The sequence below is a fragment of the Helianthus annuus genome, chromosome 5, assembly GCF_002127325.2.
Source record: "Helianthus annuus cultivar XRQ/B chromosome 5, HanXRQr2.0-SUNRISE, whole genome shotgun sequence".
NCBI lineage: Eukaryota > Viridiplantae > Streptophyta > Magnoliopsida > Asterales > Asteraceae > Helianthus > Helianthus annuus.
The window spans coordinates 166,278,981-166,351,069 of record NC_035437.2 but is presented as its reverse complement, the minus strand read 5'-3'; the positions used below and the strand labels follow the sequence as shown (position 1 = coordinate 166,351,069).

At 38.3% G+C, this 72,089-nt stretch overlaps 1 protein-coding gene, 2 long non-coding RNA genes and 1 other non-coding gene across 4 annotated transcripts; 2 read left to right on the top strand and 2 right to left on the bottom strand.

Moving 5' to 3' along the window:
• The first annotated feature begins 4,460 nt into the window (after positions 1-4,460).
• On the top strand, positions 4,461-4,885 carry LOC110939334. Its single transcript, XR_002592176.2, has 2 exons — positions 4,461-4,521; positions 4,597-4,885. It is a non-coding gene; the product is annotated as an uncharacterized LOC110939334 (long non-coding RNA).
• Positions 4,886-48,377: 43,492 nt separating this feature from the next.
• Positions 48,378-49,196, bottom strand: LOC110939338. The gene is made up of 3 exons (XR_002592179.2): positions 49,108-49,196; positions 48,934-48,991; positions 48,378-48,805 (listed from the first exon to the last, which is right to left on the bottom strand). It is a non-coding gene; the product is annotated as an uncharacterized LOC110939338 (long non-coding RNA).
• Positions 49,197-59,022: 9,826 nt separating this feature from the next.
• On the top strand, positions 59,023-59,096 carry TRNAT-AGU. The gene has a single exon. It is a non-coding gene; the product is annotated as a tRNA-Thr (tRNA).
• Positions 59,097-59,180: 84 nt separating this feature from the next.
• On the bottom strand, positions 59,181-68,884 carry LOC110941703. The gene is made up of 20 exons (XM_022183363.2): positions 68,691-68,884; positions 68,503-68,572; positions 67,240-67,282; positions 66,997-67,074; positions 66,496-66,580; positions 66,311-66,390; positions 66,136-66,193; positions 64,537-64,647; positions 63,963-64,020; positions 63,729-63,825; positions 63,594-63,629; positions 63,357-63,493; positions 63,195-63,265; positions 63,053-63,106; positions 62,013-62,155; positions 61,788-61,925; positions 61,059-61,292; positions 60,889-60,948; positions 59,619-59,882; positions 59,181-59,541 (listed from the first exon to the last, which is right to left on the bottom strand). Exons 1-20 carry the CDS (start codon positions 68,836-68,838, stop codon positions 59,410-59,412), a joined length of 2,097 nt encoding a protein of 698 aa, XP_022039055.1. The 5' UTR covers positions 68,839-68,884; the 3' UTR covers positions 59,181-59,409.
• Positions 68,885-72,089: the final 3,205 nt, after the last annotated feature.

Below are 72,089 nucleotides of genomic sequence, written 5' to 3'. Positions count from 1 at the left end.
AATGCACAATGTACAACTGTTAAGGCACAAGAAAACACAAACCCTTTTACCCTTTACAAGGGTATACATCTGCCGTCCAAATGTTTTACTTTCTCACACGGATCAACATCGGGACCGTCCATTTGACTTCACACGGATCACCATATGCTTTCTCTCTCAATGCTCACACATCTCACAAAACAACATCAGATCTTCTTCTCTCTCTCTTCTCTCTCTCTTCTCGGCGATCTAGGGTTTCATGAGATCTATCACCAGATCCGTTTGAATCTATCACCAGATCCGTTTCATGAGCAGATCTAGGGTTTCATGAGATCTATCACAAGCTTTATCTGGCAAGGGATCCGTTTGATGTTCTGATGTTGTTGCAATGAGTGTTATATATCTTACCATGTTCTTTTGTGATTCTTACTTTTCTGGTGAAGCGGTTGACGGATGTTCGAACGACGAAATCTGAGGTTTACGAAGGATTTTCGCATGTGTTTTGTGATGAATCGACTCAGGTTAGGTTTATCTTTAATCTTGATATGGATTTGTTAGTAGATAGATGCGGTTATTTCAAATTAGGTTGAAAGTTTTGTGATATTTGAATTTGTATTTTTGGTGATGATAGTTAGGTTAATTTCAGATATGACATAGTGAAAGGATAAATTGTTTTTGTAGTTTTGATTTTACTTTGTTCTGTTATATTTTGATCTTTTCCTTCATTTTTGGGACTGATATGTGTCATGGTTTTGTGAAAATCTGAGGTTTACGAAGGATTTTCGCATGTGTTTTGTGATGAATCGACTCAGGTTAGGTTCTAAATGTTGATTTATCTTTAATCTTGATGTGGATTTGTTAGTAGATAGATGCGGTTATTTCAAATTATGTTGAAAGTTTTGTGATATTTGAATTTGTATTTTTGGTGATGATAGTTAGGTTAATTTCAGATATGACATAGTGAAAGGATAAATTGTTTTTGTAGTTTTGATTTTACTTTATTCTGTTATATTTTGATCTTTTCCTTCATTTTTGGGACTGATAAGTGTCATGGTTGTGTGATAATTATGATATTTAGGTCATTTAGATATGGAATAGTGAAAAGATAGATTGTTATGTATTTTTGATTTTAGTTTGTTCTGTGGGATGCTCGATGAGCAGATCTAGGGTTTCATGAGATGTATCACGAGCTTTATCTGGCAAGGGATCCACAGATTTGAACAAGGGATCCGTTTGATGTGGATTTGTTAGTAGATGCGGTTATTTCCTACATCCGATGTTTTAGTTAGGATTTACCTTTTTAATTTTTTTTATGTTTACTTGTTTGTTTATATGTCACATGCAGATTAGTAAGACATAGGTGTTTCTAAGGGCCGGACAGATGGCAGAGTTTGATGGTTGTCGGACTAAGGTCCTAAGTTATACGACCTAGATGGCTTGGATAAGCTGAGCCTGTGAGGGTATGATGCATAAGCTGAGCCTATGAGGCTATGATGCATAAGCTGAGCCTGTCGACTCTATGATGCATAAGCTGAGCTTGTGTTCTTAATATGTCTGAACTGAAACTGTTAAGGCTATGATGCATAAGCTGAGCCTGCGGGGTTACATAACACAATAGACTGTGATGATGATTGTATTTTGAGGGTACATAGAAGATCCGAGTAGCATCTTGGCGGGGCAATATCCAGGTTGCATAGTTCTCACTTTGCAACCGTGTGTTGCAGCCATGGCTTTACCCGTAGTTGTGTTCATCTCTCAATTACATGTCTGAGTCTTCCAGTTGTAAAAGTATTATCACAGATTCACAGATCTAAAAGTACATGTCTGAAAGACAGATGTTGATTTATCTTTAATCTTGATGTGGATTTGTTAGTAGATGCGGTTATTTCAAATTAGGTTGAAAGTTTTGTGATATTTGAATTTGTATTTTTGGTGATGATAGTTAGGTTAATTTCAGATATGACATAGTGAAAGGATAAATTGTTTTTGTAGTTTTGATTTTACTTTATTCTGTTATATTTTGATCTTTTCCTTCATTTTTGGGACTGATAAGTGTCATGGTTTTGTGAAAATCTGAGGTTTACGAAGGATTTTCGCATGTGTTTTGTGATGAATCGACTCAGGTTAGGTTCTAAATGTTGATTTATCTTTAAGGCTATGATGCATAAGCTGAGCCTGTGAGGTTACATATGTGTTTCTTGTGCTTAAAACACTTGTACATCATGCTCTAAAGGTTGTTTAAGTTTAGTGGAAAATTACTCTTGTACATCATGCTTTAAAGCGGGGTTACATAACACAATAGACTGTGATGATGATTGTATTTTGAGGGTACATAGAAGATCCGAGTAGCATCTTGGCGGGGCAATATCCAGGTTGCATAGTTCTCACTTTGCAACCGTGTGTTGCAGCCATGGCTTTACCCGTAGTTGTGTTCATCTCTCAATTACATGTCTGAGTCTTCCAGTTGTAAAAGTATTATCACAGATTCACAGATCTAAAAGTACATTTCTGAAAGACAGCTTGCTTGCTGCAGTCTCTATAAAGTACTATACGATATATCACTTGGATGTTTCCCAAGTGTTCTATGATGCATAAGCTGAGCCTGTGAGGCTATGATGCATAATAGACTGTGATGATGATCTAGGACAAGATGGTAATTGAACATCCGTCAAGCTCTTCCTCACTGTGATGATGATCAATGGAGAAGATCTGATGTTGTTTTGTGAGATGTGTGAGCATTGAGAGACAAAGCATATGGTGATCCGTGTGAAGTCAAATGGACGGTCCCGATGTTGATCCGTGTGAGAAAGTTAAACAACCTTTAAAGCATGATGTACATCATGCTTTAAAGGTTGTTTAAGTTTAGTGGAAAATTACTCTTGTACATCATGCTTTAAAGCGGGGTTACATAACATAATAGACTGTGATGATGATTGTATGTTGAGGGTACATAGAAGATCCGAGTAGCATCTTGGCGGGGCAATATCCAGGTTGCATAGTTCTCACTTTGCAACCGTGTGTTGCAGCCATGGCTTTACCCGTAGTTGTGTTCATCTCTCAATTTATCCGTGTGAGAAAGTAAAACATTTGGACGGCAGATGTATACCCTTGTAAAGGGTAAAAGGGTTTGTGTTTTCTTGTGCCTTAACAGTTGTACATTGTGCATTAAGTGTTTTTTCAACACCTTGTTCAATTACCATCTTGTCCTTCACATATCCTTATTGACGGATGTTCAAAGGACGAAAGCTGAGGTTTACGAAGGATTTTCGCATGTGTTTTGTGATGAATCGACTCAGGTTAGGTTCTAAATGTTGATTTATCTTTAATCTTGATGTGGATTTGTTAGTAGATGCGGTTATTTCAAATTAGGTTGAAAGTTTTGTGATATTTGAATTTGTATTTTTGGTGATGATAGTTAGGTTAATTTCAGATATGACATAGTGAAAGGATAAATTGTTTTTGTAGTTTTGATTTTACTTTGTTCTGTTATATTTTGATCTTTTCCTTTAATTTTGGGACTGATAAGTGTCATGGTTTTGTGATAATTATGATATTTAGGTCATTTTTGGGGATGATAAGTGTTGTAGTTCAATGAAAATTATGATAGTTAGGTCAATTTTAGATATGGAATAGTGAAAAGATAGATTGTTATGTACTTTTGATTTTAGTTTGTTCTGTGGGATGTTTTGATATACTTTTTCATTTCCCAAGTGTTCTATGATGCATAAGCTGAGCCTGTGAGGCTATGATGCATAAGCTGAGCCTGTGAGGCTATGATGCATAAGCTGAGCCTGTCGACTCTATGATGCATAAGCTGAGCTTTGTTCTTAATATGTCTGAACTGAAACTGTTAAGGCTATGATGCATAAGCTGAGCCTGTGAGGTTACATATGTGTTTCTTGTGCTTAAAACACTTGTACATCATGCTTTAAAGGTTGTTTAAGTTTAGTGGAAAATTACTCTTGTACATCATGCTTTAAAGCGGGGTTACATAACACAATAGACTGTGATGATGATTGTATTTTGAGGGTACATAGAAGATCCGAGTAGCATCTTGGCGGGGCAATATCCAGGTTGCATAGTTCTCACTTTGCAACCGTGTGTTGCAGCCATGGCTTTACCCGTAGTTGTGTTCATCTCTCAATTACATGTCTGAGTCTTTCAGTTGAGTGTAGTTGAGAGTTTGTAAAGTGTGAGTAGAGTGTAGATATCTCTGAATTATTTATAGAGACTGAAGCAAGCATGCTGTCTTTCAAGCATGGTGTCTTTCAAACATTTTAGGGGGAACATGGGTGCTTCTCTCCACAGGGCATACAAAACACAGGTTATTGGCGGCAACCCGCCATATTTAACATATAAAAAAACTTTATATGTTAAATTTGGCGGGCTTCCGCCAACAACCTGTGTCTTGTATGCCCTGTGGAGAGAAGCACCCATCTTCCCCCTAAAAAACATAGAAAACATTTGCTTGAGTTGTTGGACCGAGCGAACCTTGCATAATGCGTCAAGGGAAACTATTGGTCGAGCGAGACATTTGTTCAGGTATCATTATTTCATGATAAAATGATTATGAATAGCTGTGCATAAACTAATCGCAAGTTTGTTTGGTATATGCAGGGTAATAGGGAACAGCAGTGTTCAGCACTGTGTCATTCTTGCTTGGTGCCATCACCTCAGTTGTCTCTGGCTTACCATCCGTGTACTTTACTAAAATTTGATCGGTGCAGTGAGCATGCGAGCGCAACAAGTGCAGCCGCAGCGGCGCGGTGAGGGCAGCCGCAACGAGCGCAGCGGCATGGCTAATAAAAAAATAAAAAAACTGCCACCTCTAAGTAGATATGTATCAGAATGTACAAATTCATATTTATTGTTTTGTTTATGCGTTTAATCGTTTGATTAACGACTCGATTGATTTGTTTGTAACCATTTGTCTGTAAACGAACTTATTTATCTTACTTTATTTTTTGTATTAAGCATCATCTATCGCGCCTTTGCTGACTGACTTTTATAGATCACTACTTTAGGGAGAATGAACAATTATCCAAATATGGAGATACTAAATCTGCTCGAGGTATGATGCTGGTTGAACTTAAGAAACTAATTGAAGGAAATCCTTTATTTTGTGACAAATTTCAGTTCCAAACCTTAGGAATTCAAGATTAAGGACTCTTACAAACCTAAGACTGTTTGGGAAATTTTTGACTATGTTTTGTACATCTTACAATATAGTAGTTAATGTTAGTTATTTGTGAATTTGTATCACAATTTGAACCAACAAAAGCCTAGGTAGTCCGTCTATTTCAGGTAACATAACTAGAATCAAACAATTTTCTTTGTTTTCTCCTGAGTCGCACAATAACCACCAAACGCCATCACGAAACCACCAATCGCCGCAAATCGCTGATTCTCGCCGCTGAAGAAGGCCTCAACCGACCATCACATTCTGCTACACTACCACCATCGTCGTCACAAGCCACATTGGAAACTACATCCCCGTAGATAGCCCTAAACTCACCAACTTAAGTGATACCACTCCCGCCGCATCGCGCGGGTAAGTGACTAGTATATATATATATATATATATATATATATATATATATATATAATTTATATAATATTGTCTTAGTTTGATTATTTATCATTATAAATTTAAAAATTAATCAATAATAATAGTACTATAAATAATAAACATTTTACAAATCCTTTAACCTATGTTAAAGTTAATGATATATGTGAACATGTTAAATCATTATTGAGAAGTGGTAATCTAAAAAGATAATTAGTAAAACGTCTGTAAAGAAATTGGTTAACAACATAGTGAGTTTCTATATAGAAATTTGTCTTGAATTCGTTTTTTTTTTCCCTTAGATTTTGAAGAGCTTGGGTGTTTGATAAGGTGTAAGAGAATGTGAAAGTAATTCATCAACTGCAACTGGATAACATATTCTTGCCCTAATATCATGCTTACTTTCCTTTAATAAGCTGAAATTCTGATGGAACCAAACTATTTCAATCAAAAGCACCACAACTTAGAGGTAATACCGAAATCTTCATTTGATTGTTTGTCATCTTCAATATCCTTGAAAATCAAGAAGTTTAATCTGTAGTTGATAAAAATGGTGATAAACTATAAGTCAATTACATTCCTACAAGTCGAGCTTCAAAGAAAGTTGAATAACTATGTCTGCCAGCACAGCCGAGAGGCATTCCTTGATGACTATGTACTCAAGCAATTGAGAAAGAGATCACCATACACATTTGCTTACATATCTTCTATTGTTAATGATGCATCTTTTATGTCAAGCATAACATTACTTTTATAGAATTTTATATAGATGTGATGAACTATAAACTAATTAGTACAACATTGCTAAAATTAACATTAGTGTGAGTTTCTATATAGCAATTATTCTTGACAAGTTTCTTTCTTTGAACTTTTGCAACGCTTAGGAGTGTTTGGTAGGGTGTATGGAAGTGGGTAAGTAATTCACCATGTGCAACATAATAACATTCCTACCCTAGTAACACATTTAGTTTAGTTTTATAAGTGCAAATTCTCGTGTAAACAAAGTATTTCAACCATAAAAACAATTTAGAGTTAATACCCGAATTTCATAGTGTTTGTGATTTTCAACATCCTTGTAAGTAAATAAGCTATATAATTGTTAAAAACAACTGCGAATATAGTTTATAAGTCAATTAAATTCCTATAAACAAGCTTTGAAGGAAAATGTTCTAAAGTTCCTCCAGACTGCAATTAGCCAAGAGGCTTTCCTCGACTGCAATACTCCATACACATTTGTTTACATATCCTTTAATGCTAAGCACACCATTGATTTTATAAAATTTGATAGAGACGTGATGGAATACAAAACTAATTAATACATTCGCTAAATAAATAACGTAATAATAGTGTGAATTTCTTCATACGGTCGGTTATGACCCATTGCAAACAAATATATTCAGTTTATACTTAAAAATGTATTCAGTTTATACTTATTATGACTCGTATCAAGCAAAAACTATCCAATTTGAGCATGACCTTTTAGATATGACTTACTAATAGCTGTTATAACCCATTATATAACTTAGGAATAAATGAAAAGCTCGACTAAAATAGAATACACATATCTCTTCACTTCTTGAAGTAGTAACCAGTGTTGACGGTGTACACGTCATTAAAAGATGCGGATCATTGATATCGTTAAAACCATATATTCTGCCTTTTTTCTTTTCCCCACCCGCTTGTATCCATGAATCTTCATCAATTAACGGTCGTTTGCTAGCATCATCTCCATATTTATCCTTAACATATTTCTTATATGATTTCTATAATATACAAAAACAAAATAACTTTTTAATACATAAAAGTGTTCATATATCTCTATTTATAACATAGCTTTTAAAAGTAAAGAAGCTTACAAGAGAATCCTCTGCCCTAGTGTCAACCCATTTAATAGTGCTTGATAGATCGATTTCATCCAAACCGTCGGTCGTTTGTGAACCCTCACCTCCTCTACAACTTAACAATATATCCAAAGGTCTTGTCCCCTTCTTCCCATGTGATTGCATCCAAAATTCATCTACAGTAGGTGCGCACCCAAGTTGCTTATCCTACAAAGGTCGTATTTGGAAGTTAATATTTGCATGCTACGTTTAACAAAAAGAGACAAACCAACATATCCTACCATTTTTTGTTTAAGTGTAGCATAGGTTTGTGAGCCGAGAGTATGTTTGCCCCCGGTTGATTTCCCTCTATTATCTTTGTTCTGAGAAGACTTATCTTTCCACTCTTTTGTATTCCAAAATTGAATTAGGGTTTCCCAAATTTGAGCCCCCATCCATCGTGGCTTGTATGGAATAATAACAAATAAATCATCTCCAACTACTACACATGCATTGCTTGCAACGACCTTGGCACTCTCACAAGCCCTACTTAATACATCCATGATTTTTCTCTCCATAAACTTCAACCAGCAAGATCGAACTTGTTCAATCAACTCATTTTCCCATTGATAGTATAACTAAAAAACCACAGTTTCAGCGTTTATATGGTTTATAAATAGGGACGACAATGGTTCAGGTTTGGGACTGGTTTAGGTAATCCCAACCCCATACCCGATTATAAAAGCTTGTCCTATATCCGGACCCAAACCCGTTGTGTATATACCGGGTAATTACGAGTCGGGTATCGGGCATACCCGCGGGTTTCGGGTACCTGTTGCTATCCCTCACGCAAAACTGGCTGATATCTAACGAGTTACTATTAATCAAATGTTTCCTAAATATAAGAAATGATAAAAATGAAATTCCTTAGTTTAATTGTGCATTTAATAAAGAACAACATACTGATATTAAACACAATGTATATTAATGAATGAATATATGACAATACCATGGATACAATATTATTGCTTGCGTGTTTCATATATAATCAAACAAAAATATACAAATTATGCCTAAAAGACATCTAATATGCAAGAAATATGATAATTGTTTTTAAAATCTTTCCAGTTGATTTAATTTTAGACTATCGTGGGGCTATGGAACCACATCACAAGCCCAAAAAAACTTTGTATTGACTATTGGTGTTTAACGTAAAGTCTTTCTTCAAATGAAATTCAGATCTTATTCTAGTTCAATACAATATATATTTTTAGGAAATAAGCTGTAAAGTAACAGATCTTATTCCAGTTCAATAGAATATTTGTTTTTAACGATTAAGCTATAAAGTAACCGGTATTTTATAAATTGTATTAAAGTTTTCTAGAATCAATTATTTATATAAATGTTTCAAGTTTTTTAACTGGGTATACATACCATCAGGTAAATGGGTACACTTTATCGGGTAATTGGGTTCGGTAAATGGGTTGGATCATCAAATCTCAAATTCGTCCCAAACCCACAGAAAAAATAAAAACTAAGCCTAAACTCGGTCCGATACCCAATTACCCGAATCCAAACCCGTCCCAAATGTGTCGGGTTCCGGATATACACATCGAGTTCGATTGCCATACCTAGGTTTATTGAGCTATGGAGAATGTTATATACATTTTTGTTGATACACTTTGTGTGGACAAGACTCGGCTCGGTTCGACTCGGCTCGGTTCGACTTGGTTTCGACACGGTTAGGTCCGGCTCAAGCCCGACGTCACGACATTCCTCCGTCGTGCGCTCCAGAGTTCGACACGCGAAGCACGGAGAGCCGCGGACCAAATCCCGGTGACACATCACCATGACATCATCATTGTGATGTCATGATGATGTCATGGTTGACTAATCTTTACAAAATTTGCATTTCAAGGATTGATGTACGTAAAGAATGCATGGACTTTTGCTTTGGGCCAATCACATACATCTGGGCCGAAGACTTGCAAGCTGGGCTTTGACTTTGTTTTGGGCTAAATCAGTATCGAAGAAACAAAAGTTGGATATGAAATGGTTGTCGACGAAACACTTCTGTTTCGTCGACTTTATGTGTTTCGCCGAGAGTTATTTGTGTTTCGTCATATCTGTGTCTGTCTCTAGTATAAATACTCCTCATTGTTTCTGTGTGAAGTATGAGAGACCTGTGACTCTGTAAACATTGTTTGTATATGTTTCGGGTTGTACTCATCACTGATCAATAGATATTGAATCTTTTGGTTACGTGTTCTTATTTTACACTTTGTTTGGTTTGCACCGTCACGGGGATTCCGCACCCGTTACCATGTTTGTGATAAACAAGGATAGGTTTACGTTATCGATCCACCGGAAAAACGGGACCTACAATTGGTATCAGAGCCTTGGCCTAATCCTTGTTTAAAACCAAACATATTTGGGTTTTTATCAAGTTTGAAACTGTTTGTTTATGATTTTCTGAAAAAGTGTTCTTGAAAGTTTATATTTTTTTTTCTCTGAAAAAGTCACTAAAATCAGTGCTTAAATCATTGTTTTTGCTAAAAGTTTGTTCAAAAACCTTGTTTGTTTGACTGTTTACAAATTAGGATTTGGTTTTTGTTGAAAGTTTTAAGCAAAATCGTGTTTCGGAAATTTTTTAGGTGACCGGAGTCTTCAAATATTCATCGTGTTCTTCAGTAAACTTCAAAGTGTTCTTCATAATATATGAGTGTTTGATCCGTTTCTTATTTGAATTAAAGTGTTTGTGGTTAAAATATAATTGTTTGACATTTGTGACATAGAAATGATGGTTGTTCCTTGAAAATTGTGATCAACAGTTGTGTGAAGTTTGAAAATTGTGGTCTTGTGTCAGTAGAAAGATAAGGCCTCAAAAATATCTCACCTACTACCAACTCCAGACCTTATCCACTCAAATCAGTTTCGTCACTCAGAACATCAGTTTCGTCGGACCAGATCTTCAATTCTGTTTCATCGCCAACCTCACACCTGTTTCGTCATCCAAAACATAACAAACAGTTTCGTTGATCAGAATCCGGTTTCGTCGTTCACTTATTCAATTCAGTTTCGTCGCCATTATTTAAATCATAGTCACTTTCGTCGATCAATTTCATATCATTCAGTTTTCGTCGAGTCACTAAACACCAAATTTGTTGGTGCACTTGTGTCTGTACTTTGTCTGTGTTCGGTCTGTATGAAAACGATGTCCTAAGTCAGTCTGTAAGTTGACCAAGTCAACTATCCTCCTAGTTTGACTTGGACAACATGATGTTGTCTGGATCGAAGGATAGCCTCGAAGGATACAACTGATCCTTCGAGGTGCTCGAAAGATATGGTTCGACCATGGTTCAACCATTAGACATCGAAGGATGATCCTTCGATGTCCATGCTGATCGTTCGAGCTCCCTGTCATCGATAGATGATCCTTCGGACCATCTATCGAGTCCTTCGACCAGATCTGTTATGTATGGGTATAAATACCCATGCAGTGTGTTTGTGTCAAGTAGATGCACATAGAGAGAGCACACAGACAAGAGATAGAAAGCTTGAGAGCATTCTGCTGGAAACACACACACACACACACTTGAGAGTTTACATCTTTGGTTTTGTAAACATTGTGCTTGTAACCGTAACCTTCATACGTATTAATACAGTGGTGTTAATCGGTGAACTTTGTGTGTTCTTGTGTCTGTTCTTGCTTCATCCCGGTTTGCCTACTAGCTTGGATTCCGCACTCGCTAGTGGGTTAGTATAACAAGGTTTAGGTTGTTCTCGATCCTCCGAGAAAAAGGGACCTACAAGTGGTATCAGAGCCTCGCTCTTTACCTTGTTTAAAACCGGTTTGTTCAAGTTCTTGGTGTGTTTGAACACTTGGTTTAGCACCCGTTTTTGGTGGTTTTCTTGCTTGTTTAAACTGAAAAACGGTTTCTAAACCTTCGGGAGTGTTCAGGGTCGGTTTGGGTAATCATAAAATTTGTTTTGTGAAACTTTGAATTTTCCGGCCATTCTTCCGGTTTGTCTCCGGTGACTGCTCTTGGGGATAAGGTTGCCATTTTGGGTAAACTTTTTGAAAGTCAAATTGTTTGGTGAAAAGTTGGTGGCAGAACATCCTTCTGCCGAAAGTTGGTACACCAACCTGTCACTTTTCTCACCAACCCATCAGTACTTTCGGCAGTGTGTCAGACGTCGAAAGATAACTTTCGAGCTCGAAGGATCATCCTTCGATCAAGGAGATTCGAAAGATAACCATCCTTCGAACATCCTTCGAAGTCAGTGTGTTATCCTTCGAGTCAAGGAATCTTTTCGATAGATACATCCTTCGAGTCACTGTTCATTACGAAAGATAAGGATCCTTCGTGTTGGGTGAATCTTTCAAGGTTATCTTTCGAGGTTATTGTTCGAGCCATCAACAGTGATCCTTCGAACACTGTTGATTCTTCGAGCAAGTGTCATCTTTCGAGACCTGTGTTCGAAACATAAGGAGAATCTTTCGAAATTATCTTTCGAAAGATAAGGATCCTTCGTATAAATCAATCTTTCGAAGTCATCCTTCGAAGTTTTTGTTCGAAACTCAACAAGGATCTTTCGAACCCTGTTGATCATTCGAACAAGTATTGATCTTTCGAACAGGTTGCATCTTTAAATTCATATCTGTTTTTGCATTTAACAGTTTGTGGTGTGTAGGCTTAATACTTATATTTGATCAAAATGAGATGTACAAGTCCATGGGATTGGAGTTTGGACTCACGAAACAATCAAGAGTTAGTGACTGCTGCAGATTGGGCAAAAAGCATGGTTCCACAGCCGTCAATCAGTCCAAGTCAATGGGCTTTGGTATCCAATCAAAGTCAAAGTCTTCAGAACCTTCTGATTAGTGAGAGTGAAACTGGCAGCAACAACCGTCCACCTAAGTTGAATCATATGAACGATTTTCCATCATGGAAAAACCGTTTTCACACATATGTTCAAGGGCAAAGCACTGATCTTTGGACGTGTTTCATCAATGCGTTCAATACTAATCTAGAGACTGCTGCGTCAACTTCAGAGGGTTATGCAAATATGCTTGAAAATGACAAGAAGGCTTATGAATTGGAGAAAAAGGCCTTTGCCACACTTACTCAGGCACTCAACAAAGACATCTACCATCAGTTCTCATATTGCAAGACCACGAAAGCATTGTGGGATGCCTTAGTTGCTAGAGGAGAAGGCAATGCAGCTGCTCGAAAATCTCGGCATGATTTGTTGAAGAAAGAGTTTGAATCCTTTCAGTTTTTGGAAAACGAGACTCTGAATGATATGATCACACGTTTCTATCATTTGATTAGTGAGATGTGTGCTTATGGAGTTGTCGCTACTCAACAAGAAATGGTGAGTAGATTTGCTGACGCCTTACCTCCAAAGTGGAGTTCCTTCATTGAACTGTTGAAGCATACTGGAACTCTAGATCAAGTCAACATCTATGAGTTCATTCAAAAGCTGGAACATAAAAATGATGAAGAGATTAGGAAAGCAAGGCGTGCTCCAGCTCCTCAGAATACGGAAATGTATCTTCCAGGATTCGATGTTTTGGCAAGATCTGCTGCAGCTCAGCAACAGCAACCTAAGCTGCAGACTGCATTTGTGTCCAATACAAGTTCAAGTTCCTTTCCGTTTCCTCAGTCAACAGCTGCTCCACCACAACCTCAATTCGATCCGAGGTCCTACATTCCTGTTCCAACACAGCCACAACCACAACCTCAACAACAACAACAACAGCAAGCTCACTATACAAGCAATCCTCAACCTCAACCTCAAAGTCATCACACAATCCGAGTCGACAACTCAAATCTTGCACACCTTAGCATTGAAGTTGCTAAGGAACATATTGAGATTATCAACACCATGGTCAGTGCATACTGTGGTTTGGTAGCAGGTCAGCTTGGAAACATCAACATGACCAATGAAGATTATGATCAGATCGACAAGGAAGAAATGGAGTTGATGGATATTAAATGGGCTTTTGCTAGTGCGGTTAGAAGGGCAAAAGATTTCATGGCACGAACTGGAAGAACTTCGTTGGAAGGAAAGAAAAACACGAAGTATGGGTTTGATATTAATGCCGTCACGTGCTTTAACTGTGGCGAGAAAGGGCACTTCAAACGTGAGTGCACTCGACCAACAAAACACGGCAATCACAACCCTTTCAGAAACCAGACAAATGTGAATGCCCAACAAGAAAACCGTGAGAGGAGGATGGTGGCAGTGAACAATAATCAGGGACAGCCTGGAACTACCAATCACAATCGGGCTTTGGCTGTTCAAGCTGATGAAGGATGTGACTGGTCAGTTCAGTTTGGTGAAGGTGATCAGGGAAGTGGAACTGCACTGTATGCTAAGGTCATCGAGCAGGTTCAAAAGGAAGAATCTTCTGGGAGCGATGACAGTTCTGGTTATTCTGGCAGTTCGGATGAAGAAGGCTCTGTTTCTGGGGATAATCACTCAGAGCCTGATGTGAATGAAGAAGGAGATGATGATATTCAGGAGCTACTGAATGAAGCTGATGAGCTTAAATGTCAGAAATCAATTCTGATCAGGAAGGCTGCTGCTACATCAACGGAAATGGAAAAGCTATTTTCTGAAGATGGAGCTTTTTCTTTTCAATCTGCCTTTATGGCAAACGGCTCAGCCTCTACTAGTCAGGTAACTTCTGAACCCCCTGCTCCTAGTATTTGTAAATCATGTGCTGACATGAAGCTTGAATCAGAAAAGCTTCATAGTCATAATCAGAGTTTGGTTATTGAACTATCGAAATGCAAAGAGGCGAATATGGCTTTAACTCGGAACGAAAAAGATTTTAAGGAAGTAATTGAAACTTTAAAGAAAAATGTTTCCGAAGTTAATAAAGTAGTTTACCACAAGCAAGTAAGTATAAATGAATATATTAACACTGTGGAAGAAACTAAGAAGCAACTAGCCATTGCCAAATCTGAGCATGATGCGATCAAACAGAAGTTGGATAGTTATTCTAACTCCCGATTTGTGCTTGATCACATCATCGATGTTCAACAATTGAAAGGGAATCAGAAAGGCATAGGGTACAAGAAATGTCCGCCCCCTTTGATGGACAACTATACCAAGATGCCTGATGAAGAAGAAATGCCTCGGTATGAACCAAGTGTGCCTTTGAACTTTGAGGAATTTTCTACTGGCCTAGGGTTCAAACCGGACAGTTCTTCAAACACAGCCCCTAAGGAACAAGAAACTTCACCATCCATGAAACAAAGTCCTCCAATTATCGAGGACTATGAGACATCGGATGATGAATCAGAAGTGGCTGTAAGTGATCAGGATAAATCACTTAGCAAGATGAAAGGAGTAGATATTCCACGAGAGAATCACATTCTCTGTGATCCTGATACTCCTGAGCTTCCATCTGTTGAGAAACAAGTGATAGATCCTGTCAAGGTTGAAAAGAAGGCGGTGTCTACTGTTAAAAGCAGTAATATGTTGTATACCTTGGTTGGAGATAGTAAAATCTATTCAGATCACGTTTTTCCAATTAAAAATGTAAATAAATCTTTGATTGATAAAGTCTTTGAAGACAATACAAACAAATTTTTGGGAAAAACTCTACCAGGAATTGTGGTGACACAGTGTGATCCAATTCCTAAATCTGAAATTAGAAAACAGTTTAGGAATCAGAAATCTCCAACCACTCTACAACCTAGGGCTTCTAAAGGTAAACAACCAATCAATCGAGCTCAAAAGCCTGAAACAACAAGAGCTCGAGTTCAAAAGAAAGAAAAGGATGTCAAGTTTGTGTCATCCAAGGGTACTGATAAGATTGAAACTTTTGAAAACAAATCTAATACAGATTTTGTAAAACAAGTCACAATCTTAAAACGAAACAGTGATAACAATTACACTCAATACACAAACGGGTGTGATGAAAAGGCTAGTACCTCTGGGTCCACGACCTCGACATCTTGTGGTCAGTCAAGATCTCCTAAGCTTGTTGAAAGGAGAAAATGTTTTAAGTGTGGAACAATTGGGCACATCATCAGAAATTGCCCAAATGCTCCAAAGAAGCAATTTGTTGAGAAAAATCCACCTGAAACAGTTCACCCTCAACGTCGGTCAGTTTCACCTAAACAAGACAAACGAACTGTAAAAGAACAAGAAACTAAACAACGACGTAAGAACATAAAAACTGTTGAAAAAGCTTTAAAATCTGAAGTTAAAACAGTACAAAAGGAACCAAGAGTGTCACAACCTGTAAAACCAGAATCTTCAAAAACTGGTGGGCACAGACAAACTTGGTTACCTAAGTCGGGTGACAATTCAGGGGGAGCAGTTGTTCTTGAAAACCATCAAGAGATAGAGCTTACGTATCGTGATGCCAAGGGACGACCCAAGACCACTAAGGCTTGGGTCCCCATTCTCAACTGATGTGTTTATTTGACATGTGCAGGATGTTCTAGGAGGAACTATTAATAGTCATTGGATTGTTGATAGTGGAGCATCCAGGCACATGACTGGCGACTTACGGCTCCTGTATGACGTGAGAAATATCAGAGGAGGGTATGTTGCCTTTGCGGGTGATAAAGGTGGCTACATCACTGGAGAAGGAAGTATCTCCAATGGTATCGTGTGCTTTGACAAGATCAATTATGTGAAGCAAATTGATCACAATCTTCTAAGTGTGTCGCAAATCTGCGATAAAAAGTTCTCAGTGATTTTTGATGACGCTGGCTGCTATGTGCTGAAACCTGGATTCAAAATTCCACAAGAATGGATTCTCTTATCGGCTCCGAGAGTTAATGATCTTTATATTCTCGACATGAGCCAGGCGATTACGACATCTGCACAAGTTACTTGTTTTGTCTCAAAAGCCACAGAAAAGGAGTCTATATCTTGGCACAGAAGAATGGGACACATTCACTTGAGGAAGATGAACCATTTGGTGAAAAATAATCTTGTGAATGGTGTGCCTGTAAGAAGTTTTCATCTACAAGATATCTGTGTCTCGTGCCAAAAGGGGAAGCAAACGAAGAAGTCTCACCCTTTGAAGAAAATCAACACTGTCAGCATGCCTCTCGAACGTCTTCATATGGACCTTTTTGGACCTATGAAGCACAAGACAACGTTTGGTGATGCTTATTGTTTAGTAGTTACTGATGACTACTCTAGATTTTCTTGGGTATCTTTTATGGCACACAAAAGTGAAACTCCTGGCATCCTCAAGGATCTTCTTACAATGTTGGAGAATCTCTATACGTTGAAAGTGAAAAGGATCCGAAGCGACAATGGAACTGAATTCAAAAATCAAGTTATGGATGAGTTTTGTACTTCTAAAGGCATTCTTCATGAGTACAGTTCTCGTTATACTCCACAACAAAATGGTGTCGCTGAGAGGAAGAATCGGACTATTATTGAAACTGCAAGAACAATGTTAGTAGAGTCGGAACTCCCTATTCAATTCTGGGGAGAGGCTGTATCGGCTGCTTGCTACACGTTGAACAGAGTTCTTACAGTAAAGAGACATGGCAAGACTTGTTTCGAACTCCTTCAGAGAAGGAAACCGGATCTTTCTTACCTTGAACCGTTTGGTGCTCCTTGTACTATGATTGAGCCGGATGGAAAGTTTGGTGCAAAAGCTATCGAGGGTTTCTTCCTTGGATATGCTACTCCGAATTTTCGTGTTTGGAATCTAGCTACTAAAAAGATTGAGCTATGGAGCGAAGTTAGGGTTCAAAGGTACACGAGTCCTGTTAGGGCTCCGGGTGATCCGTGGATGTTCGATTATGATGGACTATTTGACTCCTTCAATCTGCCAACCTTTGATGAAGAATCAGCAGCGGCTCGGATGTTGTTGGAAAGTGACAACGCTGCTGTCTCACCATTGGTTAGACCTATTGTTGTTGACCCTCAAGTTTCCACGTCTGTCAACAATATGGTTCAAAATGAGGTTTATGAAGATGCTGCTGATTATAATGACTCTTCTGAAGATGATGAATATCATGATGCAGCTGAAGGATCTTCAGCTCCAGCTGCTCCTGTTCAAGGTGCTTCTGTAGATACACCTCATACGCAGAATGTAGATACTGCTGAAGGAAATGCATCCACCTCTACTCACATTCCTGGTGTGGAGTTGGTTGTTGATCTTAATCTGAACAATTTGGGTATCAATGCTCGTGTGCCAGATAATCCTGAAATGAGGATTCACGATACCCATCCCCAGCAGAATATCATAGGAGATGTCCATCGCGGTGTGCAGACGCGTAATCAGCTGAGAAACAACCGGAATGCTGGTTTGTATTCAGCTATAAGAGAATCTGGTCAACAAAATGACTGGTCCTTCGCGTGTTACGTGTCACAAGAAGAACCAAAGTCGTGGAAAGACGCTTTGAAAGATAGTGCCTGGGTTGAAGCCATGCAAGAAGAATTACAGCAATTTCACAAGCTTGGTGTTTGGAAGCTTGTTGAAAAGCCTGAGAACTACAAGAAGATTGGCACTCGATGGGTCTTCAAATGCAAGAAAAACGACCGTGGAGTGGTTATTCGAAACAAAGCTCGTTTAGTCGTTCAAGGTTTTCGTCAGATAGAGGGGATCGACTACAACGAAGTCTATGCACCAGTTGCACGTCTGGAAGCCATTCGGATCTTTCTGGCTTATGCCTCATTCAAAGGATTCAAGGTTTACCAGATGGACGTCAAAAGTGCATTTTTACATGGTGTGGTTGAAGAAGAGGTATATGTCGAACAGCCTCCAGGTTTTGAAGATCCTGTCCATCCTGATAGGGTTTGGTTGCTCAACAAAGCTCTGTATGGTCTTCATCAAGCGCCACGAGCTTGGTATGCAACCTTATCTACATATCTGCTGGAGAACGGTTTTCGAAGAGGTCTTATCGATTGTACTCTCTTCATCAAAGAACAAGATGGAGATCTTCTTCTGGTTCAGGTATATGTTGATGATATTATCTTTGGTTCTACTAATGATGTTTTGTGTAGGAATTTCGAGCGCATCATGCAGGATAAGTTCGAGATGAGTGCTATGGGGGAAATGAATTTCTTTTTGGGCCTTCAAGTGCAACAAACTGAGTCTGGGATATTCATCCATCAGACTAAATATGTTGGAGACATCTTGAGCCGGTTCCAGATGTCCGATGCAACGCCCATTGGTACCCCATTGCCAACTAATCACGGAATAACTCCTGACTTGAAGGGTGAACCTGTTAGCCCTTCATACTATCGCGCGATGATCGGATCCCTTATGTACCTCACAGCATCAAGGCCAGATATAATGTACCCAACGTGCCTACTTGCCAGATATCAAGTTAATCCGAAGGCCTCACATCTTGCAGCTGTCAAAAGGATTTTTCGTTATTTGAAGGCTTACCCCGACACCGGTCTGTGGTATCCTAGGGATAATAACTTTGACTTGGTCGCATTCAGTGATTCTGATTTTGGCGGATGTAAAATCGACGGCAAATCCACAACGGCTGGATGTCAGTTTTTAGGAAATCGCCTAGTCACATGGCAGTGCAAGAAGCAGACGTGTGTAGCTACATCAACATGCGAAGCTGAATACATTGCTGCCTCAAGTTGTTGCTCACAAGTTCTTTGGATCCAACAACAATTGCGGGACTACGGTTTTGAATTCCTATCTACTCCTATATACGTTGATAATTCTGCTGCTTTAGATATCACTAGAAATCCTGTGCAGCATTCAAAGACCAAACACATCGAAATCAAATATCACTTCATACGTGATTGCTTTGAGAAAAGGCTAATCGATGTTGTTAAGGTCCACACCGATGACCAACGTGCCGATTTATTTACCAAAGCTTTTGACAAATCTAGATTTGACTTTTTATTATTGGTAAACGGCATTAAGGTCAAGCAAGAGTAAACCAACATCGGAAAATCATTTTTGTAAATATCTTTGTGTGTTTTAAATTTATCTTCGTTTATTGATTTTAGGGGGAGTAAAACCAAAAATCTGAAAATCCAAAAACATCGAAAAATTTCAAAAACACAAAAACAATAGAAAATCAAAAATGAGTTTCCTGGCGAGCAAAAGAGAAAATGATAGTACATCAGTGGTCTATCCAAACCTCTTTAAACCTTAAATGCAAAACGATAAGCAGCTCTATATAAGATGTATCGGTAGGCTCACAATCATTTTAAAGTGTGCAGGGTGATATAAATCTTAATCGACTGAAGACCAGGTGGGAACCATTCATTGGCATATGGTCTTAGTACCGAAATTTCGTTTGATAGATTGCCGAGGTTCTGAAATATTCGGTCTTTATGCTGCTTATCATCTGGGTATCATGGTTGTATCTTTTACCGAAAAATAACGGGGACGCAAGTCTAGATCTTCCATGATACTATACATACGTGTACATATTACATACTGCATTCGACCTCAATAAGTGATAAACAATCACATGTCCAAATCAAATAAGTGATAAAATATCACATTTATCCGGGTGTCAAGTTCGTCTCTCTGCTGTACGGAAGTACTGACCTGTTCACGGACTTGCACCTGTGCCCTCATGCATACGAAAATCAAGTTCCTCATCAATAAGTGATTATATCACAAAGGACTTGTTTTCAATTCAAAATAAGTGAGTATCTCACAATTTATACGGTCAAACAGATGATAATCGGTATACTCACCGGTAAGATGAACTCTCGTGCATACCTTGATACGGGAATGTGTCGTGATGTGGATGAACACCGGTCGGTAAGTATAAATCATACCTTAACGTATCCTCTAAACATGATTACATCTGATAAGTTGAGTTTAAGTGGACAACAATACCGATAATTGTTATAGGATGCTTATCTTAATGTTAACTAACTGAACAACAAGAGTGTTTTGGCATGACCGTACACTGATATGATTCTCTTACTCTCGAAACTCGCAAAAAGAATGTTTGTATATATTTATTTATTTACTGCTTAACTGTTATTGTTTTCTTTTAAACAGTTTCGTCGTTTGGTGCATATCAGCACGACATTAGCGGTGATGTCGTTTGATAACACTCAAAGGATTTTAAATTGTTGTCTTTTACTTTCAACAATACCAAAAAGATTTTAGGTGTGTTTTAATATAAACTTTATAAAAGCCAAAAAGATTTTATTTCTACTTTATTTTCGATCGTACGATGTTGGAGCTCGAGTCTTCGTTACCTGAAACCTGACTGAAAACCGAACTGACTAAATCTTCATAAACGGTCGAAATTTGCATGGTTTTGAAAGTTAAAGACTTAAAATTGACAAATTTATTGAACTTTCAAACTGTCGGACGGTGTTTGATTGTGACATGGTCGTTCGTGTGTCATTTGCTTATACTATGTTCCAAGCAGTTGTTCTCATTACGCGTTTAGATTTCTTGCATGTGCAGATTCTAAAGGCTAGGAGAACATGGTCGATGACAAGCTTTGGAATGAAGACACAACGAGAAGGCGCACAACTGATGAAGATGATCGAGTTGCTGCTGGCCATCATCAACACCACAAGGATCTCACTTCATAAAGTTAAAGTATTTCACGAGCATAACTCAAGGGGGAGCTTATGTTAAGGGGGAGTTTGTCAACACACTTCCTACATGATACGGGTAGTTTGTTGATACACTCTCTGCTTTCAAGACGTGAAGACTTTGAAGATCCTCCGACATTGAAGACTTGTAAGGACATCAGAGTTTTGGTAACTCGAAGACCAAAGACCGTCGAAGTTCAAGACGAGTCTGCAACTATAGAAGATAAAGACAAAGCTACAGCCAAGGGGGAGTTTGTTGGTGCACTTGTGTCTGTACTTTGTCTGTGTTCGGTCTGTATGAAAACGATGTCCTAAGTCAGTCTGTAAGTTGACCAAGTCAACTATCCTCCTAGTTTGACTTGGACAACATGATGTTGTCTGGATCGAAGGATAGCCTCGAAGGATACAACTGATCCTTCGAGGTGCTCGAAAGATATGGTTCGACCATGGTTCAACCATTAGACATCGAAGGATGATCCTTCGATGTCCATGCTGATCGTTCGAGCTCCCTGTCATCGATAGATGATCCTTCGGACCATCTATCGAGTCCTTCGACCAGATCTGTTATGTATGGGTATAAATACCCATGCAGTGTGTTTGTGTCAAGTAGATGCACATAGAGAGAGCACACAGACAAGAGATAGAAAGCTTGAGAGCATTCTGCTGGAAACACACACACACACACACTTGAGAGTTTACATCTTTGGTTTTGTAAACATTGTGCTTGTAACCGTAACCTTCATACGTATTAATACAGTGGTGTTAATCGGTGAACTTTGTGTGTTCTTGTGTCTGTTCTTGCTTCATCCCGGTTTGCCTACTAGCTTGGATTCCGCACTCGCTAGTGGGTTAGTATAACAAGGTTTAGGTTGTTCTCGATCCTCCGAGAAAAAGGGACCTACAAAATTTCGTCAAACCAATCATTCATTTGGATTTCGTCAAACACCAAATTTCGCCAAATACACACTTCAAATACCAGATTTCGTCACCTCCATCTTTGTCAAACAACATAACACCTACATCTTCACCCGCTGTCGTTCACCATCACCTTCCACCACCAGACCTTTGTTGTTTTGTTTGTCTTAAATCTGAAGTAAAAGGGGGTATTTGACGAACAAGAATGAGATTAGATTATACAGGAGATTGTTAGAACTTGAATCGGTAGATGATGAATTAGCGGTTGTATGCTACGATTTTCTGTTTGGGGTTTTGAGTTAGGGTATCGCAGAGAAGAGGAAGTGTTTTGGGGTTTTAATTCTTTTTGGTTGGTGGTGGGTATAGAAGAAAGAAAAGAAGACAATCGATAATGGGATGTTTTTTGTTGACTTATAAATTATTGTTATAAATTATTGGGCCTTTTTATTAGTCGCACAAGATTTGTATCGGTCGCACAAGACTTGTCTACTCGCACAAGATTTGGGCTTCATATAGAAGTTGGGCTTGCACAAGGCTGTTTTGTCATTAAAGAAGTGGGGTCAACATTTAACCCATTGGGCTTCACCACCTTTGGGCATCTGATTCAACGATCATCTTTGGATTTTGTTAAACATTGTCAATATTGTTAAAAATTTTACATAAGTGTTGTAACCGTCTGTTTCAAGTGTGTTGATTAGGTATTCATCATCAAGCAGTTAAAATGAATCCAAGTTGGTGGGGAACTCCGTCTCCAGATGAGGGAAAGTACAGGAATACTACTTCATCTCCCTCGTGGGCCGAATCTCCCGTATCTACTTCTTCGCAAGCAAATGCTATAACTACCGGTCAATGGGCTTTTGTATCAAATCAGACGCCCAGTATTCAAAGCATTTTATTAAGCGAGAGCGAAACCGGAAGCTTGAATCGACCTCCAAAGTTGATGCACCTAAACGAATATCCGGGATGGGTTGATAGGTTCTACACTTACGTGCTAGGGCAAAATACAGAATTATGGCTACGTTTCAACACAGATTTTGATCAAACGATAGAGGTTGCCGCTTCATCTGCTGCTACGTTTGCCGATCTTCCTGAAGATCAAAAGAAGACGTATGATCTGGAAAAGAAAGCATACGCCATTCTTACTCAGGCGTTACTCAGGCGTTAAGCAAAGATATCTACCATCAGTTTGTTAGTTTCAAAACAACGAAGAAGTTGTGGGATGCGTTGAAGACCAGAGGGGTAGGTAATGAAGCAACACGTCAACTGCGACACGACCTACTCAAGAAAGAATTCGATGGCTTCACGTGTATGGATAAGGAATCGTTGGGAGACATGACAAGTCGGTTCTATCATTTGCTTACAGAGTTGGGTAATTTTGGGGTTGTGACGACTCCAGTGGAGGTAGTAAAGAAGTTTGCTGATGCATTGCCACCCCAATGGAATAGTTTCTTGGAAATTCTGAAATACAACGGGGTTTTGGCTACAACAAACATCAACGACTTCGTGCAGCTTTTGGAGAACAAAGATCAGGAAGAAACTCTGAAGGCAAAGAAGGTTCCAGTTCCACAGAATCCAGAGACGTATTATGGAACCTCCAGTACCTCTTCTGCAAGACCAGTCTCTCATGCTCCTCTTCAGACGGCTTTTGTCACGAGCACAGACTTATATGGCAATCCGATACAGGTTCCTGTTAAGCCAGTTACTCAACAGCAATCCTATCGACCATCTACTGTAGCAACTGATCTCTATGGGAATCCAAACCCTGCTCAACAACAAGCGTGTTATGGAAACACTTCATCTGCTGGTCAGCAATCAAAGCCAAATACAGTACGGCTCGACACTTCAAGCTTTTCAAAGGTCAGTGTGGAAGTAGCAAAGGAACACATGGAGCTGCTTAACACTCTAGTGAGTGCGTACTGTGGGTTAGTGGAAGGTCAGATTGGGAATATTAATCTGACACAAGAAGACTATCAGCAGATTGACAAGGAAGAGATGGATTTGATGGATATCAAATGGGCTTTTGCTAGTGCTGTGAGGAGGGCAAAGGATTTCATGGAGAGAACAGGCAGAACCAGCTTGGAGAGCAAGAAAGACACCAAGTATGGGTTCGATAAACAGGCAGTGAAGTGCTTCAACTGTGGTGAACGGGGTCACTTTAAAAGGGAATGCACAAAGCTGGCACAGCATGGGAACCAGAATCCTTTCAGGAACCAAGGCAACCAGCAGAACTAGAACAGGAACAATGAGCGTACGTTGATACCTGTCAACAACCAAAGTCAAGCTGGACAATCAAATGCCAACCAGGCACTTTTGGTTCAAGTAGATGAGGGTTGTGATTGGTCAATCCAGTTGAGTAGTGATGCTCCGGATGGAACAGCCTGTTTTGCTGAGGTTGTCAAGGCTTTAAATCACGCCAGTGGTGGAGAATCTTCCGCCAATGGTGGTGAATCTTCTGAAGATGAAGACTCTTCTGGTTACAGTAGAAGTTCAGATGAAGAATCCTCGAGTTAAGGCGATGATCAGGTGTATGAAACATCAAGTGCGTCAGTTGATGCAGATATTGATGAGCTTTTGGAAGAAGCTGCAGCAGGAACTCAAAGAAGATCTATTTTGGTGGATCAAGCTGCTTATTCTTCGTCTTCTCTCCATTCAGCCTTTATGGCTAATGTCGACAGTTCATCAAGTCAGGTATGTGTCGATGAACCCACTGCTGTTATTTGTGATAATTGTGTTAGGATGAGTGTTAATTGTGCTGATTTAGAGGCAAACATGTCTGAGTTGCAAGGCAAACATGATGCTTTACAAGCTAGTTTGTTTGACTTGCAAGACAAACATGTTTTATTGAATGCAAAGTGGTGTGAATTGCAAAGCAAACACGAGGCTTTGCAAGAGAAATATGATGTGACGTTTATCCACAATCAGAAGTTAACCGTGGATCTTTCGAAGTGCACTGAAGCCAACATGTTTTATGAAAACCATGAAAAGGAGTTTAAGTCGGTAATTGAAAAATTAAAGAAAGATAAAACCGAGTTAACAAAAATGGTTTCCAGAAAACAAACTGACATTAATTTGTATATAACTCGCCTTGAGATTATGCAAAAAGAAATGGCTTGTGTGAAAACTGAAAGTGAGGTAATCCAACTTAAGCTAGACAGTTATTTGAGCTCTAGCTATGTGTTGGATCACATCATTGACGTTTAGAAAGAAAAACGGGATGTCACATGCATAGGTTACAAGAAATGTCCACCACCTGTGAGACACAATTATGATGCAATGCCTGACGAGGAGGATAGAACTTTCTTTGAGCCATCTGTTCCTCTAGACGTTAAGGAATTTGCAACAGGACTTGGATACAAGAAAGAAGTATCATTAGATTCAGACGTGCCAGCAGATACATGTGTGTCTTCTGGTGAACTGAATCAAGATCCTCCGGTTATTATTGAGGATGCTGATTCTTCTGATGATGAATCCGATGATACTATACCAGCAAAGTCTGATGCGGAAATCAAAGAAGAGGACATACCTCTTGAGAATCATATTCTATGTGATCCTCCTGCAAAACCCGCTAAGACTGTTGCAATCAAGTCCTCATCTGCAGAAGGGTCGGAGAGTGTGAATTTGCTGTACACTCTTGTTGGTGATGATAAAATTTATTCAGACAAAGATTTTCCTATTAAGAATGTTAATCAATCCTTAATCAGTAAAGTCTTTGAAAATTCGACAAGTAAGTTTTTGGGAAAGACAGGACCGCGTGTTACAGTAACACAATGCCCTCCTATTCCAAAGGCCGAAGTTCGAAAACAATTTGGCAATAAGAAATTACCAACAATGCAAAAACAGCAAAGTCACACCAAGCCAAAAGAAAAATTACCGGCTCAAGGTCAAAAGAAGCCGAATCAAAAGAAGAACAAAAATGTGAACTTTGTGAAATCTAAGGGAACGGACAAAATCGAAACATTTGAAAACCAATCTAACTTAGATTTTGTTAAGAAAGCAACTGTTCAGAAAAGAAATGAACCAAGCAGTTCAAAACCTAGTACCTCGGGATCACAAAGTTCATCATCATCGGCAAGACGATCACATGATACTTCGGGGTTTGTTGAACGAAGATCATGTTTTGAATGCGGTACAATTGGACACATAATTCGAAATTGTCCATATCTTCATAAGTTGAAAGCAAAGGTTGATGCTCCCCGTGACCAAACTGACCGTAAGCGATCTGTTTCTGTAAAACAAGATTCCCGCCTTGTAAAAGAAAGGGAAAAGAAACAGAAACGCCAACAGGTCAAGAAAATTGAAAAAACCATTAAAACCGATGTGGTTAACAAAACATCTGTTTCTGTAAAACCAGACAATTCAAAAACTTCAGACAACCATGAAGTTAAAATTTTAAAGAATAACACTGGTAAAACAAAACAGACCTGGAAACCAAAAACGGTTACTGAATCAGGGGGACCATCACAATTTCCAAATCATCAAAAGGTGGAAGTTATCGTCGTAGATGAAAATGGAAGACCCAAGACCACAATGGCTTGGGTCCCCATCTCCAACTAATCAATTGAGTTCATGTGCAGGGTGTTCCAGGAGGAACTATCAGTAGTCATTGGATTGTTGATAGTGGAGCATCCAGGCACATGACAGGCAACATGAAGCTTCTCTACGACGTCAAATCTATTAGAGGAGGTTATGTTGCTTTTGCTGGAGATAAGGGCGGATATATTACGGGTGAAGGAATGATATCCAACGGGATTGTCAGCTTTGACAAGATCAACTTTGTGCAACAGCTTGATCACAATCTTCTTAGCGTTTCTCAAATATGTGACAAGCAGTTTTCAGTTCACTTTGATGCTAATGGATGTTATGTGCTGAAGCCCGGCTTCAAAATTCCAAAAGAATGGATTCTCTTGTCTGCTCCAAGGATAAATGATCTGTATGTCCTTGATATGAGCCAAGCTATTACTACGTCTGCTCAAGCAACTTGTTTCGTTTCTAAAGCCACAGAAAAAGACTCAATCTCTTGGCACAGACGAATGGGTCACATTCACTTACGCAAAATGAATCATTTGGTGTCAAATGAATTGGTGAATGGTGTTCCTCTTAAAAATTTCCATCTTCAAGACGTCTGTGTTTCGTGCCAGAAAGGAAAACAAACGAAGAAGCGACATCCTACTAAGAAAATCAACACGGTGGCCGTTCCGTTAGAACGTTTGCACATGGATTTGTTCGGTCCTGTCAAGCACAAAAGCATTCGGAATGATCAATATTGCCTCGTGATAATTGATGATTATTCAAGATTTACTTGGGTGGCGTTCATGGCTCACAAGAGTGAAACCTTTGATATTATCAAAAACTTGATCATTCAGATTGAGAATTTGTATAAATTGAAGGTTAGGCGGATACGTAGCGACAATGGTACTGAATTCAAAAATCATGCCATGGCGGAGTTTTGCACTTCAAAAGGTATTCTTCATGAATTTAGTGCAGCTTATACTCCTCAGCAGAATGGCGTCGCTGAACGTAAGAACCGCACATTGATCGAGACTGCTAGGACTATGTTGGTAGAGTCGCAGTTGCCCATTCCATTCTGGACTGAAGCTGTGGCCTCTGCATGTTACACATTGAACCGAGTCCTTACAGTAAAAAGGCACAACAAGACCTGCTTTGAGCTTCTTCACAAACGGAAACCAGATTTGTCTTATCTTGAACCGTTTGGAGCTCCATGCACAATAATTGATCCTAATGGAAAGTTTGGGGCAAAAGCAATTGAGGGATACTTTCTTGGGTATGCCACCCCGAACTTAAGAGTCTGGAATCTAGAGACTAAAAGGGTTGAGGAATGGTCTGAGGTCAGAGTACAAAGGCACACTTTGCCAGTCAAATGTCCTGGTCAGCCATGGATGTTCGAGTACGATAACGTTTTCAATTCGATCAATGTTGAAGCAGTTGAAGAAAATGCTGCAGCAAGGATGTTTTTCGAGAGTGACAATGCAACAGTTTCACCGGTGGTTCGTCCGATTCTTGTCAATCAAGAACCATCTTCAGTGAACAACAATGCTCTCGACAATGAGGATTTTCACGATGCAACCGAATTGAACGAATCTTCAGAGGATGATGAATTTCTAGATGCAGATCAAGAAGCTCCAACAACAGCAGTTCATGGTACTTCAGAGGGTACTCCTCCAGTGGTTGCCCCTAGAACAGCTGAAGCTACTGCATCATCCTCTTCATCAATTCCGGGCATTGATTTAGTTGTTGATCTCAATTTCAACAATCTGGGTATAAATATTCCAGTTCAAGATAATCCTGAAACAAGGATTCATAATACCCATGCTCAACAAAACATCATCGGAAATGTACAAAATGGCATTCAAACTAGAAACATGTTGCGGAACAACAACAATGCAGGCTTGTATGCAGCTATTCGAGAATCCGGGCAACAAAATGATTGGTCTTTCGCGTGTTATGTCTCACAGGAAGAACCAAGAACTTGGAAAGAAGCCATGAAAGATAACTCATGGGTGGAAGCAATGCAGGAAGAACTGCAACAATTCCAGAAGTTAGGTGTCTGGAAGCTCGTAGAGAAACCTGCTGGTTACAAGAAGATTGGTACCCGTTGGGTTTTCAAATGCAAAAAGGATGACCGTGGAGTTGTTATCCGAAACAAAGCAAGATTAGTCGTTCAAGGTTTTCGTCAGATTGAGGGGATCGACTACAACGAAGTCTATGCACCTGTTGCACGTCTGGAAGCAATTCGGATCTTTCTGGCTTATGCCTCATTCAAAGGATTCAAGGTTTACCAGATGGACGTCAAAAGTGCATTCTTACATGGTGTGGTTGAAGAAGAGGTGTACGTCGAACAGCCTCCAGGTTTTGAAGATCCTATCCATCCCGATCGGGTTTGGTTGCTCAACAAAGCTCTTTATGGTCTTCATCAAGCACCGCGAGCTTGGTACGCAACCTTATCTAATTATCTGCTGGAGAATGGTTTTCAGAGAGGGCTTATCGACTGTACTCTTTTCATCAAAGAACAAGATGGAGATCTTCTTCTGGTACAGGTATATGTTGATGATATTATTTTTGGTTCTACTAATGATGTTTTGTGTAGGAATTTCGAGCGCATTATGCAGGATAAATTCGAGATGAGTGCTATGGGGGAAATGACTTTCTTCTTGGGCCTACAAGTGCAACAAACTGAGTCTGGGATTTTCATCCATCAGACTAAATATGTTGGTGACATCTTGAGCCGGTTCCAGATGTCTGATGCAACGCCCATCGGTACCCCATTGCCGCAAAATCACGGAATTACTCCCGACTTGAAGGGTGAAGCTGTTAGCCCCTCATACTACCGCGCAATGATCGGATCTCTTATGTACCTCACAGCATCAAGGCCAGATATAATGTACCCAACGTGCCTGCTTGCCAGATATCAAGTTAACCCGAAGGCCTCACATCTTGCAGCTGTAAAAAGGATTTTTCGTTATTTGAAGGGTTGCCCTGACACCGGTCTATGGTACCCTAGGGATAATAACTTTGACTTGATCGCTTTCAGTGATTCTGATTTTGGCGGATGCAAAATCGACGGCAAATCCACAACGGCTGGATGTCAGTTTTCGGGAAATCGCCTAGTCACATGGCAGTGCAAGAAGCAGACGTGTGTCGCTACATCAACATGTGAAGCTGAATACATTGCTGCCTCAAGTTGTTGCTCCCAAGTTCTTTGGATCCAGCAACAATTACGCGACTACAGTTTTGAATTCCTAACTACTCCTATTTACGTTGATAATTCTGCTGCTTTACAGATCACTAGAAATCCTGTGCAGCATTCAAAGACCAAACACATCGAAATCAAATATCACTTCATACGTGATTGCTTTGATAAAAGGCTAATCGATGTTGTTAAGGTCCACACCGATGACCAACGTGCCAACCTTTTTACCAAAGCATTTGACAAATCAAGATTTGACTTTTTATTATTGGTAAACGGCATTAAGGTCAAGCAAGAGTAAAACCAACATCGGAAAATCATTTTTGTAAATACCTTTGTGTTTTAAATTTGTCTTAGTTTATTGATTTTAGGGGGAGTAAATCCAAAAATTTGAAAATCCAAAAACATCGAAAAATTTCAAAAACACAAAAACAATAGAAAAACAAAAATGAGTTTCCTGGCGAGCAAAAGAGAAAGTGATAGTACATCAGTGGTCTATCCAAACCTCTTTAAACCTTAAATGAAAAACGATAAGCAGCTCTATATAAGATGTATCGGCAGGCTCACAATCATTTTAAAGTGTGCAGGGTGATATAAATCTTAAACCGACTGAAGACCAGGTGGGAACCATTCATTGGCATATGGTCTTAGTACCGAAATTTCGTTTGATAGATTGCCGAGGTTCTGAGATATTCGGTCGTTATGCTGCTTATCATCTGGGTATCATGGTTGTTTCTTTTACCGAAAAATAACGGGGACGCAAGTCTAGATCTTCCATGATACCATACATACGTGTACATATTGCATTCGACCTCAATAAGTGATCAACAATCACATGTCCCTCAAAATAAGTGATAATATATCACATTTATCCGGGAGTCAAGTTCGTCTCTCTGCTGTACGAAAGTACTGACCTGTTCACGGACTTGCTCCTGTGCCCTCATGCATCTGAAAATCAAGTTCCTCATCAATAAGTGATTCTATCACATAGGGCTTGTTTTCAATCAAAATAAGTGAGAATCTCATATCATATACGGTCAAACAGATGATAATCGGTATAATCACTGGTAAGATGAATTCTCGTGCATACCTTGATACGGGAATGTGTCGTGATGTGGATGAACACCGGTCGGTAAGTATAAATCATACCTTAACGTATCTCCTCACCATGATTACATCTGCTAAGTTGAGTTTACGTGGACAACAATACCGATAATCGTTATAGGATGCTTATCTAAATGTTAACTAACTGAACAACAAGAGCGTTTTGGCATGACCGTACACTGATATGATTCTCTTTCCCTCGAAATTCACAAAACGATTGTCTGTAAATATTTATTTACTGCTTTCAGTCTTTACATTTCAAATATTCAAAAATACCAAAAAGATTTTAGGTGTGTTTTAATATAAACTTTATAAAAGCCAAAAAGATTTTATGTCTATCTTATTTTCGATCGTACGATGTTGGATCTCGAGCCTTCGTTACCTGAAACCTGAACGAAAACCGAATTGACTAAATCTTCATAAACAGTCGAAATTTGCAAGTTTTGAAAGTTAAAAACTAAAATTGACAAATTTATTAAACTTTCAAACTGTCGGGCGGTGTTTGATTGAGACATGGTCATACATGTGTCATTTGTTTATACTAACTATATTCCAAGCAGTTGTTCTCATTACGCGTTTAGATTTCTTGCATGTGCAGATTCTAAAGGCAAGGAGAACATGGTCGATGACAAGCTTCGGAATGAAGACACGACGTGAAGGCACTCAAGTGATGAAGATGATCGGGTTGCCGCTGACCATCATCAACACCACAAGGATCTCAAGCATTAATGATCAAGTCATTCACGAGCATAACTCAAGGGGGAGCTTATGTTAAGGGGGAGTTTGTCAACACACTCTCTACATGAAACGGGGAGTTGGTTGATACACTCTCTGCTTTCAAGACGTGAAGACTTTGAAGATCCTCCGACATGGAAGACATGGAAGATGAACCTCACGAGTAGCGTCCAAGGGGGAGTTTGTTGATACATATTAAGTGGACACGACTCGGTTCGGTTCGACTCAGTTCAACTCGGTTCGGTTCGACCCGGTTAGGTTCGGCTCAAGCCCGACGTCACGACATTCCTCCGTCATGCGCCCCAGAGTTCGACACGCGAAGCACGAAGCGCCGCGAGCCGGTTCCCGCTCATGATGATGTCATGATGATGTCACTTGTTGACTAATATGTTACAATACTCATATTTGAGAATTCATGTACGTGCATGTACATGAATTTTGGGCCAATCAAAATGTTTGGGCTTCATCTCACATTGGGCCGAACCCTTAACCAATCGCACAAATGTAGGTCAAATATAAGAGTGATTTCGGTGGTGCACAAGGGGTAGACAAGAGTAGTATACACTGATAAGAGAATGAGTGCACAAGAAAGAACATCCAACCGAGTGAATTAGTGAGAGTTTGCAAAGATTAATTTGTAAACATTGATTTGTAACCATTTCAAGTATTAATACATTGGTGTTAATCATTGAGTCTCGGTCTCCTTCTCATGTTCTTGTCGTGTTCAAACTCGGTTTGCATCTCCGGTTGGATTCCGCACAATCAGGTGTGTTTGTATACAAGGATTAGGCGACTAGATCCTCCTAGCCGGACCTACACATTTTTCTAGTATATCTCATAAGTATTGGTGCCAATCCAAACCGACACAACCGTTTTGTGATGTCTATTTAAAACTAACTACCATATAACCGTCACACAATAATCCTAGATAATAATAAATATAAGTACGAATGTTACACAATAGTTAGAGCTTATAAGTCTTAACCCACCCCCTTAAACCTAATTATTGTTTAAAGGTGGTGGCAGTAATGTCTTCTTAGCTTCATAGACGGCTTGAGTGGCCCTTTCAAAGTTGAACGTCTTCCTTTTTAGCAACTTCTTAGCATCCCTCCAAGTTGAACCCATGAATAACGCATAATTATGAAGATCCTCCTGTAATGATGTGGTTCCCACATCTGTGTTATTTGCGCCTTGAGTTTCTTGATGCTCAATGTTCTTAATGTCATCATGTTGGTCATTTTCCAGCCTGTTGTTTGCTGCTATATCTCCAGAATTGCTTGGGCAACCATGATTCCAAGCCTTACTCATCTCTTCCTTGTGTTGTATGAAGTGAAATTCTAACACATTTAGATATCTTGCATATATCATTCTAATCATATGACGATCGTTCCAATCTAAGCCCATATCCTTAGCAATTAGAACCCAAAAATTGTATACAACTTTCTCATTTCCCCCTTCACGTTTCACAAGTAGACAAGGGCATAGCTTTATGGGGGGCAGGAGGGGGCAGACGACTCAAACTTTTCACTCATTAGTGGAGAGTATGTAGTTTTCGTATAGAAATTTTTGTGTATATACGTTTTTGACCCCCCGGTTTTATAGAAATTTTTGGTATATACGTCTTCGACCCCCGGTCGGAATCTCAAGCTTCACCACTGCAAGTAGATACATGTCCATTAATTGGACTGGGTGCCATTTTTAAGAGTAGGAGGAATTACCCGATGGTCTTGGATCTTTAAGTGTTCATAAAGAAAACATTTAACCATACTGTCGAATTTAAGGTACAACTTAAATCTGAATTCCTGTGCGAATTCAGGATCTCCAACAAACATAGTACTGATATTCAGTGATCTATTGTGTTGAAATCTAAAGCATCTATAATTAACTCTTTCCAATTTGCCTTATATGGTGTCATTTCTTTTCGCAACATATCACAGTATGATGTGATGCAATCATGTTCATAAAGATCATGACTCGCCTAATTCATGTCTGATAACAATTTGCTCTATCCTTTTCGATTCCGATTTATCAACCATGTTTTGGGCCTTAATGGCTCTAGATATCAATGGTTCAGAAAACATGGATCGTATAGAACAAGGATCTCCTTCAAAAATGGCATGAAAGCCTTGAAGGCGTAATTGATACTCAATACATTCCTGTCAATGTCAGTAGTATAGAGAACACTTGGAATCCTTATAGATTCCATCTCGTTTTCTACTATAATCCCACTTCCCCTGATACGGAATTAATAAGTGAGGGGTCTGTACTGTAAATAATGAATAGTTGAGGGGCGAGTTATGTCTAAAGTGATGTTAGGTAGTTAAGAGTTAGTTGATGATTGTGTACTTAAACAGAAGTTGTTAATGAAAGTAGTTAGTGTTGAGTGAGCTAATCTTCTTGTCTTCTCTCTCTAATCTCTCTCTAAAACAGTTCGTATCATTGGTATCAGAGCTCTCCGATCCTCGGAAGCTCCATTACTGATTGATTGTGCATTCAATTCATTGAAATCAATCAATTGTTCGATTGATTTGTCCGTTCAATTCAGCAGAATCAATCAATTGTTCGATTGATTCAGTTCAATTCAACTCAGGATTGTTCATTGTTCGAGCAATTCTAACCCAAATTCCATTCAGATTCATCAATTCAGTTGACAAATTCAGGATGACAACTCGGAGTCAAGCTGAAATCGAAAAGACATTGAAAGATCATACAACTTCATTATTGAAATTTGATGCTTTCATGGAGAAAACGAAGCATACTTTTGCTGATATCAAGAAGTTGCTGGAAAAGCTGGCTAACAACACCAATACAGATGATACTGGTACTTCAACCAATCAAGAAATAATCAACAGGTCCACGGATAGGCTGTTCAGATTGGGAAAGATTGAATTTCCAAAGTATAATGGGTCAGCGGATGTGGAGGAATGGGTGTGTAAATGTGAACATTTCTTTGATGTGAATGACACCCCAGAAGCTTACAAGGTTCGTTATGCAGTCATCAATTTAGAAGGTAAGGCTATGAAATGGCATAATAACTTTGCTAAGACTAGACCCATTGCTAGTATTCCTTGGGCAGAATATGCTAGAACTATAATAGACAGATTTTCTACTAAGATGTTTAAAGATGCGATGGGCTTGTTATCATCTACTGTTCAAACTGGGGATTTAGAAACATATTGTGATGAGTTTGATGAAAATCTGTTAAGGGTCACAATTGCAGAAGAGTATGCAATTAGTCTCTTCATTAGGGGTCTTAAACCTGAGTTAGGAGGTCCAGTTAGTATGTTTGACCCTAAAACTATGAAAGAAGCTTATATGTTGGCCAAGAAACAAAAGTTGGCTAATGATAGAGTCAAAAATCAGTACAAAACTCCATTCAATTCTAAGCCTACCTCATCAAACTTTGTGGCCAACCCTAAACCCCTGTCAACTTTTAAACCACCTGTTAATACTTCTCATTTGCCCTTATTACCCAACCCACCAACAAACCAAAAGTTTACTACTAAAAGGCTCACTAGTAAAGAAATAGAAACCAAAAGAGCCAAGGGAGAATGTTTTTGGTGCAATGATAAGTTCACTCCTGCTCACAGATGTCCCAATAAACAGTTGTATGTATTGGAAGTTTGGAGTGGGGAAGATGATGGTCAACAAGAGAATGAAGAAGGCGAACAATTCGTTGACATTATGGGGCAAGAACAAGTCATAGATACCACATTAAATGACCCACTTATTTCTATCCATGCTCTCACTGGAATTCCTTCATTCTCTACTATGCAAGTGGTTGGAAATTTGGGCACCAAACCATTACAAATCTTGATTGATTCTGGTTCCACTCACATCTTTATAGATGAAAAATTGGCCAAGAAGCTAAACTGTCCTTTGCAAAATATTGAGGGCATGAAAGTTGGGGTAGCCAATGGGTCACAGTTAATGTGTGGACGGATGTGTTCAGGTTTTTAATGGCAGATGCAAGGGTTGTGGATGAAAGCAGATGTGTTAGTACTACCTTTGGCAAATTATGACATGGTTTTGGGGGTTCAATGGTTGTTACCATTAGGAGATATAGTATGGAACTTTCAAGATATGACCATGCAGTTTAAAGTGAATGAGAAGGTGTACCAATTGAAGGGTAGCAACACTAATAGCGTTTCATTATGTTCCACTGAATTAATGGATCATCTGTTGGGTTTTCAGGGAAATCAAATTGTGCAGTCTCAATTGTTTAGCTTACAACAAGAGGGAAAGTCTGATCAGTTCCAACATAGATCAGTAGTTACCAAAGGTGAGGAGTATCCAACCATTAAAGCTTTAATTGAGGAATTCCAGGATGTCTTTGCAGTTCCTACTACCTTGCCACCTGCTAGGCCTTTTGATCATAAGATAAGGTTGAAGGATGAGGTAATGGTTATTGATCAGAAACCTTATAGATATCAAACTGCACAGAAAGACATAATTGAGAAGATGACTAAAGAATTGCTGGATACTGGGGTGATTCAGGGTAGTTCTAGTCCATTTGCAACCCCAGTTGTTTTAGTGAAGAAAAAAGATGCATCCTGGAGGATGTGTATAGATTACAGGAAATTGAATCATGCTACGGTGAAAAATAAGTATCCAATTCCCTTAATAGAAGAGCTGTTGGATGAATTGGGGAAGGTTGTGATCTTTTCTAAGTTGGATCTGAGATCTGGGTACCATCAGACTAGGATGTTTCCAGATGATATCCACAAAACAACATTTAGAACTCAAGAGGGACATTTTGAGTTCTTAGTTATGCCTTTTGGCCTAACTAATGCTCCTGCAACATTTCAGTCCTTGTCCCTGATGAATCATACATTCAAGCAATTCTTGAGGAAATCAGTGCTGGTGTTTTTTGATGATATACTCATTTATAGTCAGTCAGTGGACCAGCATGTGTCACATTTGAGAGCAGTGCTAGAGGTTTTGAGAAGCAATCAGTTGTTTGCCAAACTGTCAAAGTGTGAATTTGGGGGTACCACTGTTGAGTATTTGGGTCACATTATCTCTAAAAATGGTGTTGCTACTGATCCAAAGAAATAGAAGCAGTTGCACAGTGGCCAGTTCCTACAAATGTTAAGCAACTCAGGGGATTTTTGGGTTTATCAGGCTACTATAGAAGGTTCATCAAATCCTATGGTATTTTGGCTAAACCCCTTACTTCCTTACTTAAAAAAGATAATTTTGTTTGGACTAAAGAAGCTACAATAGCTTTTGAGAAGTTAAAGGAGGCTGTTTGTTCACCACCTGTCCTGGCATTACCAGATTTTGATAAGACGTTTGTCTTAGAAACTGATGCTTCAGCTTTAGGCATTGGTGCTGTCTTAATGCAGGACAACCATCCTTTAGCTTTTATCAGTAAAGCTCTATCATCAAGGCAGCAGGCATGTTCAGTGTATGAGAAGGAACTATTGGCCATTATCTATGCTGTCAAACATTGGCACTATTATTTGTCTAGTGGCCACTTCATCATAAAAACAGATCAGAGGAGTTTGAAATATCTCATGGAACAGAAGTTGACTACCCTTCTTCAACATGCTTGCTTGTCAAAACTGTTGTGGTATGACTATGAAATAGTCTATAAAGAAGGAAAGGAGAACCAGGTGGCAGATGCTTTATCTAGAGTATCTGGGCCTGCATTGTTGACTATTTCATTATCTACTTTGGATACCTCATTATTGCAAAGAATTAAGGATTATTGGTCACAAGATCCTGTGCTTTTGGAGAAGATTAAGAAATTATCCAAAGGGGAAACTGTTCCAGGGTATAAATGGGATGGGCAGTTGTTGATGAAAGGGAATAGAGTGGTCATAGGTAGTGATGTGAAGTTACAGCATGATATCATTTAGTTGTCTCACAGTTCTGGAATGGGGGGCATTCAGGGGTTCATGCAACTACTCAAAGGATAAAAGGAATGTTCAAATGGAAAGGGTTGCACAAGCAAGTCAAACAGTTCATCAGAACATGTGATATCTGTCAAAGGGTCAAAACTGAAAATGTAGCATACCCTGGCCTTTTACAGCCCTTGCCTATTCCAAAGTCAGTATTTTCTGATATATCCATGGACTTCATTGGTGGATTCCTTAAAGTGAATGGAAAGGATTCTAGGGCTGCAAACGAACCAAACAAACATGAACAAGACCTTGTTCGTGTTCGTTTGTTAAGAAATATATGTGTTCGCGAACCGTTCATGAACACTTATCGAACAAGATTTTATGTTCGTGTTCGTTTGTTAAGGAAATGAACTTGTTCGTGTTCGTTTGTGTTTGTTTGTTAATTTTAGGCAACAAACATTGACAAACACAAATGAGCACAAACTAATGTTCATGAACACAAATGGAAACAAACGAACATAAACAATCATTCATGAACAGAATATATAATACACTGACACTTATTAGATATTTAATTTTTCGGAATTTTGAAGTATTTAATTATATATAAAAACTAAAAACACAAATGAACTATCGAACACAAACGAACACGTTACCGAATGTTCACGAACATAAATGAACGAACAGGGCCTCTGTTCATGTTTGTTCATTTAATTAAACGAACAAAATTTCTTGTTCGTGTTCGTTTGTTTAATAAACGAACGAACACAAACGAACTTCCCACTGAACGGTTCACGAACTGTTCGCCAAACGTTTGGTTCGTTTGCAGCCCTAAAGGATTCGGTGATGGTAGTAGTGGATAGATTGACTAAGTATGGTCATTTTATTCCTATTAGTCATCCTTATTCTGCACTGACAGTGGCTCAGTTGTTTATGGATCATGTTTTTAAGCTTCATGGGTGGCCCCAGACTATTGTGAGTGATTAGGACCCTATATTCTTGAGTAATTTCTGGAAAGAATACACTAAGATGCATGGTGTGCAATTAGCTATGTCAACTGCTTATCATCCTCAGTCTGATGGCCAAACTGAGGTTGTAAACAGGTGCATTGAGGCTTATCTAAGGGCTATGACTTTGAGCACCAATACATCATGGCTCAAGTGGCTATCTTTGGCAGAATGGTGGTATAGCACTAACTTCCATTCAGCCATTAAAACCACTCCTTTTCAAGCCCTATATGGTTATCCACCCCCACTATTTGTTCCCCATATACCTAAAGACTGCACTGTGGAGGCTGTTGATCAGTTATGTTTGGAAAGGAAACGACTTCTTAAAGAATTGAGGAAACACCTGCTTATTGCTTCTAATCGGATGAAACAAAAGGCAGATAAGAAGAGGTCTGAAAAGGAATTTAAGGTAGGGCAGTGGGTGTATTTGAAATTGCAAGATTATAGGCAAAACTCCCTAAGGAATCACAAACATCACAAGCTAAGCCCTAAATACTCTGGACCATTTTTTATTATTGAAAAAGCGGGAACAGTGGCGTATAAGCTGGATTTACCTGAAGAAGCTCAACTACATCCAGTCTTCCATGTGTCGCTGCTAAAGCTAACTCATGGTGATCACTCGATCATCCTTCCATTACCTGTTCAACCAAGGTTTTGTTACAGTCCAGCCGCCGTGATTGATAAAAGGTTAGTGAAAAAGAACAATCGGATGAGTATGGAGGTGCTGACTAAGTGGAATAACTTACCAGTTAGTACTGATGCCTCGTGGGAAAATTTGGAGGAGACGATGATTCAATTTCTAGAATTTCATTTTGACTATTGATTTTGTGGTCAAAATCAGTTGAAGGGAAGGGTATTGATATGGAACTAATAAGTGAGGGGCCTGTATTGTAAATAATGAATAGTTGAGGGGCGAGTTATGTCAAAAGTGATGTTAGGTAGTTAAGAGTTAGTTGATGATTGTGTACTTAAACAGAAGTTGTTAATGAAAGTAGTTAGTGTTGAGTGAGCTAATCTTCTTGTCTTTTCTCTCTAATCTCTCTCTAAAACAGTTTGTATCATCCCTTAATAAACATTATATAGGAATGTCAAGTGAAACGTGATAATCAATTAAAGAAAGGATCATGTTCCTGGAAATCTGCTCTGATACCACTATGTTGGTGGTAATTGATTAGATCAAAGTGCAGTGAATCGAGTATGAACAAGCATGGTAAAGCAAAGTGATGAATAGAGACGGTTTGTAGGAAATATTATAATTTCTTGGTGATGATCAAAGCGATTATCATCAATGTTATATACATATGCTGTGAATCGAGTATGAACAACCGTTTTGTTATATTGATTCAAAACTAACTACCATATAACCGTCACCCACTAATCCTAGATAATAATAAACATAAGTACCAATGTTACATAATAATTATATAGGGGAAGATTCAAATGAAAACCACTAGTTATCGCGAAAACTCGAAAATTAACTAAAAAGCCTAAAAAACATACCAATTTTTTTTTCATACCAATTTTCGCTATTTAAATTATATAAAAAAATTAAAAAAAAAATTGTAGTGTACATGTGTAATAGTACTACACATGTGAATTATTACACATGTGCACTACAAATTTTTTTTTTTTAAAAAGTTTTTTTATATATATAAAAACTAGCATTTTTTAATAAAAAATTGTAAAAAAAAAAACTTTTGGTGTGTTTTTTAGGTTTTTTTAGTTAGTTTTCGAGTTTTCGCAATAAAAGTGGTTTTCATTTGAACCATCCCCTAATTATATATATACCCTTATACAATTAGCAACTTGTGTTATGTCCATTTGTTTAAAAGTCACACCCTTTAATAACACAAAACACACACCCCTTCAAAAAGTTTCACCCTTTCATGTATTAAGGCACACCCTTCCACACACCCTTTTCACAGTTATATTATTATCTAGAGTAAACTGCCATTTTGGTCCCTGAGGTTTGGGTAGTTTTGCCATTTTAGTTCAAATCTCAATCCTTTTGCATCTGGGTCCCTGTGGTTTCAGTTTTGTTGCCATTTAGGTCCAAAAGTGAAATCAGCTCAAATTCCTCAAATTAAATCCTGATGTTTTGTCCTTTCCTCAGGGGTAATTTGGTCATTACAAGTATTATTTTAATAAATTATTAATTGAGTGGCCCCTACCCCCATCCCACCCTTCTTCTTCTTCTTCCCCACTCCTCACTGTTCTGTTAACAACCACCCACCACAACCCCCACTTTTTCTCTTCAACCATCAACCACCACCACCACCGCCTCTAATTTATGAAATATTTCACAAAACATGAAATATTATCAAACCCTAACTCTCCCTCTCTCATCAAACGATTGACGTCAGCCCCTCATCCCTCATTCGAAGCTTCCTGATCGTAGAGCATCACTGATTTATCCTGTCTTAAGGTTAGTGCCTTGTTTCGTTCATTGGATTATTACCAATACGTGATTTCGTGTGATGATGATCCTTGTGTGAGTATTTATAGTTAACCTAGAAGTATGCTTGATGATTATCGATGATCTAGAACTGTTGCACATAAACTGATGATGATTAGAGAATGTACATGGTTAATGTGGTTTGGATGTGACATGAAAACTAGAGTTTCAGTCATAGGATCGTAAATCTAGAATAAATGATTGCTCATGATATGAAATTATGGTTGGATTGGTGATTAGAGATTTGGGTTTTACAACTGATGATTTGTCAGTTAGCCTGATAATTCACATGGTAAGTTGTTAACTGTGGTTAATAAAATGATGAGTGTTGTAACTGTTATGTTTTGAACTGACTATTGAATTGTTGATGATTGTTCATAATTGGGTATATGATCCTGGTTATAAGTGTCGTTTGATCTGATTGGGGAAACTATCAAACTGTTAGTATCAATCACGAAACTGTAACTGTTGATGAAGCGACGAAGGACCTTCCCCGACGAAGAACGTAGTTCGATGAAGAATATAGTTCTTCGTCGACTAGTGTTTGACGAACCTCTGGGTTACTTCGTCGCATTCATTCTCACGAAGAATATAGTTCTTCGTCGTCTGGTGTTTGACGAACCACTAGATTCTTCGTCGCATTTATTCCCGGCGAAGAATAGACCTTCGTCAGAAGGATTCTTCGCCGTGAAGGCTAATGGTCAGACAGTGAAACAGATGTGATGAACATGATATTGGGTAGTTGGATTATAAAATTCTATCTGTTGCATGATACTAATGTTAACCAAAAATGAGGACCTTGACTTAACTTGTGTGAGTAGACAGTACATCTATAAATGTTGTTATGTGTCATGCACATGGGATGTAGACTTGTTTGAGAATTGAATACTTGTTATGTGATAAACTGTGATCTTAGCAGCCAATGCAATCTGTGAAAATACATGTACTGTTAAGTGATTGTTTTGCATACGAAACCCATACACTTCTTATGTGACTTTACAACGAACGTTATGGATCAATGGGTTGCATGATTAACAGTTACGACTCATATAAGGACGTGTGTCTTACTTGTATGCTACTTGTGTAACGTGTACGTTGGATACGTGATATATGTGAGCATTATACTGACTATTCTTAGTAACCATGGTAGGGTTTTGTTGACCAACTTGGAATGGGTAATATAACATACCGAGCAATCTAAGGTGAGTTCACTTCTCTTTAGCATGCGTCCCGGTGGGTGGGACAATCAGTTGGGTATTCCTGAGAGGAATAAGTCTTTGGGTAAATCAAATGGGTATTCCTGAGAGGAATAAGTCTTTCTGGGTAAAAACTGGAATGTTGGATAATACACTCATTTCCTAACACCTTAAGTCCCATCTTCTACCGAATAGTTACCTGAGAGGTAATGGGGTATTAGTTGATAGCACTATTAGGCTTGGCAACCTCACACCGTACCTGAGAGGACGGGCGTGAACTAATGACCTTAATCATGACCAATGCTTAGATAGGGGGCATTGGGGATGGCCAAAACAATCTGGAAGCCATCTTGTACGGTACTCGAGTTATTATCAACATTACTTTCGGAATTGTTATTAAACTGGAATAAACACTTGGTAACCAAACGTTTTCATAAAACTGTGAACTCACCAGCGTTGTCTGATACACTTGTTTGCATGCTCGCAGGTTATAGATACGTGTGATATGGAGCTTGATGTCTGGCAGGCTAGAGTGGTCATGGGTCGAGATACATGGAATCGCGAGACAAGTCTAATGGTTTTCATACATATGGTTTATGAAACACTTAACTAATGATTTATGCTTCTGCTGAACACGAAGAATTAGATTTAATGTTTTGTAACACTTTATGTTAATGAATGAAAGTTTTTATTTGAAATCTTGTTATGAGTTCAATGTGATTGGTGGCTAGATCCTGGTACGTCACACGCCTCGCGGGGGTTTCCGCATGTGGTATTTTGGGGGTGTAACAGATTGGTATCAGAGCCACTGGTTATAGTGAACTTGGTTTTAAAACGTTTTTATAAAACCAGACTATAACCGAATAAGTTCTGAATATGACCATGACACTCAGCTCCAGACTGCAAGGTTTGTCTCTCGTTTACTCATTGCACTGCATAACTAGTGGACACTTACATATGATATTGCATGTGATTGCCCGTTTAGCACAACAATATGAATTCACGTATTACTTGCATGTGTTGAGTGATTGATGGTGTGGTGATTCCCTAGACATTCATGACCCCCATTTTGTGATATCCTTGTTTTGCTACTCGAGTCTGAGGAACCACTTAATACGAGTTAGGAGGAACTGAGACGAGCATGCAAATCATATTATTATTGTGGGGGCACACATAATAATAATGTGGAGTGCATGTGAGTCCCAACAAGGCCTAACAAGTGTGAAAGGAGTTCCATTCCATTATTCGACCAAATGTGAAATACAACGACCCATAGGGGTCATAGCAATGACTGTCTCCTATTTGAATGTGGTCCTTTCACTTCCCTCTGAACCCTTACGAGTCTCGATGATATTGAGTGATACCTGAACACGTAACTGAACGTCTAGCGAGCCGTGTAGAAATGTTAGGTGTTAGTGCGAACGTCTTTGAGGCAGATGTCGAAACGTTAAATGTTTGGTCTATACTTTCTCACTTTTCTTGTTTACTTTGACGCCTCAAATTCAAAAGTATGGACACCTCTGTGATTCTATAACGATTTACCGTGCGCTATTCAATCGACTCGTAAGACCGATGGACAAGAAGATGAACGTGATGCATTACCAACCCTAGTGATAGGAGGACCCTGCTCTCTGACAACGAACATCAGTAGGTTGACTTCGATCGAGTCCCTAACCCTAGCAAGCAACGTCTGGGAACTAACTCTTACGAATCAATCGGGGCGTAAAACGCTGGAAACCGACTGGAATATGGGATGCGTCATTACTAGCGCCATGAGCAGTACCCTAGGACGTGACAAGAACAATAGGAAGGTGGACCCTAAGGGAAAAAGATCGCAAGGATCTGTTTTCAAGCAACAACATTAGGGGCAATGGCCATGGCGACAACAAGGTACTCGAAAATCATAACTTTCAGTATGGGAATGAAGGTGACTTTGACAAGGATTGGGCATTGTTAAGTCAAGACGCCAACAACCCAGGGAACAACGACAGTATTGGGAATCCTCGTAACAGTAACAACAAGACTGGAAGTGGTGCTCATGGAAGGGCATTTAGGATTGGCGTAGGCGACACACTACAAGAAAACTGGGTTTTTAGTACGCGCAAAAACGTCCTAAAATGCTATTTTATAGGACCTTTCATTTAATAGGACCAACGGTAAAAGCGTTTCATGTAAAGGGGTCATAATAAGTCCCGGAACTAAAAAAACGTCCTAACATCTCAAATAAGATTATGAAACCAATTTTATGGTCGCGTAATATGTCTTTGAACATCCAAAATAGTGTCCTAATAAAAACATAATAGGACACTTTTATGATGTTCTAACATGTGCGTACATACTTTTAATCTTTTGATACACTTACAAGCGTCCTTAGAAATTAATTGATAGGACCCTTATGATGTAACATTATAGCTAATTTAGTACCAATAAAAGGGTCCTAATATACCAAATTAGATCATGAAACCAATTTTATGGTCGCATAATATGTCTATAGACAACTTGAATAGCGTCCTAAAAAGAACATATTAGGACACTTTTACAATCACTACAAAAACTTGCCATCTAGTGGCACACAAAAAGTGCCACAAAAAAACCAAAAAATGCCACTAAAGACCATTGTTGGAATGGGCGGCACCCAAAAATAGTGCCACTAGAAGCGGTGACTAATCGCTTTGCCTCTGTTCTGTTTAACCCTGATGCCTCTTGAAGACAGACACATTATAGAAGTGCTGATCGCAAGCCAATTGAAGTCTCACACGTTTACCTAAGGTGCAACTCAATCTTGTAGGTCACGAGTTCGACATTAACCTTCCTCCTTGCTACTGTTAGAAGCTTTGGTGTAGTCGATAGTATACACACGGAATCGTTAAACGTTGAATCTTTATTGTGTAAATTCTCTCGCTCGCTTTGTGTCGTAGCTTGGATTTCGTACTCGCTACGGCATTCGAAACAAGAAATCATGTTCGTCCGATGATCCGTATCGCGACCAACAGTTTCACACGTTAAATCATTATTGAGAAGTGGTGATCGGAAAAGGTAATTAGTAAAACATCAATAAAGAAATAGGTTAACATCATAGTGAGTTTCTATATAAAAATTTGTCTTGAATTCGTTTTTTTTTTCCTTTTTAGATTTTGAAGAGCTTAGGTGTTTGATAAGGTGTAGAAGAATGTGAAAGTAATTCATTCACGGCGCAACAGGATAAAATATTCTTGCCCTAATCATGTTTACTTTTCTTTAATAAGTGGAAATTCTGGTGGAACCAAACTATTTCAATCAAAAGAGCCACAAGTTAGAGTTAATACCAAAATCTTCATTTGTTTCTTATAGTGTTTGTCTTCTTCAATATCCTAGAAAATCAAGAAGCTTAATCTATAGTTGATAAAACTGGTGATAAACTATAAGTCAATTACATTCCTACAAGCCGAGCTTCGAAGAAAGTTGTATAATTATGTTGGCCAGTAGAGGCATTCCTTCATTACTTATGTACTTAAGTAATTGAGAAAGAGATCACCGTACGCATTTGTTTACATATCTTCTATTGTTAATGATAAATCTTTTATGTCAAGCATAACATTGGTTTTATAGAATTTTATATAGACATGATGAACTACAATGTAATTAGTACAACCTTGCTAAAATAATAATGTAACAATAGTGTGAGTTTCTGTATAGCAATTATTCTTGAAGAGTTCCTTTCTTTGAACTTATGCAGTATAGAAGTGGGTAAGTAATTCACCTCGTGCAACATAATAACACATTCCTACCCTAATAACATATTTAGTTTCCTTTTATAAGTGCAAATTCCCGTGTAAACAAAATATTTCAACCAAAAAAAACAACTTAAAGTTGATACAAGAATTTCATAGTGTTTGTCATCTTCAACATTCCTTCCTGTAAGTAAAGAAGCTATATAATTGGTAAAAAGAACCGTGAATATACAATTAAATTCCAATAAAACGAGCTTTGAAAAATGTTTTATAGTTCCTCCATACTACAATTAGCCAAGAGGCTTTCCTGGGCTGATTTTTTTCTTCTTAAGGCGAATGAAAAGGAATACTCCATACACATTTGTTTACATATCCTTTAATGCTAAGCACACCATTGATTTTATAAAATTTGATAGAGACATTCGCTAAAGAAATATTGTAACAATCGTGTGAGTTTCTTCATATTTATTTATCTTGAAGGAGTTCCTTTCTTCAATGTTTTGAAGCACAAAGAAGTGTTTGGTAAGATGTACAGGAATGGTAAACTAATTTACGGAGTTCAACATAATAGCATATTCTTACCCTAATAACACATTTAATTACCTTTATAAGCTGAAATTCTTATCGAAACAACGTGTTTCAACCAAAAATAACAACTTAGAGTTAATACCAAAATCTTCAGTTGTTTCTCATACTATTTGTCATCTTCAACATCTTTGAATACCAAAAAGCTATATAAATGATAGAAGTAGTGAATATACTATACAATTCAATTAGATTCTTATTATTCGAAGTAAGTGAGGCTTTCCTCGGCTCCTTTTTGTTCTTCATGAGGCGATTTAAAAAACATTAAATTTTTCACTTTATGTGCAAGAGTTTAACATAATGTACATGCATTCAAGGAAATACCCCTTTTAGGTAACAAAAAAGACAAATTCCCCTGAACTAAGGGAGAAAAATGGAAAGAGTTAACAAGTCGGATGTCAAACTTTTTGGATCCTGATGCATAAAAACAAACCTTTGGACGAAAGTAGCGGACGAAAAGGACATTTTACTCTATATTTAATAGATTAATTATTGCCTGATCTGCTGATCATTTGATTGTGATACAGGTCTTCCTTCACTTGTGGCTTTTCCTTCAATCTATTTACTTGCAGCAAAAATTCAGCATTGCCTTATCATCTTTACTCACCTCATCACTTACGTATAATTCTTCTTTATGCACCATCACCTTAACTTTCACAGAAGATGAAAACCCTAGTTTCAATCAAAGCTTTACAATTTTCACCTGGACGTACAACGTCCTTCCTGTTGCACCACCACACCATCTTTTTCATCTTAAATATTTCTCCATTTCTTCCTGCTTTTTTTCCCAAACAATTCACTATCGCCTTTTTCTGCAACTCAACATTCAACACAAAACAGGGAAGAAAGGGAGAAATATTTAAAAGAAAAAGATGGGGTTGTGGTGATCAAGGAAGAAGTTGCATGTTCGGGTGAAGATTGTAATGCTTTGATTGAAACTAGGGTTTTAACTTCTGTGAAAGTTTAGGTAATGGCGAATAAAGAAGAATTAGACACAAGTGATGAGGTAAGTAAAGAAAATCTTTAAGGTAATGTTGTAATTGCTGCTGCAAGCTAGTGAATCCAATTGTGATACTGCTGTAATAGATATCAAGGAGTTCGAAGAAAGAGATTTGACTGAGCAGCGTGGCTAATGCATCAGTAGCCGTCGTAAAACTTCTCAGCAACAGCAATTTCATAACTGATCAACGGTTGCAAAATATGGCTGAGAAGCATTTGTTCGTAACGCAAATAATCAGGTCAACAGCTACGCTGTTGACATCTGTAATGTGCTGAAGTTGGGTTTGCAAGAATATTTTTAGATCACATTGTGTTGATTCTGATGATGGTATATTTTTGAATTGCTTGATCAAAACATGGATTTAGTAGCTATATCAAAAGCATAGAGTGGGTCGTTGGATTTAAGAAGGGATATGGCATTTTTGTTCGAAGACCTAAGGCTGTTTTATCTCAATGAATATGATCATCTTGGTTTCTATCTGACTTATGTGAGGTAGGGAACATTACTGTTTTTGCAAGCCACTGCAGAGTAAGCTCATGAGAACAGATGTAGCGTATTCTAAATTTCAATTCAATGCAAATGACACTAAGCTATGGGTTACAATAGTCAAACATAATCACTCACTACATGAAGACCTGTTCAGGTTCTTTATTTTTAGCAGCAAATGGCAATGAACAAAATTCGTTGTAAATGAGGATCAAACATCACTTGTGAAGCAGCATCAGCAAACTTTGTTTACTTTGATAGTATTAACCTTTAATTTTAGCGGCATATAAATTCGGTTAACAATCGGTCACGTGTACTGCAAATATGGCCCATTGAAAACAGGGGTGTAACACGTTAAACATTATATGTATTATGAAATTGAAAAAAAAAAAATGAATCATTGACAATCATTCATTACTTTTGGCATTTAACATCTAGTGGTAGACAAAGCAATTATAACTAATTTTTTATGTAAGTTTTTTTTGTTTTAGGATTAAAAAAATTGCTTCCTGATAGTAAATTAATTTGGTTTCAGTTTTTTATATTTATCTTTAGTTTTTAAAAATTTTGAGAGTTCAATTTGTTTTAGTTTTTTACTAAAATGTATTTTTTTTTAAATTAAATTACATTTGAACTCTTCAAAACTAATATGAACACAAATTGAAAATGTCATTACAAAACTAATAAAAGGTAAAAATTAATCATAAAAAAGAGTAGATAATTAGCTTTTTCCGTTACCAATCTGACGATTAAAAAAACTATCATAAATCCTTAATCCACAAAGATACAAAAATATCTTTCATACAAAAAAAAAAAAGATAACTACAACTTTTATAAATAATCTTCAGGATTCATTTATGAGCTTGCTAATACACTAAAACTTAGAAAAACGTCGTTGCAGCTGTTGTGATTCATTTGTGTGAGACTCCTCCTAAAGTGTGAGAAAAACTTCATCAACGTTTTGATTTGCACATTTGCAGGGCATTAGGACTCCTGCTCCTCCAAAGTCTCTAACTTGGTCTTTACTTCTTAAGCACTTTGATGCAGGTCTTGAAACCTTACTGTGCCATTTAGAAGCCGAGAGTCCTTTGCATACGGCAACAATGGAATCTCAGACTAATCACATGAGCACGATGAGATGAAGACCCAAGGCCCTAAAAATGAAATAACATATTAGTTCAAGCTTTTCTTAAAATCTAAAAAAGAAAACGTCCTTCATTTGCAACAGATCTAAGGAGTAGTTAGCAAATATGAATCCAGAACTTAATTGATTAAAAGTTACCTGTGATGATATTGTCTTCCGAAATCCCATAAACAGTCAACGATTGTTCTTCAACACCCTGCATGATGATACCCATTCTAAGTCATGAAATAAAACCAGAACGAGTTTTGATCACAATACGACTACTCGTAAACAGATAAAAAGAGAAAGAATTTAAGATCAAAAACCACTCACCAATGAATTTGGCATATCGGGAGGCCTGACTTGATCAATCACAGAGGATAAAGAAGCAACCATCTGTTATAGTCTGACGGCTGTGTGAATATTATAAATCTGACAAACGAATAAGAGGAGATGGTTGGGTTTTATAGCCGGTTACCCTAGAAAGTTTTCATTCTACCCCCTCCCATTTGTTTATTTCTACAAATCTTATTGTTCATATCTTTAATTAGTAATTTTATATCCTATTTTTTCACCTTATTGTCTTTCTGTAGGTGGATGAAACATCCTGCAAGTACTTTTGGCAAATCAAGTTTCACGGGTCAAGTTATTCTACAAAGGCTTCTAATTATAAGAAGTGTAAGAAGGATTTATAGAGTGACAAGTGTCTAATAACCTAAAACTAAACTCACTACATCACCACCAAAAACCTAAACACCCACCCTCACCCCCACCCCCACCCTCTCGGCAAAAAAAAAAAAAAAAAAAAAAAAAAAAAAAAATTTAGGGTGGGTGATGTGGGGGGGGGGGGTTTAGGTTTTTGGTGGTGGTGGATGTTTAAGTTTTTTTTTGTAGTGGGGTTTTTTTGTGTAGTGGGTTTTTTTAGGTTATTGGACACTTGTCACTCTATAAATTCTTCTTACACTTCTTACAATTAGGATCCTCTGTATTTGATCCTAATCCCAAGTTTCACTATCCAGTCTTGCCCAAGACATATATTATATTACATCATATTAGATCATATCATATTAGATCATATCATATTACATCACATTATAGAATATTACATCACATTACATTATACAATGTTGGCTTCAAATAATTGTTACATAAAATTTAGGAAACATTAATAGTTACACTACTTTTTTTTGAACGGCGAGAATTCTATGATTATAAAACAAGGGCCAGCAAGCTGTAAAACCTAAAAGTACAAGAAAATAAACAAACAAAATGTAGCCGAACTAATACAAAATAAAAACTACAAACTTCATTTTATGATATCTCTAATATTGAAATCCTTCCACCTCTCCCATACTAAGTTCTTCATTTTTGCTCTTTCTTTTATCCAAAGATACGACAGTTCTTTAATTCCATCTATTATATTTGATACCGATCCCACCTTCCTATTAAATTCCACCTCATTTCTCGACTTCCAAATTTGCCACAAGGTTGTCATAACAATAGCTTTTATTACGTTCTTCCATTCCTTCGAACTATTGAACTCATCTATACTTTCAAAAATTTCCTCGCTTGATTCATAATTCACTTGCACCGGTAGTTTTAGCCACATCAAGACATTCCACCAAATTGCCCGGGACTTCAAACAACTTAAAAGTAGATGTCTCACCGACTCCTCTTCTTTCTTACATCTTCATAATTACACTACTGGAAAGCTTCTTTGAAGCTTCACTATCCCTGGGATTGGCTTTAGCCTTTCCTGTCTAGATTAGGTGGAAGGCAAAGCAGCTCTATTTATTTCCGTCCCATACGTTTTATTTTTTACATGTTGATTCAAATGATGGGTTCTAATATAAATTGACATGGCATGTCCGATATCATAATTGACATGACTCACTTAGCATGGGTAACTAATAATACAAATGATTAACATGATAAACGAATTAAAAGTTACCAAAACATATAATGCATAAGAACAACATATAACATTCTTAAAAGAAAATTCCGTAAAACTACATTGATAACCATGCATGTCTTAAACGTCATGTCAACATGTCACACAATTACTTAAATGGGTTGCGTGTCATAAACGGGTTAATCTGTATAAACATATTTTTAATTGTGTTATTTGTAGTAATCCGTTCGTGTAAAATAAATAAAATAATTTATTAACTTGAAATACTAGAATAATAACAGAATTACAACTGAAAAATAAATACAATTACAACTAAAAAGGGAAAAACTAGATCAGAAAACTCGAATAGACGAAACTGTTCTTGGCTGAGGATCGTGTTAGACACGGGTCCCTTAAAACAAATTTCGTGTCTCCCAGGAGAACACGTTTGTTTCCAGGATACAACAGCCGCAAGCAGTTGCACTGCCGGTCTTGACTCCAACCCGAAGGTGTACCTCGAAAGCTTGAAAGAAAGTGAAGAAAATCTGCAGTTAGAAGATTGTAGAGAGCTTGTGAATTTCGGTGTGTGGAATCTGCCATAGGAACCTCCTATTTATACTGCAGGTCTTGAAGAAACTGAAAAACGAATTAAATGGGTGAATTAAATTGCATTAAACGTCTTTAATGCACTTTAATTCGTCATTTAATTCTCAGTCAAACGCATTAACTTCGTCAGTTTCAAATGCTGAATGTAACTGCACTAGCATTAACTGCAGCAGGAAGCTTCCGCGCATGCGCGCGCAAGACACACTGCCGCGCGCACAGGTCTGCAACCTCACGCTCGGTGCGTCCACTTGACTCACTGCCATGCGCGCGTGCGCCATACTCACTCAGGTCCATGCGCGCATGAGCGCGCGCCACGTCACCTGTGAGCCTATACGAGCGCGCCACACAGTCGCGCCGTATTGGCTCACTCTGGTGCGCCGCGCACGACACAGCAGGACCCATGCACCATGCGCGCAACCGCGCGCCTCCGTGCCAGGTGTACTCACGCGCGCATGCGCATGACTGCCAAGTCATGCGCCGCATCACCTACCACTTGGTCCTTGCAACCCTTGTGCTCCACCACGCGCGCGCGGTTAAAAATACAAAGGCGGCTCTCAAGCGGCTCGCGGCGATGCGAGCGTGCGAAGTGCAAAGTGCGCCATCAAAGCGCCACATTGCGCCTCATCGCCCACGCCGCGCGCGCGAGCGTGTGCGAGTGCGAATGCGAGTTAGGGTGCTCCGCACCTTTCGCGAGGACACTAGTGTGTGCTTCCATGAAACAATAAGGATGGAGAGATCCTACTTAAATACCCCTTTAAGTTCCATCTCTCATCCTATGTGGGACAAGGTGCCACTTTCCCACTTATTTCAGCATTCAAGTTTCAAACACCAAACTTTGAGCATCGATATCTCATTCATCTTAGCTCCGTTTTGGACATGGTTTAGTTCGTTGCGAAGCCCTTCCAACGTAGAACACAAACCCACAAATAAATACATAAAACCCACTCATTTTATTATATTTATTTTTAGTCCAAAATTAGGAAAAAATCATTTTCCTAACAAAATTTCCAACAATCCCCCACATGAATAGAAATCGATTTATCAAGTTTCAACGATACACGTTCAACAGTTGAGCATTGCAAGATAGGTAGGTGTAACCTTTGAACCTCCTTTTGTGAAGCATACTTAGCCTCCTAGGGTCTTGTAGACGCGGTGTCCTTGAACAATCCCCCATTTATGTAGGCGACAATATACATTCACACAATACTCTCCCTAGTCGAGTCACGACCTCATGGTTGTGTCCGTTTATGGTCATGGAACACGTTCCTGGTTCTGCGAGAGCTCTAGGATTTGCGCCTCCCCACAAATCCATTCGAAGCGACCCCACTTCTCTCTAACATAGGTGATTCCTCTGAATCATTAAAAGCATCATGGTTAATTTGGATTTCCTCAAAATCCTTAACCTCAACATGCTTAACCTTTCCTTCATGTCACTGATTGGAATGGGCTAGGAAGTATATAAACTCCCTTTATTGATTTTTGGGGCACCCCCACAGTGACTCCCTTTGGGTTTATGATTAAGTTTGCCTATTGAACCTAGATCTTGGGATCTCCAGTCAACTAGGTTAGGTTTCCCTCATATTCCCTTCATCTATGGGCTTTAGTCCCATTCCTCTTGACAACCTATACACCTTATCTGTGCTTAAGCCTTTTGTTAACGGGTCCGCAATGTTCTCATTTGACCTCACATAGTCAACTGAGATAACACCCGTTGAGATAAGTTGTCGTACCGTGTTGTGTCTACGTCGAATGTGCCTTGATCTGCCATTGTACATCATGCTTTGTGCTCTAGCAAGAGCAGACTGATTGTCACAATGTATGCAGATCGCCGTCAACGGCTTTGGCCATCTTGGAATATCTTCCAAAAATTGACGTAGCCACTCCGCCTCTTCCCCGCTTTTATCTAAAGCGACGAATTCGGATTCCATCGTAGATCTAGCTATAACGGTTTGCTTGGAAGATTTCCTAGCTATAGCTGCGCCAGCAAGTGTAAACACATATCCACTTGTCGATCTATGATCTTTTATATCCGATATCCAGTTCGCGTCAGTGTATCCTTCGATCACTGCTGGATCACGGGTATAATGCAATCCATAGTCTCTCGTGTATCTTATGTATCTTAGCACCCGCGTGATAGCTTTCCAATGATCCTCGCTCGGATTACTGGTGTATCTACTTAGCCTGCTCACAGCATACGCTAAGTTGGGTCTAGTACATGTCAGTAGATACATTAGACTACCAATGATCCTTGAGTACTCTAACTGAGAAACACTCTCGCCTCTATTCTTCCTTAGGCGTTGGGTATTATCAATTGGACTTCGAGCTATACTCGTATCGTCCGAATTGAATTTCCCAAGGATCTTGTCCACGTAGTGAGATTGACTCAACACAAGACCATTTTGGGTTCTAGTGATTTTTACTCCAAGAATCACATCCGCGAGACCCATGTCTTTCATGTCAAACCTCGCTTTCAACATGTCTTTCGTTGAGTTGATCATCTTATCATCACTCCCAATGATAAGCATATCATCTACATAAAGACATAAAATCACATAACCTCTTGGTGTGTCTTTAAAATAAACACACTTGTCGCACTCATTTATTTTGAAACCATTGTCAATCATGACATGATCAAACTTTTGGTGCCATTGTTTTGGAGCTTGCTTCAAGCCATACAAAGACTTGACCAATTTACATACTTTACCCTTGTTTCCAGGGGCGGAAAAACCCTCAGGTTGTTCCATGTAAATTTCTTCTTCTAAATCGCCATTTAGAAATGCGGTCTTTACATCCATTTGGTGAACTTCCAAATTTCTTAGAGCCGCAATTGCAAGAACCAATCGTATAGAGGTTATTCGCGTCACAGGCGAGTAAGTATCAAAGTAGTCTAGACCCTCCTTTTGTCTAAATCCTTTGATTACTAACCTTGCCTTGTATTTATCAATACTTCCGTCAGCTTTCATCTTCCTTTTGAATATCCAACGATATCCAAGTGGTTTACAACCAGGTGGAAGATCTACTAACTCCCAAGTATGATTTTGCAATATAGAATCAATTTCATTCTTAATTGCTTCTTGCCATTGAGGTCCTTCTGCGGAGGTAACCGCCTCGCGGTAGGTATTGGGCTCACCCTCAACCATGTAGCTCATGAAGTCAGGACCAAAGGATTTTTCAACCCTTTGTCGTTTACTTCGTCTAAGCTCACCCTCCTCGACCTCAGGTCGTTCATGTGTTTCATCTATCCTAGTAGATGAACTTGGTCCTGGTTCATCTAACTATGTAGACGAACTTGGACCGGCTTCATCAACCGCTCTTGATGAAGATGCATGTGTTTGTCCTAACATAGGAAACACATTCTCAAAATATGAGACGATATTAGAATTTGCCTCCATGATAGTGTGTTTGTGTACATCGGGATTCTTGGATTCATATACAAGAAAACGATGTGCACTACTTTGATGTGCATATCCAATGAAAATGCAATCAACAGTTTTGGGTCCTATCCTAAGAGCCTTAGGAGGTGGTACAATCACCTTAGCTAGGCACCCCCACACTTTCAAGTATTTGTACGATGGCTTCTTTTTCCTCCATAACTCATATGGAGTTTCGTCCCTATTTTTCAAGGGTATCTTGTTCAAAAGCTAGTTTGCTGAGAGAATGGCGTCCCCCCACATTTCTCGGTTCACTCCCGAGCTTATCAACATGGCGTTCATCATTTCTTTCAATGTGCGGTTCTTTCGTTCCGCCACGCCATTTGATTGTGGAGAATAAGGAGGTGTACACTCATGTATAATGCCACTTTTTGCGCACAAATCGGCAAAAGGTGCAACATATTCACCTCCTCGATCGCTTCTCAAAGCTTTTATCTTCTTTTTAAGTTGATTCTCAACTTCATTTTTGTACAAGATAAACTTCTCTATTGCTTCGTCTTTACTCTTAAGTAAATACACGTAGCAATATTTAGTACAATCATCAATAAACGTGATGAAGTACTTATTTCCTCCACGCGTGGGAACCGCTTTTAAATCACACACATCGGTATGAATTAAATCAAGGGGTTCGGTTATTCGTTCAACCGATTTAAACGATGATCTCGTAAGTTTGGATTCAACACATGTCTCGCATTTGTGATTGGACTCGATATGGAATGTTGGTATTAAGTTTAATTTAATTAAACGTCGTAATGAATTAAAATTTACATGTCCTAGTCTACCATGCCAAACATTAGAAGACTCAACCATGTAAGTAGAAGAAGAAGTTTCATTTAAACTTTTGTTTTGGTTTACAACCATTACATTCATTTTAAACATACCATTAAGGGCATAGCCCTTTCCAACAAACATTCCACGTCTAGAAAGAACAAAATTGTCCGATTCAAACACTAGACGAAATCCAAACTTGTTGAGCATCCATCCCGACACGAGATTCTTCCGTATCTCTGGGACATAAAGCACATTTGTCAAGGTAAGCTCCTTGCCCGAAGTCATCTTCAAGACGACCGTGCCTTCCCCCTTGATGCTTGCGGTAGCTTTATTTCCCATATAAAGCTTTTCTTCACCTGAAGCTTCCTTGAATGTAGAGAAAAGAGCCTTGTCTCCACAAACATGGCGGGTTGCACCCGTGTCAACGAACCATCCTTTTGGGTTTTCACCCATCGCGTTGACTTCTTCAATCATAGCCGGTTCCTCGGTTATCATTGCGATTAGAGGCATACCATCCTCATCAACCATGTGCGCACGCTCACGCTTAGGTTTCTTGCATTGGTTAGCACGGTGCCCCGTCTCGTTACAATTGTAACAAGTACCTTGGAAAGGCGCAAGCTTCTTTTTCACAGCCCCCTTTTTCGGTCCAAGGTTGTTAACCTTTGCTTTCCCTTTTGTTGTCCTTTTTACCCTTGCCTTTCTTGCCCTTTGAGGACTCCCCAACTTCCACCATGTTTGCCTTAGCCGAAGCTTGCAAAATGGTGCCTTTTTGGGCCACCCTGTTTTCTTCTTCTATACGAAGACGAAGAACAAGATCCTCGACCGACATTTCCTTTCGCTTGTGTTTAAGATAATTCTTAAAATCCAACCAAGCAGGAGGTAATTTTTCGATCATGGCTGCCACTTGAAATGTTTCGCTAAGTACCATTCCCTCAGCGTGGATGTCATTTAGTATAATTTGCAACTCTTGAACTTGGTTCATAACACTCTTGTTATCAACCATTTTGAAGTCCAAGAAACGGGCGACAACAAATTTCTTTGTTCCCGCATCCGCCGTTTTGTACTTTTCTCCAAAGACTCCCATAATTCTTTGGAAGTCTTGATATTATAGTACACATTATATAGCGCATCCGAGAGACCGTTGAGTACATAGCCTCGACATATAAAGTCCGAGTGCTTCCACGCCTCTACCGCGCTCAGAGCCTGAGCATCGGTCTCCCCTTCCGCAGGTTGGGGAACGGTCTCCGTCAAGAACCTCGCAAGGTTCATGGTGGTCAAGTAGAAGAACATCTTCTGTTGCCACCTTTTGAAGTGGAGACCCGAGAACTTCTCGGGTCGTTCAGCATGATTCGCCACTGTGGACGCTCCCACAGTGTTGGCTGGGGTACCGACAACAACGTTGACGTTGGTATTTTCAGTCGACATTCTGAAAAATTCCACAAAACCAAGTTAATAAAACTGTTAGAATAATAAATGTGCTGATTTATTATATTACTAACAAGATCGATGAGTAACAAAATCAGCCTCGTAGCTTCTAAGTCCAACTTTGAAGACTACAAGAGAAGATCTTAGAACCCAAAGACGAAGAAGGAGTAGAAGAACAAAGTTCTGTTTTGACAAAGTCGCTACTTTGAATCAAAACAAAGAAAAACCTTTTAAAACACAACCTGCTGTGAGAAAAAAAAAAATTTGAATTCACAGCAGAAAAGTTTGTGATTCTACACGAACGGTGTTTTAAAATTTGTTTTAAGATTGTAGGAATCCGTTCGTGTAAAATAAATAAAATAATTTATTAACTTGAAATACTAGAATAATAACAGAATTACAACTGAAAAATAAATACAATTACAACTAAAAAGGGAAAAACTAGATCAGAAAACTCGAACAGACGAAATTGTTCTTGACTGAGGATCGTGTTAGACACGGGTCCCTTAAAACAAATTTCGTGTCTCCCAGGAGAACACGTTTGTTTCCAGGATACAACAGCCGCAAGCAATTGCACTGCCGGTCTTGACTCCAACCCGAAGGTGTACCTCGGAAGCCTGAAAGAAAGTGAAGAAATCTGCAGTTAGAAGATTGTAGAGAGCTTGTGAATTCCGGTGTGTGGAATCTGCCATAGGAACCTCCTATTTATACTGCAGGTCTTGAAGAAACTGAAAAACGAATTAAATTGGTGAATTAAATTACATTAAACGTCTTTAATGCACTTTAATTCGTCATTTAATTCTCAGTCAACCGCATTAACTTCGTCAGTTTCAACTGCTGAATGTAACTGCACTAGCATTAACTGCAGCAGGAAGCTTCCGCGCGCGCGCGCGCAAGACACACTGCCGCGCGCGCAGGTCTGCAACCTCACGCGCGGTGCGTCCACTTGGCTCACTGCCATGCGCGCGTGCACCATACTCACTCAGGTCCATGCGCGCATGAGCGCGCGCAAGACACACTGGTGCGCGCGCAGGTTTGCACCTGCATGCGTGGTGCGCCCACTTGGCTCAAGTCCATGCGCGCGTGTGCCACGTCACCTGTGAGCCTATACGAGCGCGCCACACAGTCGCGCCGTATTGGCTCACTCTGGTGCGCCGCGCACGACACAGCAGGACCCATGCACCATGCGCGCAACCGCGCGCCTCCGTGCCAGGTGTACTCGCGCGCGCATGCGCATGACTGTCAAGTCATGCAGTTCGTTGCGAAGCCCTTCCAACGTAGAACACAAACCCACAAATAAATACATAAAACCCGCTCATTTTATTATATTTATTTTTAGTCCAAAATTAGGAAAAAATCATTTTCCTAACAAAATTTCCAACATTATTCACGTGTTGATCTATTTTTCAGCCAAAGTTGTTTAACTTCGTCTCGGGTCTTGTCGTCGTGTTAGTGGCTCGTTTCATAAATTACTAGTTGTGAGTGTATCATGCTTGCGTTGGAACTTAATTAACACACTTTTATGAAAATCCAACCCTCACTATTTTTATTAAGGAATGTAATTTACATTATGTTAAGAAAATAAAGTATTCGAAGTGAAAACAATCATAGATTTATTCAGGGGTGGATCCATGGGTTTTTGAGGGTTCTCAAGAACCTCCTCGGTTTAGAAAAAATGGAAAAAATTTAGTGAAAACCTTATATGATTTGAAAAAAAATAGTGAGAATTTACCAAAAGGAACCCCCTAAACCCCCTGAAAATTTTTTTTGAATCCGTCACTAGATTCATTTGGAGTAGGTGTGAGCATTACCGCATACGGTGTGCTAAAATAGCAATATAATTAAAACCCAAATCAATAATTAGAAAGTAACAAGCAGATAATCAAGCAGAGGAACCAATATTCATGGTTATGTAATTCTAGAATGTCTATAATTCGAATATTATGGAAATTGAACTTTAATCATTTACTAGGTTGGATTGAATATATGTACACAATGTCACAAGAATGGAACTAGGTTGGAATGAATATATGTGAATATACATACACAATGTCACAAGAATTGAATAATGTCATACATATAAGTATATGTATTATAAATGTACAGTCATTTTTAAGACAGTAAGCTTTCATAGCTCAGTTGGTTAGAGCACCCGTTTAGTAAGCGGGAGGTCTTGAGTTCGACTCTCAATGAAAGCATTTCCTTTTTGATTTTTTATAAGCATTTTTTACAATGAATTTATAAGCAAGAACTAATAGAATTTTTCCAAAACACGAATTTAGTATGTTTTAACTATGATCAATAATTCAACAAAAAAAATTCATTGTTATGGTTACATGGACCATCCTCTTGATTCAAGGACCAAATGATAAATTAACAAAAAGATTCAGTATTATGATAATAATGATGATTGATGAACATAAAGTCACATTTGTGACGTGTTTCTAACTAGACACCGTGTATATTTCACAGGCATCTTGCCTCTATATTGTTTTCTGTAAACTGCAACTTTTACTCTGAATCAGAATCCGTAAACGGCATTTGGAAAGCATTTGGCGGTTCCATGTCGGTAATGGATGGAGATATGTTGTCGTTTGTTCGGCTTTTGGGGCGTCGTCTTCTCAGTTTTGACCGTTCAGCACCCTGTCAATGACACAAAACGGTTACAAAACTAAGCAACGTGAATAATTCACTTATGACATTAATGTACCGCTGTTTACCTCAGGTTTAGGATCGCTCCCATCATCAGATTCTTCCTTCGGTTTGATCGACTGATTTCTCCTTAGATAAATAAAACCAAATGACATTAATGCCCCCAAAAGCAACATTGGACCAAGCCGAGGATCACCCGTAAGATCATTAATTCTTTGCGGTACGGTTCCAATCCTCTGTTTCATTCCTCTACTTGAGGATATAATTTGCTCCTTGCCTTTTGACCAAATCGGATCTACATCTTCAGGTACAAGCTCAGGAGTTGACGTCCGCTGCATCAAGTATAAACATCTCTTTTTTATTAAAATTAAAAGAAAAATGTAATTTGTGAGTTATATATTATATAATACTTTAATTTCAATGGTCAGTGCCGACCTTTGAAATCACCGTTCACCCATCAAGTTTTGTCAGTTGACAATACTCACCCCTCAACCTTCTAAATTGACAAAAATAACTTTCAAACTTGATCGGCCCCGCTTGCGGTATGCGCATATAATGTATATATGTGTGGGCGCTCGGGGGGCAAAAGTGAAAGTGCACTAATTCTAACGTTATTTTACTAATTTCGTGAAAATAACGTTAAAAGACGGATGGTTAATCATGCATGTGGTGGCGTTGATAGCCGAAAGACAAGAGGGTACATGCACTAATCGGCATTTGTCTCAATTGCTGAGTGTTATGTGCCTTATGTCTAAGGCTTGATGCAAAACTGCAATCGAGCCGGGGGTCTCACTAGAAGCAGCCTCTCTATTCCTACGGGGTACAGCCGTACAGGTAAGGCTGTCTACATCTTACCCTCCACAGACCCTACCTTAGCTTTGCTATTAGTGGGATTTACTGAGTATGATGATGATGATGAACTTTCTAACTTGACATAAATGACCCCCCTACTTTTTAACTTGACAAAAAAAGTCCCCCATACTTTCTAACTTTTCTTTAACCCACGAACCTTTGATATAAATTCGAGTTCTTTACGCTTTAACGTAACATTTGTTTGAAAACGAGTCGCGGGTCAATTATAAAATGTTTTCTTTTTATGTACGTTTTGACGTAAATTTTGTTTGGAAACAAATCGGGTCAAATGTATTACATCTCGATTCGACGGTATAAATTTGAGTTAGCGTATGTTTCGACGTAAATTTAGTTCGGAAACGAGTCAGGTCGATTGTAGTCTATACGTTATCATGTTGTGTACAGCGCCGCCGCAAAGCGCGGCGGGTAAAGAAACTAGTTCACAAATAAAGTACACGATTTTGTTTGTAGAAAGTAGAAACTCACATGAAACGGGAGATCTCTGGAGTCACCATCTCTAACTGTGTCTGAGATCCATTGAATTATCTGGAAAAAAAATCGTATTAAATGGACGCACTAAGAAATACAAATTTAAAAAAAAAACAAAAAAAAGATGATCATTTTTTTTTAAGATTTTGATGGATAGAAGACCAAACCTGTGGAATTTCATTTAAACCTTTGTATAATGCCACTAATTGGGATGTGGGGTCCACGTCTCTAGAAGCCATTGAAGCAAACATGTTCATCGAATTTTCCTCATTTTTTCTATTCACTTCTGTATCATTTCTTTTGTAGCGTACAAGAAATAATCGAGGTACGTCTGTAATATCCCTCCTAGGTCCACATGTATCATGGCTGTCCTCCACATTTACGTAAAACATACAGAACCTCTGTAAAAAGAAAAAAAAAACTAATATCAATAATTAATGTGTCAATTTTGCCAATTTTGCGACTTTCGTTTAAAGGTTTGTTTTTTCCGCATCTGGATCCAAAGGGTTTGAAATCTTACCATTTCCATCTGGCTCGTTAACTCCATCATTTTTTCTCCGTTAAGTCAGGGGTATTTCCATCTTTTTTGTTAACTTAAAGGGCAATTCGGTATTTTTCACTTTATGTACAAGCATTTAGCATAATGTACAAGTATTCGCTTAAAGGGCAATTCGGTCTTTTTCACTTTATGTACAAAAATACTCCTAACTTAACGGAGAAAAATGGATGGAGTTAACGAGCCGGATGAAAATGACAAGATTTCAAAGATGCAGAAAACCAAACCCTTGGATGAAAATCGCAAAACTGACCAAACCTCAGGGACGAAAATGGCATTTTACTCTAAACTAAATCTTTGAATTATTCTCATTTTAAACAAAAATAAAAGATGTGATTACCTTTTGTACTTCACCATCCACCCAAGCAAAGGTTAACCGTTTTTCCTTTAATGCAACTGATGCTGATGTGGCTGTTTCGTTATCAAGTTGACCTACATCTCCACCGTTTGATAGTATCTCTTGGATGCTACGCATGGTCTTTAATCATATACATAAATAAAGCTATTAGCTAAAAAAATTACTTGCGTTAAAAAGTATCTTACGATCAGCGTTATCGGAGCTCACCTCACGCATTTTATGAAGTTCGGCACTCAGCCTACCCACAACAACAGCACAATACCAAACCGTAGTGTCGTTACCAGCACGCGAGTATCCCTTTGGATCACAACCTAACTCCATTGATGTAATACTTCTTAATTGTGGAAGGACTGAAATGCAAAAATGGGATTAAAAAGAGATCATAATATGTTCTCCAAAATTTAGTCAATAAAAATAACTGATATCGTTGTTACACTACATACGTATATAGAGAGGCCGGTTAACGTACAAGACCACCTTATCGGGCGATGCGTACGCGAGCATCTCAACCGCACATCTCATCTAATCTAGGCTTCAATTGAACGCGGTGGCAAAATAGTAATTAACTTTGCATAATTACACACGTTATTGCATAATTACGCACATTATAATACATAATTACGCACGTTATTTGCATAATTACGCATGGGTTGGGTTAAACCTTATTACGCACGTTATATTGGTGCTCACGTACTGTCACACGTCAAGAGCCTCTGCCTTTCACTATATATATTTAGATATATGTATAGGGAATGGTTAAAATGAAAACTCCGCCGAGTTACAAGAACCGCGAAAACTTTTTGAAAAAAAAAGGTTTTTTTTTTTTAAATCGCCAAAAATTTTTAAAACTATTCAACTTTGTCAAAAAAAAATATATATCGTATATATAAATTTACACCAGTGTAACAACAAATTACGTAAGTGTAACCTGCGCAAAATGTTTTTTCCTACGTTTTTTTAAATTTTATTTACACTAATGTAAGCGATCAAAAACCTGGCGTAAATGAACGCTAGGCTATTTTTTTTGTTACAGATCTCTTAGTTAGATGATGGTCAACTACGTTTGTGGATAAAATGGTTAAAAAATCCGCATGGGATGTGTGATTGTGTGTATCTATACATACATACATACAGGGTATGAAAACTGTAAACATTTTGACAGGTAGAAAGTTTAAATTACATACTGAAAATTAGTCTTTAAAAAAATAAATGTGCATTAGAACAATACCAAACCGTTGTGTCATTACCTTGATGTTTATTCTGTTCCATGATATCAATAAGTCTTGAGTTGTTCATTAATCCTGCAAATCAATATTTAAAAAAAATAATAAAAGTTATATTTTAGCAACCATGAGGAAAAAAACAAAAAAGAAAAGAAAAATGGCATGCCATGGTAAACTACTGGTTTGACACCGGGATCTCTCAGAATAACAGTTGCGGGAGCTTCTTCCACCCCAAACCTGTTTCAAATACAAATATTTCAGTTTTATTGGAAGAGAACTTATAAATGAAAAGGATGAAAGCCAGTTTTATTTTAAATAAGAAAATTACGTATTTGACCAAAAGACGGATTCCTCTTCTCTCCAAACTGTGAATGCGAACGAGGCGTAAGACCAATAGCTTTTAGCCACGTGGCGCACATATGGAGTGGCTCGCTGTCCTGTTTTTGAAACGAATATGACTTTGATCTATCACATTAAAAATAAAAAAAAAAATAATGATATGATTACGTAAAAATCACTAGCAGGAATATTCAACGAAAGGGTACTAGCTATAGGCAATATTTACCTTATGTCGACTGCCTTTACCCAGAAAAGTTTGTGCCTGTGATTAGAATGACGTTATTTTGCATCGCTAGTAAGAATAATATTTAAATACATTATATAACAAAAATACGAAGGATTTTTATTTAAGTAGAATTACCAAAGACTCCATAGAGTAATAAGAGATACGAGGTAAGCTTAGGATGTTTGTTGCAAACCAGTCAGTAACAGCATCAACAGATAACTGCCCAGTGTACCTAACACAAAGAGCAATAGTATAATCAGAAAAAAAAATAATTGGAAAACTTTGCGTGATTAAATTAAAATAATAATAATAACAATAATAATAATAATAATAATAATAATAATAATAATAATGCTTCTATAAACTCACCTAACAATGCAATCTGAAGTTTTACAGCCAGGGGGAAAAGCGACAAGTGAAGGAAGACCTGTATCACAATCAAATGATCAGGCAATAACTAATCTATTAAAAAATAAAGTAAAATGCCATTTTCGTCCCTGAGGTTTGGCCAGTTTTGCGATTTTCGTCCAAAGGTTTATTTTCCGCATTTGGATGCAAAAGGTTTGAAATCTTGCCATTATCATCCGGCTCGTTAACTCCATCCATTTTTCTACGTTAAGTCAGGGGTATTTCCGTCTTTTTACTTACTTTGTTTTGTTTTGAATACTTATGCATTACGCTAAATGCTTGTACATAAAGTGAAAAAGACCGAATTGTCCTTTAAGTTAACAAAAAATACGAAAATACCCCAGACGTAACGGAGAAAAATGGATGGAGTTAACAAGCAGGATGAAAATGACGAGATTTTAAACCTTTTGGATCCAGATGCAGAAAAACAAACCTTTGGACGAAAGTCGGAAAACTGGCCAAACCTCAGGGACAAAAATGACATTTTCCTCTAAAAACTTAGTTTTTAGAGTTTGGTAATAATGAAGTTACCAACCATTTCGAAAGAAAGGAGCGCCGGTATATTTCTTTTCAGATAAATACGTTGCAAGCTTAAGATCACCGACCTCAATCATTCCGGTATTTGCTATACCATCCAGTAAACTAGCTGCAATTATGCAAGAAAATTACATCATAAAAAATAAAAGTTTCAAACACTGGAAATTTAGTATTACAAAAACACAAACAAACAAAAAAACCTAAACCATATATAGGGTTAGGATCAAATACAAAGTCTCGTAAAAATAAGAAGTCAATGTTGCAGAAATCGGCCTAGGCGGCCGATTAATCGGCGCCTAGGCGCTAGTCGGTGGGTTACTGCCTAAATTTAAGCATGGTTTTAAAAAACGGTTGAGGCGTGCGCCTCGAGGCGCGGCTCAAGGCGAAACGGCCAAAAAACGATTCTGAGGCGCGCCTCATGGGGTTTCTACTGTATGTGCGCCTCAGAGGGGCTGAGGCGCTAAAACGGCTGCGCCTCGGGTGCGCCTCAGGGGTTTTTGTTATTTGATTTTGATGTTTTTGAGTTTTTGTGTCAATTTCAAGCAATTTGTGTCTTTTATATGTGTGTTTTTGATTATTTTGATGAATTTGATGATGAATTTAGTTAGTATTACTATTTTTATAAGATGTATAATATTTATATTTATTTTTTAACTCCGCCTCGGGCTTACGCCTCGGTTCGCTTCAAGGCTTACGCCTCGTGAGGTGAAGGGAAAACGCCTCGAAACTCGTTTCCGTTTTTTTAAACCTTGAATTTAAGCTAGTCGGTCAAAAAATCGGTTATGGTCAAAATTGGTCAAAGTCGGTAAAAGTCGGACAAAATCGGTAAAAGTCGGTCAAAATCGGACTAAGCGGGCCCATGTTTTTTGACCCAATAAACCCAATTTTTGAAACCTGGCCCATGGTTTAAAGCCCAAATTTTAGTTATAAACCTATTTTAACATTTAAGTTTAGGTATTTTAACATTTAACCCCCTCTATCTTTCACTAGTTTACATATGGTTCCTAAACTTTTAAATTTATCAATAAGAAGTATAAAGTTATCTCCTAAACTTGTAAATTTATTAATAAAAAGTATAAAGTTATCTATATATATATAAAAAACTTGTAAAATTATACTTAAAAAGTCCAATCCGATTAATCCCTAGGCGGTACCTCACCGCCCGACTAGCGCCTAGCGCCTTCTACAACATTGTAAGAAGTCGTAAGAAGGGTGGTATCAAACGGACTCCGATTGACCTCATTCAAGCGGCATTGGAACCGTCTCATGAACTCTACGATATGAGATTTTAGGTTTTCACTTTTGGATTTATAGCTTGTAGAATTTTGTTTATATCACTGTGTCTTTTTATTTAGCATTGTATCTTTTCTAAATTTGCGTCATTGTGTCTTTTTTCCTCGACATTGTATTATATATTTTTCGGCATTTTGCTCGACATTGTGTTATATTTTGCTATCCATTGTGTCTTTGTACACTTCTTAGATTTAGGAGACTTTGTAGGATAACTTTACCCAACCATATATATTTTGTTTTATAAATCATTGACATTTTTTTTAAATTAATGAAAACAGGAAACACGTCTAACAAAGTAATATACCGATTCTTTTCCAAGAACTAGAAAACTGGGCGCATTGGCTGCTCCCAAATGAGAAAACCTGAAACAAATTTACCAAACAAATATAATAAATGAAATGAAGTAGAATTCCAATAGAAAATAAAATTTAGTTAATATATAAAAAATATCAGAGTCATAAAGAAACCATTATTTAAACCTGAACAAGTAATGTGTTGCTGTTCTGTAGCTTAGAAACAAAGTTCTCGGATGAAATCACTTCAAAAGCCGGATCTGGTTCTGAGACAAAGTAAAAAATAAATAAATAAATAAATGACATCAGCAAAAACAAAACACGGTTTTTTTCAAACCAATATCCAAGTTTAGTACGGCAACTTTACAAACCACATGAAGTAGGTTCCAGCAATGGAAGACTAATATCAGAAAAATCTGCATTAGTGTATTTTTCCTTGATGCTTTCCATTACATGCTACGACCAACAAAGCAATATTAGCATACAGCTACGAAATTCGCATATTATAAATATGAAAGATATTATAAATAGAGTTAATTGCCCGGATGGTCCTTGTGATTTTACGTTTTTTCACGTTTAGTCCCTAGCTTTTGGAAATAGCAGGTATGCTCCCTATGGTTTGTCATTTTGTTACTCGGATAGTCCCCTGACATTTACTCAGGGGACTATCCGAGTAACAAAATGCAAACCATAGGGAGCATACATGCTATTTCCAAACTAACTGACATCTATTCAAGGGACTATCCGAGTAACAAAATAACAAACCATAGGGAGCATATCTGCTATTTTCAAAAGGTGGGGACTAAACGTGAAAAAACGTGAAACCACAGGGACCATCCGAGCAATTAACTCTTATAAATATCATAACTCACAAGATGTTCATCAATGCCAAATATATCATAATCCCTTTTCCATGTGGGATTGCTAAGAAGTTCAAACGCATACTGAGCCTGAAAATGAAGGTCAATTTAATATCAAAACAAAGTTTAAAAGAAAAAGAAAATCAAAACTAGTAGCCATAAAACAAAAGTGTACACTAAATGACATAAATGCCCATATTATTATAAAGATTTGTGTTGTAACTGTAAACAGTCGGAATAAGGAATTACACAAACCTTAATCATATCAAGAGTTGAAGAAGGTCCCTTCCCTGCTTTCCTGCAACGTAATTTTTTAAATTATTTTTGTTATTGCATTGTCACGCAGCCTTATTAACAAATACAAAAACAATAAACAGGATCATGATTGATAACTTTTGATTACAGATATGGTTTAGTTTAAACACCTATTTGTTTGACAGCACACTGGATGGTTAAAACTTAAATATCAGTGTTAGCCTGTTAGGCTAACCAAACCCATACTCCAAAAGATAAGTCTATGTATTGTTCAATTACACATAGAAAGAAAGTAAATCCAATATCAAGTAGCCCCATTAATTCTGATCATGTAAATGTCATCAACGTCAAAAAATTTTAGTCGAGTCCGAAGGGTGATTTAGTTAAATAACATTATGAAAGAAGAAAAAAAAAATATATGTTGTTTGATGGTTAGTTAGCTAATAGCTTGTAGTTTTCATCATCCAAGATTATGTAACATGTATGATCTTTGATCTTTCATCTCAAATTCTCAATATCCCTTCATCGTCTTAAAAATATTTAATTTATGCATAGTTTCAATAATGATGGCCCCGCTTGTGGTATGCGCATATAATGTATATATGTGTGGGCGCAGGGCGCTCGTCCGGGGGGGGGGGGGGGGGGGTGCTAATTTCGTGAAAATAACGTTAAAAGAGGCGGATGGTTAATGATGCATCATGTGGTGGCGTTGATAGCCGAAAGACAAGGGGGTACATGCATTAATCGGCATTTGTCTCCATTGCTGAGTGTTATGTGCCTTATGTCTAAGGCTTGATGCAAAACAACAATCGAGCCGGGGGTCTCACTGGAAGCAGCCTCTCTATTCCTACGGGGTAGAGGTAAGGTTGTCTACATCTTACACTCATCTGACTCTACCTTAGCTTTGCTATTGGTGGGATTTACTGAGTATGATGATGATGATGATGATAGTTTCAATGATGCACAAGTATCATACAAAGAAGACTTTTTCCATTTAGTCAAATAAATAAATTTCCAACTTAAAATCAAAAGAAAATCAAAAACCATACACTACACTTTTAACAATTACACCAAACTGTATTAACAAACAAAAACCACCAAACCACTCTACATGAATAATAAATTCCACATTAAAATACTACTAACTTTAACCAGAAAAAAAAAAATCTATTTTCCAGAACAATATAGTCAATAGCTGTTGACTTAACAATACATAAACATAATTAACAATTATAACTACGACAATCTGAAACCTAAACTTACCAATTCAAATAGAGTTTCTGGTATGCCTCATTCACTTGTTCAATGGAGCTGAACGACTTGATCCCTAAAGCTGCAAATCAGACCGCAAAGGATAAGGATAAATTGGGGGAAATTGAAGCAGAAGGCGCATAAATTAGGTTAAAATAGGTGCAACAGTAAGTAAGAAAGAAAGAAAGAAAGAAAGAAACCGTCGTAATGAGAAGGAGGAAAAGAGCGAGGAATAGCAACGAGCTGGAAGAACATGGAGGCGCAGAAGAGGATCGCCGGCAACCAGTAGGCCTGAATTACGGACGGCAAGGGTTTGGGTGGCTTTGGATTCTCCGATTTCGTCGCCATTGGAGACTGAGGAAGACTTCAGTGTTACGTTGATTCAAGGAGACTCTGTTTTCTTTTATGATATTGGTGAATTATATACCGGATGTAAAACCCGGATATAAAACCCCGTGTAAAAAAAATATGGGTAGTTTTTAGAAATTTTACATATCATATTTTATTAAATAACGAATTTCTATACATTTTTTAAGGTTTAATTGAAAATGAATTATAAAAAAAGAGAACGTCTTTTAAATGACAAATAAATAACCATCAACATGTTTAATCATGTTAAAACAATAAAGCAAAACCTAAATACAATCGAGTACACATGATTTATACATCACGTGCATGTTGCAGCATGCTAAACCAAGAACATAACGATTGCCATCAACCTTTGTGCGCCCACATAGATACTTCTCAACTTCATCTCATTCACTAGCTTGAACTTCGTCTCATTCAGTTGTTCCAACCTACACACATGTAGTTCGCATCACCTTCAGATACCCCAAGCCCAAAAAGCCAAAACATACCAAATACTCGAAAATTGTTTATACTTCAGCTAAATGTATAATCAGTTAATCACCTCTAGCTATGTATAATCAGGCTGTAAGCAATATGATAAATGTTGGCTACTCTAAGCAAATCTATTCATTGTAATTTTCATGATACATAGTAATACACTTACTATATGCACAGCAAAGGGCTGCAACAGCATCTGTAGCGAAGAACGGATTTCCCATTCCTGCTGCGAAAATGACGTCTCTTCCTTTTTCTAAATGCCTAACTGTAGGCCGACATATATACGGTTCAACAACTTTAGACATTCGAAATGCTGTCTTGACTCTTGTTAGGATTCCAATCCTCTCCATCGTTGCTTGCAAATATATAGCATTCGTCACAGTTGCTAACATCCTGATCCAACAAAGCTTGGTATTTATTGCCCAAACAAAATCACTTAGAGCATGTTTTGTTTTACAACTAAAAACGATATGTTAGTGCATTATGTCTGTAGCTTTCGTCTGTATCGAGTCTTATGTATTTTGTCCTGTATGTGTGTTTTTGTATATGTATGTATTGTGTGTCTAGACAAAACAGGGAACGGTGCTTTAACTGACAAGTGTGATCCGTAAGGATGATATGTGTCATCCGAACGGATGGCCATCTGAACGGGTGACACCCTAACCTTCCCTGTTTGCCTATAAATACTGCTGTAGGGCTAGTTGTCTAGGACCTTTTGTTGAACTGTCATAGCGAAGCTCTATCTGACTTTCATCTGGATCTTCTGTATTTTCACTTTCTATCAATGAAATCAGACATGTTAAGCGTTGAGATTGTTGTTGTTGATTCTCAGACGGTGTCGAGGGATTCCGCACCTCGCCATTGATCGATTCCGCCACGTTCTACTACTAGAACAGATCCTGATTGCGCCCTAACATGATAGATAATAATAATCTTTATACATCAAACCATTTTTAAGAGCATTATGTCAAAAAAATTTAGCACCAACTTGGCTTTAAAAAGCGCGCTTGAGGCGTGAGGTGCACAAGACTATCTAGAAAACTCCTCAGGGCCTTAAGGCACCTCACACATATCAAGTCAAAGTTGGTCATAGCAGTGAGATTTAATGACACTATGAAACCTAAGACAAAAAATACTTCAAGTCAGTTTAATAAGCAAAATATGGAACTCCCTTCAAATGACGAATCAAGGGTCTATCAAAGCTTCACACATAAGGCTATCTACTCACTATGGCATATAACATTTTGCAACAAACCAACATTGTTTAGAATTACCAAATTACCCATGCTACAAAAATTTTAACTTCGTTAACAAAAGAATGACTAAAGGGTAAGAAGTAAGCGGTACCCTATGTAATCAACTGATGAACGATCGAGACCACCACTTCCTGCCCATGAGGCTCCACGAAAGATGTTTCCTCCACCAACAACTATGGCTACCTCGAAATTTTCAAAGAGAAACAAACATCCATCAATCAGCATTGATTATCACCGTTGATTATCTGAATATGATTATTCAATATCACATAACCAGCTTAAAAACATGCATCCAAAACACCCCTTCATCCACATAATAAAAAAGTACCTCAATGCCAAGCCGTGTCACATTAGCAACCTCTCTTGCAATAGCTAAAAGGGAAATGAGTCATAAACGGGTTGATACCTCATTGGAAATGTTAAATAGTAGCTAAAAGGGAAATGAGTCAGCATTGCCTATTATAATAAATGTGATACTCAATAGAGAATATGAGTTAATCATGAAACATCATCACATATCACTAACATTGGACTGATGGACTTAAACGTCAAGCATGTGTACAAAAATTGCATGTTTTAGTTTTTTTAGAGTTAAATGCTTGGTTGGTCCCTGTGGTTTACAAAAATTGCAGATTTGGTCCTAAGGGTTTACTAATTACACACTTGATCCCAGTGGTTGTAATTTTTGCACTCGGGTGGTCCTTAACACTAATCTTTCTTAAATTTTCCAGTTAAGTCTTTATGAAATGACTAAACTGTCCCTAAACAATAAAAAAAACAAAAACAAGAAAAGATGGGTCCACCCCCTCATTTTTCTTCTCCCCGTCTTTCAGTCTCTCTAACCCATCACCGGCTCACCGCCCAGGGCCGGCCCATGGGCCAGCTAACTCAAGCTAGGGCTTTAGGCCACATTTTTTTAGGGCCTCCAACCAAATTTTTTTTATACACCTGTGTTTTGTTTGGGCTTACAAGTTTTATGGAATTGGGCTTATAATGGGGCCGCTAGTTAAATCAGGGAAACAATAAAACAAGGCCGCTACGCGTGATACTCTGGGGAACGCCGAACGAACAGACAGAGGTGATCTAGGGCAACGAATCGACAAGGAAACTGCCAATCCGCATTCGTCGATGGAAACAATCATGATGGATGCGAGGTTTAGGCGCCGCAAATGAAGATAATAGAGATTGTAGCGCTAATTCCAGGTATACCGTATACATAATCTTTGATTTGTTCTACAGTAAATCAATTTTAGTATGTAATGTAATCTCAGTTGTCCCCTCAAGGTTTTAAAGGAGATAAATGTGCAAACTTTGATTACTTTTTTGTCATAAAGTCTTAAAGGTTTGATAATGGAAGAGGGTTCAAGCAGCAAGTTCAAGAAGATTTGTGTGTTCTGTGGAAGTCATTCTGGTCATTCGAGAAGTCTTCAGTGTTGCTGCTACTCAATTGGGAGATGAATTGGTTAATTGGTTTCCATTTATTCTCTTATTTTGGCT

What these genes read in the sequence shown, in the direction of transcription:
- LOC110941703 (XM_022183363.2), bottom strand. Translation starts at nt 68,838, where the DNA reads ATGGCGACGAAATCGGAGAATCCAAAGCCACCCAAACCCTTGCCGTCC. An exon ending in GTAAAGGCAGTCGACATAAG is followed by an intron (nt 63,494 to 63,593) that starts GTAAATATTGCC and finishes TTAATGTGATAG; the next exon opens with ATCAAAGTCATATTCGTTTC. An exon ending in CCAGAGATCTCCCGTTTCAT is followed by an intron (nt 59,883 to 60,888) that starts GTGAGTTTCTAC and finishes TACTTGATGCAG; the next exon opens with CGGACGTCAACTCCTGAGCT.